General features: G+C 33.7%; 4 protein-coding genes across 4 annotated transcripts; 1 reads left to right on the top strand and 3 right to left on the bottom strand.

The window, feature by feature from the left end:
• Positions 1–21,008: 21,008 nt before the first annotated feature.
• LOC128225915 (homeobox protein CDX-1-like) lies at positions 21,009–22,151 on the top strand. The gene is made up of 3 exons (XM_052935811.1): positions 21,009–21,014; positions 21,380–21,547; positions 21,714–22,151. Exons 1-3 carry the CDS (start codon positions 21,009–21,011, stop codon positions 22,149–22,151), a joined length of 612 nt encoding a protein of 203 aa, XP_052791771.1.
• A 20,132-nt stretch (positions 22,152–42,283) lies between these two features.
• Positions 42,284–43,609, bottom strand: LOC128225916 (homeobox protein CDX-4-like). The gene is made up of 2 exons (XM_052935812.1): positions 42,950–43,609; positions 42,284–42,670 (listed from the first exon to the last, which is right to left on the bottom strand). Exons 1-2 carry the CDS (start codon positions 43,607–43,609, stop codon positions 42,284–42,286), a joined length of 1,047 nt encoding a protein of 348 aa, XP_052791772.1.
• A 4,030-nt stretch (positions 43,610–47,639) lies between these two features.
• LOC128225919 (homeobox protein CDX-4-like) lies at positions 47,640–48,501 on the bottom strand. The gene is made up of 2 exons (XM_052935813.1): positions 48,304–48,501; positions 47,640–48,026 (listed from the first exon to the last, which is right to left on the bottom strand). Exons 1-2 carry the CDS (start codon positions 48,499–48,501, stop codon positions 47,640–47,642), a joined length of 585 nt encoding a protein of 194 aa, XP_052791773.1.
• A 14,542-nt stretch (positions 48,502–63,043) lies between these two features.
• Positions 63,044–64,211, bottom strand: LOC128225920 (homeobox protein Hox-A5-like). The gene is made up of 2 exons (XM_052935815.1): positions 63,627–64,211; positions 63,044–63,478 (listed from the first exon to the last, which is right to left on the bottom strand). Exons 1-2 carry the CDS (start codon positions 64,209–64,211, stop codon positions 63,044–63,046), a joined length of 1,020 nt encoding a protein of 339 aa, XP_052791775.1.
• Positions 64,212–72,089: the final 7,878 nt, after the last annotated feature.

Raw genomic sequence — 72,089 nt, forward strand, 5'->3', positions numbered from 1 at the left:
CAATAATGTGTCCATAACTCAAAACACTCATTTTGCGCTTCCTTTAGGAAGAACGTATGGATAGATACACAAAAGAAACGTATTCGTTTAATGCATTATTATATTTAACTTAAGATCAAACAACCGAAAGTATACGTCCTTTCATTGTTTTTAAAGTATCATTTTTTAGTGTTGTGAAAGAAATAAACAAAACAGACAAAATTGACAAAATATTGGTCTAACTATCGACTTTTCCAGTGCTACGATGATAATAACGACTTCCTCACCCTGCACTGACAAAATGTGTTGATACACCGACGAAAGTTTCAAAATCTGCATTAATTCCCTCATAGACTCTATTCAATTCCTCATCTAATAATAGTAAATGCCCAGAAGTATAATTGTTAAATGTCTACTATTTGTTGTAATTGTAGCTTTACAGCGGCTGTTCAATAAGTTAATTCCACATAGACACTTTTCCATGCCCCTTCCTATAATAGTAAATGCCCAGAAGTATAATTGGTACATTTTTACTGCTGACAAGTTGAAATTGTACTTATACGGGGGGTGTTAAATAACTTCATTCCCACATAGACATAATTCCATATAACCTCTTATAATAGTAAATGCCCAGAAGTATAATTGTTTAATTTCTACTGTTTACATGATGTAATTGTACCTTTACGGGGCGGTTCAATAAGCTTAAGGACTTTCTTCAAAGCTTTTTTTTATGATGGTGGATAATATTGGAACAGGATAAGACTTTACTCACGCCATATAAACTTAGGGTTAATAGTTGCGATTCCTTATCAAAGAAGTATTTGGGTTAGCCTATTAGTTTTATTGTTATTTATTTTATTCTTAAATTTCCTCAAGTTAATGCATACTATGATAAGATTTACCATTTATGCTTTTACTTTATTTGCGATTGTTTGGATACGTTTGAGGTTGTGCACACAAATTAGTTTAATCCCCCTAGTAAAATTATTAGTAAAATATTTCACTGACACTTCCTTGGCGGGAACTAACAATCCTTGATAAACATCCCTAGTTTTATAAATAATATATGTAGTGTGTTGTTCGTGGAGTTTTATATTGTTGCTCCATGTTTCTGGTTTGTGAATCACCCGAATATGTTTTCCTGCGCCCCGTATATCCCATATCGGGTCACCTACTAACCCCGTAACGTATGTAGCACGTCGACAACCTGTTTGCATGTTTAAATGTTTCAATTATGCATCTGAATATTTATCGGAATAGAAAAATAGACGCCATTTTTGTATGATATAAATTTGATGACTCAATATGTAAAAATATGGGGTCACCACGTGTCACGTCCTGGACCAATGGAATTGCACCATTTATGTTGGCGGCGTGATATATGGCTTTATGGTAAGAAAATGATGTCCTCAAATGCTCTTCGTGAGAGCACCGTTTTCATGTAATATTTTTTTTCTTCTTACACTTATTATAAAATGGATGATGAACAGTTTTATAGTGAGAAGTTTATCCCTTATTAATAAATGTCATGTCAAATATGTTTGGTTGTCTAGACAAATTCTAGCTGTATTATATCAATCAATGATACAACATCTAGAAAAACACCAATAACGACGTTCAAGGCAATGATGAACAAATTGATGGTTGTTATTTCTACATAAAACTACTTAGAAATGTTTCTATTAAACCGTAGTCGTTTTTATTGTTACATAAGAATATTGATATTGTTAAATTCACCACCAAAGCCTGTTTTCATATACTTGAATTCCGATTCAATGCATTGTACAAGTAGTTAAGTGATAATCCTTTAAGATGTATCATAGTTTCTTAGCTTAAATGAGTCATGTAAATAAGATTAATTTTCCTTTTTAGAATATACTTGATTGTCTGTTTTGTTGTTGTTGTTTTTTTATCCTTTATCAACAATGTCGAGATATGTTGTTGTATTTTTAGTCTCCTGTAATTCAATTTTTATGAATTTTTATGAATGGATGTGCACTGAACTCTTAAATATTTGTATTTTATGTTTTGTCATGTTGTGTACATATGAGACATGAATAAACTATAAGAACATTTAAATATTATCAGTTGCTTCTTCGACAGCAAAAGCATGTACCATTTGGCGTTATTTGGGGTGCGCCACTTAGCTTTTCACAAGTTATTGAACAACGATAAGTGTTATGTAAGTAAGTGACCATAAACTACAGTTCCCATGTATTTTATAGATTATTGACTAATTAGAACACGAAAAAACACGATTTTGAAGTGTTTCCCGACTCTTACCAGGGGCGTAGCTTGACGAAAATATATGTGTAGGCCACTTTCTAGGGGGTACGAGGGCATGCAGCCCCGGAATTTCGTTTTAGCTAGGTGGTCGTTGGTGCGTTTTGACATATAGTTCGTTTTTATAAAAACATTAATGACAGCAACAATATCAATATGTTTTACCTTAAATTAAGTTTGTATGTATTTTAGCTGAAAAAGACAGTTCATAGAAATAAAACATTGAAAAATTGATTAATTACATTCCACTCAATATCAAAGCATGTTGATGTCACAACCAAAGCTAAACATATGTGTACTTGCACAAACAATGCCATGTATATTATGTCGCTTTCTACAGCACACTTGATTTTCAGGGATCATAATAAAATCTCGATTCCGGCAATTTTGCGACGCAAACACATTGATGACGCGGTCAACATCTATGATCATGCTCTTGTGGCTGTGGGCCAAGGATGACAACCTGTCGCTTTTCATTGACGTTCGCAGGAAGTTTTTTATTCGTTTCATTCCACTAAACAACTTTTCAGAAGAGGCTGATGTAGGTGGCATTGTAAGAAGAACCTCGAATATTGAAAATATGCTAGGATACAGGTCCTTGTTGATCTGCTTGAGGGTCTCTTGTAGTCTGGATGGACTTACGGCTGCGAGGCTCGATCTGACCTTCCTTCGTGCAATTTCTGTTTTAAATGTGTCAAATGTTTCGTGAAAATCAGGGGCAAAAGCAGCATAAGTTGATGGCAGCATGTCTTTCTGCAGAATGTCCAGTTTTGAAGGCAACAAATGTTGTGCACTGTATCTGTCTTCATTTCTCAGGAAACGGCTGTCTAGTACTAAATGATCAATGAAGACATTGTACAAGGTTATTCTGAAGTGGTCAGATCCTGTTTGCACCTTAGGATTTGCTCTGTTTTGTTGTCGACCAACTTATTCGTGGCATTGAATGTCGAAGCCTGAGCTAATATCCGTTGCGTCATGTACAGTCCATTCAACACATTAGGATCAGCACTCCCGTCATTGCACAATTTAACAATGACGTGTGTTTCTTCAATAGCATGTAATAGATCATTGTCTTCCTTCCGAAGTAGATTTGTCAGCTTCACCCAATATGTGTTGTGCCACTACAAGTGAGATTATGAATTCAAAACGCAGTACAGCGGCCAAATACTGGCCGGCCTTCTCGTGTCCGTCTTCGTTAAGAGTTTCAAATGCGCGGATCACTACGGGGAACGCATTTTGGAACGTTTCGAGTGCGTCCACACGACTGATTCACCGTGTCCCCCATAACGAACGAAGCTTAGTGCGCCGGTTCATTTCCTCTTTCGTTGCATCGTCACTAGAAAGCTGGTCATGGAACGCTGCTAGACGTTTTGCTGAATGATTGAACACGAATCCAATGTCCTGAACTGTTGCCATCATAGTTCGGATACAGGGATTGTTCGAACTATGGACCAACGCTTGACTCAAGCAGTGCGACTTGCAATGGACATAATTTTCGCGAGCGAACGTTCACGCATGAGAGCCTTGAGCCAACGATATTTTCCAGACATGTTGGCGGCACTGTCGTAACACTGAGCTCTGATCTTCAATATATAAAGCTTGACTTCATGCAAAAATCTATTATATTTGCGCATAGTGCAACCCCTTTGATAGAAGTGCACTCAATGATCGCCAGGAACATAAAATGTTACATAGTTTTAAAGATGCACTCTTACTCTTACTGTTATTAAATAAAGGGGTTACAAACTTGTTATCAGTAATAAATATTTTCCATAAATGCATTATTTAGTATGTAGTTAAAGGTTTATCAGTCAAAATTGATGTTTGTTATACATGTGAATGTATAGATTTTGAATATAAAAATATCTAACCGGGATGTAAATTGAGTACGGAGGCATGACTGCAAAGTTTGTTTTAGCAGTTGTTGTTTGGTATCTATTGAAGTCAAAGTGAGACATCCAAAATCAGGATAAATAGGAATATGTTCGGCCATATTAGCAGCAGACTGTTTACAATCTTAAATAATAAAGCGCCTGCAAACTTTTACCAAGCCGATAGGAAATGTTTTATGTAATATACGGCGTCAAAGCGCAGACAACTGGTATGCCAATTTCGATAAATTATATACGGAACATTAATGTCGTGTGAATATGCAATTATTAAAGGGAAACGATAGATTTGAAATACCCGGTTTCCGATATATTAATTTGTCGGAATTTCATATTTTAGCACCTAACCCTCTATGCCTTCAGTTTTTATTGCAGATTTGGCATTTTTATTTTTTCGATTTTTCTGAAAATTGTGTAGGCCGCGGCCTACACGGCCTATAGGAAGCTACGCCCCTGCTAGTTACCACTATCAATGGAAGGAAAGTTTCCCTCGTGTATTTAACATTTAACAACGTCATAAATATGTAACGTTTCTTATCAGAAAAATAAAAGTGGTTGAAAGTAACCACTTTATATTCGAAGAAGTGACCACAACCGATGTAGTAACAATACAAACGATGCGGTGAAAATGAAAGCAAAATAAGTAGATCAATCAGATTTGGCATGTTCAGTACGAATTTTAAATAACAAAACGCCTAGTTTTAAAACCTACATACATGTAATGTAGTCAATAGCCTGAGATGGAAAACCATGTTTTGATTCATTTTCATCTGTTTGAAAAATAAATGGATATATACGAATGATTAGTCACTTTCAAGTGGGTGTAATTTGCCTCGTTATGTCAGAGTATCGAAATGTTGCATATGAAGAGCAGAAGTTCCTACAAGAATCTTGATACAAGTAATTTGTTTAATTCCACGCAATTCAATACTTATATAAAATGTTTTCGGACTTCTTGAACAGCCCTCGTATTACTGGATGATTATACTGGTATTAATTTCTTTCAGAATTATTCACTTTAAGCGAATCTTTATTCCCTTGAAAAATGATTTAACAAACTAAATTTCAGACATCTGACATCTGTATAAGGTATCGTCGCCTAAGGATCATTTTCACACTGAAGAAATATTTTTCCGATAACAGACAAGTTTACTTGTTCTTCCAAGACTGTAAATATCGCATTATTTACATGATACGAGTGTTAGGCTATCGTATTACTTTTACTTTTTGTAAAAGACAATGGTATAATATTACCATTTTTTGGTCGAGCATCGTATATATAAATGATCGAATGCTATGTATCCACCTCTTCTAAAACACAGATTGCCATGTTCTCACTTTCTAAAAACGGATATTTCAACATGCAGGTACAGTGTTTTAAAACTTATTTTAACATTCATAAACAACTTCAAAAAGGTTTATCTCTCAGTTACCACATTTATTTATTTATTTATTTATTTATTTATTTATTTATTTATTTATTTATTTATTTATTTATTTATTTATTTATTTATTTATTTATTTATTTATTCATCTATTTATATTTTATTTGTTTGTTTTCCGATTTATTCATCTATTTGTGATCGAAATAATAAAAATAACCGGTTCTTAACATTCAGTTTTATCGAAAGACTGTTTCATATTTTCACTGCAAAATAAAGAGGGATAATATTAACTTGAGGGATAGCTTTTAAACTCCATTGTAGTTTACCCCTTGATCAAAACTAAACACGTCGATACTGATCCAGAATATGTTGCCAAAAGAAATTATTTGCAACATAAAAACAAATGCTCGAACATAAAGGAAATGTCATATCATCGTTAAAATATATTTTTGAATTGTGTTTTTTTAATTACAGTGTAAGATTGTATTTCATTTCACTTATGATAAATAAAAATCTATATGTTCACTCGTGGCTTTGCACTAAAATCAACAAATATCCTCTATAAAAACCACGGGAAAACATATATGAAATACGTTAAGCATGCTTTGTTCAAAAACATAGCAAATTGCTTAAAACGTATGTGTTTTTTAATCCATATATATATTCGGACGAGAATCAAGAAAGAGAAATCATTTGCAGACCAAAGTTTCAATGAAACAATGTATTACTTGATAAGTTAATACCATTACATATTGTAAATAACTAAAACCACGTGGTTGCTTCACTGAAAAGCCTCCGCCTAACACAATCGACACAAAGTAATAATTGTTTTGGCGACTGGTCAGCTGTATGGGAGAAACTCGGTTTAAATTGTTCATCCTTTTTTTAAAAAAATAACCTTTAAAACATTTTCTTACAAGTGTAGTGATAGTTCGGCCAATGTTATAAATATAAGTCAAGCTGAAAACTGTCAAATGTGCGTAGTCCGTAGTTAAGTTATTGTTAACACTGATATACATTTAAATTTCAGTGGTCCAGAGTGGTTTTTTTTGTAACAACATCGTCGGTTCTAACATTAACGGTATTTGCGGAGCACAACTCCGACCAGCCAACACAAGCTGTACAAGATAATTTGCTAAACGCTCTAAGAACTCCTAACCACCGTTTAAACTTCGATGCCATTTCCTTTATGAACATGCCAAGCAATTTATCGCTTCCCGCAAAAACAAGTGAAGGACTTCGCGCAAAGTTAGGTAAACAAACAAATGATGGACAACAGACATTCTTCGGTAACGGTACAACGGAAGAGATGGTGCACAAACGAGGAGATACCCACCCTTCATGGGCCTGTGAAACAACAGTCAATTGGCGAGACATGGGGAACCTGCATTACCCAAGAATGGTCAAGGAGGTGATCTGCAGAGGTGACTCTCGAACATGCTTCGATGGATTCTACTCGTGTCGCCCTGTCTACTACAATCTCCACGTGCTGACAGTTCGACAGAACAACGCCTTTGATAATAACAGTCCAATACTGCCCTATTTATTAAGACGAAATTGGAAGTTTATAAGCGTTGATATATCAGTTGGCTGCCATTGTGGAAACTAGAATGTATACCTTTTTGTTTTGTTTCACTATATATGTTGGCATCAACTGTATAGAACGGAAGACGAAATCTTCCAACAAAAGCAAGACATTCCTAAACAATTACAACGCGAGACAAATTTTACGCTTTACGCTTTAGTTTCTGTTCTGTCGTTATTATTTTGTTTTGTGCATTTAATCATTTGACTAGTTTGCATGATTACAGTTTTTACGGGCGACCGTTTTTTGTTTAAAATTTGTTTAATTGGAAATTGTAAAAACAAAGAAAATATATATTGTTTAAACCAGCAAAAGTATAGTCAACTAGTATATCATGTTCTTAATAACGAACAAAACTGTTACTTTTTAATTACGTTATGACCTTTTTTTACATTTCATCATTTGAAATTGTTATAATTTAAACTTTCAAGCGATACAGTGAACAATAATCAAAGTTAACGATTTATGTATTATCTTATAAACGTTGCTCAACGTCAAGGTCTTGCCCTTCTATTTTGTGTTTATAGTAAGACTGAAAGAGTCACTTAACCTCTAGTTGCTATTAACAAAAAGAAATTTATTTGAATGAGAGAGCCGATTGATCAGAACTTTGTTTAAATTTACAACGCGATTAACGACATCGTTGATATCATTTATTAGTGAAAAATTAAATAATGTGCTCATATATTTAAATATAAACAATAACAGCTGGACGTGTGCACAAGTGTATCCATTAAAAGTTTCGGGCAGTAACGAATTAAAAGTTAACAACGATTACGTTAACAACGTTGTTAACTTTAGAACATTTTTCAATGTCTGACGTATCCATTTAGAGAATGAAAACTTTTTTACAGTATTTTGAAACACTCTTCCTATGGTTTGTAGACATAAGGAAGATAAAAGTTTAAGAACACATGCATTATTAGAGAGTAGATTGTGATGGACATGTATTAAAAGAATTGTCCGATTGAGTTTGTGGCAGGTGCAAGGCCGCCAACGATATATTCTCTTGAATAAAGCTTTGGAAATAATTGTTCATGTTCAACCACTTGCAACTGAGTGTTTTGACATTTTTTTTTACAAATACGTTTGAGATTATTGTCAATTATTAGATTCTATTAAAAACATTATGCGAAAATGATATGAGAAAAGATAATGAAATAATTTCTCTGACTCTCTCTCAATACAAAGAAACACTGTTGATCTATTTTTGAATAGATGTCACCAGACACATGATTTATACAAAAATAGATCAAGATCACTTTCAGTTATAATACTGTTGGAGATTAAAAAAAAACTGTAACAATATATTTCCATCATATTTTTAGAAAAGTAACTTTTTCAATGGCTGTATATCAGGGCAGTGGTATTTACGCCCACGAGTACCTTTCAATGGAGGTCAGCGAAAATAGGTCAACCTAAACAGGACTTGTAGACAACTAGTGTAGTGTTACTACTGAAATATAAACAATTGGTGATATTGTATATGTTGTATTCCATGTCAACACGTCATGAAAAATATGAATCTGTTTTAAATCTAATCTGGGGGACCGTTTCAAAAAATATTTTTCTCGTAACATAATAAGCTAAATCTATATTAATGTTAAAAATGATTAATTATTGTGTTCAATTTCATTCCTTAACTTTGTGGTCATCTTTGATACTGGCTGCAGTTAAATTCACACAAATATTTAAAAAAAAAATATATGGCAGTATGATAATTTCAAATTACGACTTTAATCTTTTTTGAAACGGCCCCAATGATCCTTATTTCACAACATTTTCTAAAAAAATATGGCACGATTTATAAACAAGTTAGTGGGGAAAATAACCTCTTCAAATTAGCTTACATTATTATTCTTCACTGGCTTCGAAAAATTGCGAAACCTCTAAATGATATTTGCTTGCAAATATAATAAAACGTTTTTAATGGTAGTTTGAACATTCAAATTAACATTTTTCTAGTATGTTTATGTATTTAATATTTCTTATACCGCTATTAAAAAGAAAATGGCTAAAGTAAAACTAATTATTGAGAATGAAGTCGGTACATGCAAAGTATACCAATAATTATTAAAATGTGTGCTGCTCTTGTTTTTTAGCGATTATAATAATTATAGTGAATTTCTGGAAGATTGTTATACAAGTGTTATAATTATAGATGGTAAAGTAGTATCCTTTTTGCAAAAAGCTTCTTTTGATAGCCGTGTAAATAACACATATATATTTATGTTTAAAATGTAACTGTTAAACTGAGGAATAAAGCAACCAACGATGCATTCTGTCTTTCTATTCCTTCTGAAAAACCAACGAGCTTCAATGTCTGGTACAGTATAAAATTCCTCATAACGGGATCAAGGTTATGGTTGTTGATAATTTGAGCAACATCATTTTGTTTTTTTTCGTTTGAAATGGTTCAACACGTCTTCCGTTGTCGAGCCTATGAACTGAAACGAAGGTAAACGGTGGGTAAGGTGTCTCATTGTTTTTCTATTTAAAATGTACATATGAGTAAAATTAATGAATCAGAGAATGCAGTTTTACATTGACAGAGTGTTATAATTTATATAAAAGTTCTGAATAGAAATCAAAATCTGATCGTATAGAGCTTGCATAACTTACAAGAGCTTCATGTTGACAGTGTAAAAACCCGGATTTCATAAACGCCTTATCGCTCCATATTATATTAGCAATCTCCTAATATATGTGTAGCTTTTTTTTTGACAATAGATCAAATATAACAACTTTATTTGCTGAGTTTTGTGCTCTAGGCTTTATTGTGCAATATGGTTGTCCTAAGAGGTAGGTTGTGGTACCAACGAACTGTTTTATATATTAATCCAATGATTCCCTGGTATGAAGGTTTGGGTATTAAGGTGTGTTATACTATTTTCAAGAGTTTTATGACTTTTAAGAAAAATACTGTTTTAAGTTTGGTGGGCAAAAACTATTCATAGTTCTCCTTATATTTTTGCCAATACAAAATGTACGAAACCATTATATTCATAGTCAAAGGGAGTAGGTTATGTGTTGCTTACGAAACGGTCAATTTAAGGAGTGGTCACTCCGGTAGCCAATCAAACTTATAATTTTACCCTTCCACGGCCACTTTGCCTTTTAAAAGTTTTGACAATTTTCAAGCCTTTTTCATAGTGTGAAAAAGCATCGGGAACCATGCCTTAACAGTAAACTGCTAACCAAAGGTTTACACTGTCGGGTCAGCTAATAATATATAGTTTCATAGTTTCATAGTGTGTTTTTTTTTCAAATGCATAAAGGCCAAAGGCCCATGAGCATACAAGAAGTATGCATATATACACATATTATGATAATTCAGTGGTCAAATACAATTTCATAGATACAATTTTTTACAATAACTAACACTATATTATTATATAATTTAAACTATAATATATATAACACTATATAATATTATCACAGTGAGGAGACAGTGGTTGCTATATAGATATTAACTTATTACATATGTTTAATATAAACAAACATATTTCTTAATTCAAAAGCTTTATGTACATGCATCGATTGCACGATGTATTGCATATATATTGCTAGTACCGTTAAACGTAATGCACATGAATTATCATGGAATTTGTACTGAAAACTTAGTCAAATATACATTTTATTGGATATCACGTTAAATTATTGTTAACCATTTAAGTAAAAACAATATACTGACTAACAGTACTATGGCGTTCAGTTAAAAGACTGCATTGAATAAGACTGTGTCAGAACAGACCGTGGTTATTTTGTCCAGACATAGTACAATAATACTTTACTTTGATAATTCGATAAAGTAAAAATATTCGTTAGACGTGTTATCTTATGAAAAACATTACTCAACCCACTTGCAGAAGTTCGTTAGAGTGGGTGATAGTGGTGTCATTAAAGTAGATTATATATAAAACCACATCGTGCATCACAAATGCTTTATATTTCATGAGACTGATGCATTAACTTGCCAACTCCTAGTGTGGGTCGGCTCACATAATCACTATAAAGTCAAAGTAGCAAATTTTAATATAAAAATAAAATATACATTTTTTTTAATTCTTGAATGATACACATTCCTTTATGTATGTAAAACCGACTGACTTAAGGTTTTTGAAGCCCGAAAAACAATTCGATTTTGAGTGTGCATCACAAATAAAATTTGATATCTCCTTTCTATTCTCTATTTAAAAAAGGTTATGTTAATGTCAATTTTCTTTTTAAAATTAACTGGAAAAGAAATGTTTAACTAGAAAGAGCATTCTGTCGCCGAACGGTTTTTAGTTTCTGATTGTATGTATTTTTCCAACAAGAGTGACTCTTTTTGTAATTTCTCCAACAAAATCCAATCTTGCTCTTCCATAGTCTTTTCTTACTCTTAAATTGTCTTTTCTTACGCCAACAAAGTCCAAATTTGCTCTTTAATAATCTGTTCTATCTCAAACAAAGTCCAAAATTGTTCTTCCATAGTATCTCTCTTCCATTAAATTCATTCTGGAAATGACGTCGATGAGAATGTGCGTTCTGATGTTTGATCTAGACGGGAGAACGGGCTAAATAAATGTTTTAAAGAATTAAAAATATCATTGACATATTCATTGTTTGTAACTGTGAAATATCGATTTCACATTATATTCTGGCAGCGATTGAAATATAACAAGTCGAAGTCTGAGTAGTCGAAGTCTCAGTAGGTGGTCATTTTAACATCTTTGATAACTACCTGGCATTAACTTTGCTCGATTACCTTTTTGATACACATCTGCAGTTATTGCATATTTTCGACGAACCATTAAATCTGATCGTGTGGTATAATTTTCACCATTGTGGAAGGCGCAGTCTCGGGCTAGCTGCGTGGCTGGTAACACGCAAAGCCTCGTTACCGGCCTACGCCGGGGATGGGGGATGTATTGTTTGTGGTAACAATAGAGTTGATAAGTGCTAATTAATGAAAATGCTAGACTGGCCCCATTTTCTATTTAAAAAGTTTTAAAACAGTTTTGTCGTAATAGCATTAACAGTATCAGAATGCATAATAAATGAGTTTAAATCACAATGTCACAACGAGTGTTCATTCTTTATTTTTAAATAAACAATACTCAATACAATCAATACATTATTTATTCTTTTATTGGTATCAATATATAAGCACATAGCACATATGAATATTTCATTCGTTAAACATTTTCATTTGTATTCTAATTTAAACATTATGAAAAACATCACAACATAATAAAACAACAGTATGTACATATGTACATGTCAATAAGGAACATATTATCCAAGGTATTATTACTAATATTTATACAGTTTTATACAAAAAGCACATTCAATGTAATTTAACTAAGTGTGAGACAGCATCAACATAGGACATAGTGTCCATCCCACACATACTCAGTTGGTCCTTAAGGCGGGCGAGCCTTTCTTCAAGTTGGGGGTATACTCGCTTTCGTGGGCGCTGTTTACCACCGTTAGCATGCTGAAATATTTTGGCCGCCTGTTCCTTCTTGATGATGTCTAGAAGGGTGTGGATGTTGGGATGGCAGTGTTTCAGTTGATTATTAATTTTGTGGTGCCACCCCTCCACATGGTTTGTCGTCCTAGGGCCGTCGTTGTTGAAGTGGTTCCAGGCTTGCCGGTCTCCTTCTACCCACTGCTCTATGACATAGTCCTTGAACCTAAGCACTTGCGCTGAGTCATCGTCACAATCCTCGAGTGCCTCGAACCACACATCTTCTACGGACGCCAATGGCACCAGAGGCAGTGCCGAAGCACGCATCATTAACTTCCTGACCTCATAATTGTCCCTAAACTCACAAACAAGACCTAGTGATTGAACTTTCCTCTACAAACACTGTGTGAAGTAGAAGAAACACCCACGAACATTTACATCAAATATACCATTGACCGCACGCCATGCTGCTGTTTCGAAATCCATCATTACAATGTCTGGCGACAGGGGTACGTTATTCTCAGTAGCGAAGTCCTTGATGAGGTTGAAGAACCTTGTGTAGGTTCTTTCTTGTTTGTTTGGTAGGAGTCCATACACCAGGGGCACATGTACCCGTCGACCTTTGCGTGGATGCTGTACAGCTGGCAGAAGTATGACGGTGTTGAGTAGAAGGTACCGTCCATGTACCAGGTGTCCGCGGTAGATAGGAGGCGTAGGTTGTCTGTTGTGGTGAAGACGAGGATTCTCTCCACATCACCATCGTTGGCCATGAGGAATGGCTCTCTTGCCGGCGTCTCGGTCCATTTTCCTTCCAAGTTGACGTCTGCCCTTTTCTTTGGTAGTACTGGCCTATTCTTGGACCGCTGTCTGAAAACAGAAAATGTACATGCATAAAAGAGTGAATATTGTCTGCATATAGAGCAGAAATAAATATGTAATTTTAAGAAACTAGAAAGTGCATTATTATTTATTTGGTTATTACTTATTTTATGGATAGTTACCTGTATAGGCTAGATTTTGACTCGTAGAATGTTGGTAGTTTAGCCATAACTTACTGGGTGGAATCATCCCACTCTATGGATCGTGTGTCTGCCAACACATCATTGAAGATAGAGGGAACAGGTTGTGCTGACCACCTGACTTGCTTTCGGACACCACTTATGATGTCCGCAGCAACAATGGCACTGTCATGTCTGGGATGATTGTTTTCTCCAGATACTTTGGTAGGAATATCATTCCTAGTGTTTATCTTAGCGTTACAGACTCTGTCTACACAGCGTCAATAGCTACTCTCATTATACTTGGTTTTCAGGCTGTACATGAGACCATTTAAAACCAGTGTTCGACCTCCTCTGCTATTCTCAATGAACTTTACATTTACTAATACGTTTGCCATTTTTGGTTTTACATGCCTGCTTAGGTGAAACTCCTTCTTATATACCATGTTAAACAATCACTTACAGCTAGTGAGCTGTTTGTCTTAGTTTTCATGTGTAAATTATCAGGAATGTATTTACTAATTTTAATAGGGCTGATTAGTGTTGTAACTAAACACAATGCTATGTAATGGTAATTGTTAATTATAAACATTTCATGTTTAAATTGGATAATTGTACAAGTTTATTAATTAAAGTTGTTGATTAATTTAGATTGATTAAATTAATGATAAAGATCATTTGGTTTATTGTATGATATTACTGTTACAATAAACAAGTCAAAATCAACATTGTTTTTGTTGAAACTAACTTTTAAATTTTAATACTAAAACATTTTATATCTGATAAGGAAGGATTAGAAGTTAATTTCAACTACAAATAAATTTGGGTGCCAGTCTAATGGTGAAAGTACAGGTAAGTTGGAGGTGCGAGGACAAAATTGGTAGTTACTTAAATTAGAGGCAATTAACTTTTTTACAAATTAACAAAAAACTTTTTTGGTGCAAATCTGGTGTATAGACCTTTTAACACTCACGACTGGCTTTACCAAAACAAAATAGTCCCTACTCTAGACCGACGCCCCAAACTCAAGAGCTGTCTAGGCTTTTATTGGTCTTTTATTCAGTCACACCGAAGTCACGGTTCAGTATTGACACATCAAAACCGTTAAAATATCAAGTTGCTACCAGGGTGAGGAATCGTGTGACATTCCTCACCCTGACTAAAAATAACTTCTATTTAACACAATGTTTGCATACTAGATCGCTTCACCACAGTATATAAGGTCTAACTGTACTAAGAACAGACAAATGAAATTGAGGAAAAGTGTTTTCTTATTTCAAGTTCACCATACAAACCATCATTTCCAAAGCAAGATAAGTTGTCATATAATAAACTTCAAATCATCTTTTAGCGATGCTTATATTTTATATGAAATGCATAGCCATGGTTCATATTGTCTTTATTAATATGATTTCTATCTTTAACACAAACAGCATTTTGCCTATTTTGTTTTCCATATGTTATTGCCCAGCAATCACTTGACTTACAATAAATATATGGGCTTGAAATAAAAGACTGGTATTTAATTAAAGGTGAAATTATGCAGATATTATTTTTAACTTTAATAAGCGTAATTTTCCCCAAATCCGAAAAATTCAATTTGGTACGATTATGTAAAAAAAAATAATGTACTGTAACTAGTATTATGTAATTAGTTTATCAAAGAAATTAATGTTAAAGCGTACCGTTCTATTTCGGCTTGTTTAAAATTATGTGCCTACGTATCCATTATAACAAAAATGAAATTAGATTTACAAAAGATAATTATCATTATAATTATAATGTCATAACAGCAAATTAAACGATTTATAGGATAAAAGCAAAAAAAAATCAAACAAATACTGCTCACTTTTATGTTGTCTTTCTATTATCTAAGATATTAGCATTCCAGGAAATCAGAAACAAGATATGACCTTAAACAAAGTTTAGATCGTATCGAAGCTAGCCCAAATACCACAAAAATACTCAAGTCAAATGTAAATCTTAATCTCAACTCATTTTACCATGTAACATAAACAATTATGTTGTTACCCGTTTAAAGTCCATTTTCTCATACCTTATGATGATAAAAAACCTTGTCAATATTATACAGCAAAAAAGTACTTGTTTAAGAACAATAAGTTATATCCAATTATATTTCTAGCTATGGAATCATTTATTTATTTTTTTAAATTGGATAAAGTTTTATATCAACATATTCTATAACAGATGCCATTTTGAATAACCGATAATGCTATGTCGTAAAGTCAGTTGTGTCTGAGTTTGTGATTTGACTAAAGTATACTCAAGCTCTAGCTGTTCTATTACGCAAGTCTTTGAAGTCTTTATTTTCAGCTAAGTTGATGACTAAAAGGGTCACAATATTGGTTGATGCAAAAACCTTTTTTTTATTTTAATGAACCATTTTGTTTAACTCATTTATTTTATTGATCGAGACCAAAACAGCGTATATTTACACCTCAACTTCCATTCCTTAAATGAACTGCTTTCCGGCCATTGCGTTCATCAATCGATGAACGCAACATCTTCGGATATGTTCGGATCGTAATTCATTGCATAACAATATACATGAAAGCTATTGATCTTGTTATTGGTTGTATTGTGTCTGCAGGTCCCGAAAAATATAGATCAACAGTTTTAAAAGTGTTAGTTTATTATATTTTAAATATATTGATACCAGAAGTGTTTCAATTTTACGTTTTAAAGTGATTTCAAGTGGTTGATCTTTTCCCGCGTTATTGTGACGTCATTTGAAAAAAAGTTTCCGGTTATAGTCGAGTCGTTCTGTTTACAGAATGGGAAAGTACGGATTACTGAAAGGTTTTCTTAAATGAAATAAAGTATTTTTTTAACAATTCTTGAATGAAATAATGAACTATTTGTGTAAATATAAGGAATGAATTGCGGGGTTGATGTCATTATCGGGGATATGAATGCAATTGGGTTGGTCAAAGTACGCGTGGAGTCCTTCGGACTCCACACACATTGACCAACCCAATTGCGTTCATACCCCGATAATGACATCAACTCCGCAATTCATTCTTCGTATGATTTGATTACATCATAAGAAATATTACCGATATTTGTGGCGCTTGGGAAATTGTGGCCACGTAACTAGTAATTAAATGTGAACACACAATTTATTATATTTCGTTTTGATCATTGAAGGAAAAAGCGTTTAACATAATATTAATGCATAACTAATTTGCAACACATGTTTGCATCAACCTATGGTGTGCATCATTGTTCAAGCATTGCTCCGTTTAGAGTCCTTTCAGTGAGCTTTATTCTTTTGGTTCGGATTGTTTCTAATCATGCGATTTCGGGGCGAGCCTTCGTTAGAATAATATTATAGCAGTAAAACAGAAGCCAGTATCCTCAACGTTTGCAACTGTGATTGGTCTTTTAGCATTCAGGTAGGATGAGTCTGTTATAGATTGTGAATTGTTGCCTGTATTTCAATCATTGTTATTTTTTAATCAAGACAACGGGATATAGAGAACCGAATCGCTAGTCATTTTAATGTGTTTTTTTCCGAAACGATGTGAATACTTAAAAGTCAATGTTTCTGTTCAGAAATGTAATGACAATGACCTTATACTTTCACTGTGATATTATTTAGGTTTCAATCACATTCTTGAATATATGTATGGAAATATATGTTGTCCTGAAAGTGTGTCATGAAATATAAAGAAATTAAAAAATAAGCACAAATGCCATCTTCGTCTAGTTACTAATAGTTTAGTCTGATTAGACAAAGTGTTCCACATAACATTCATGATGTAAAGTCATTTATTTGTACATGTAGAGTAAGCAAATACAGCATTCAGAAAATACACATTAATATAACATTAATAAATGAAAATTACGAATACATACGACTTTAATTTGCGATTCAATGTTCTGTATAAAAATAACAGTTAATTGTCATAGAAATGTACAAACGGCTATATATACAAGAAAATCACCGTCTCTGAGAATTCAACATCTTATTTTAAGTCCATATAAGTCTTGATTACCATCTTAGACTGATATTGCCACTTATGGGTGAAACATCTTGGTATGGAGACCAATCCCTGCTTTCTCCGAACAGCCATGGATTTGGAAGCACTGTAGATTCATTCATACAGAGCGGTGAACTGTCGGTGGACATAATGTGTCCTTTCAGGGTATTAGTGTGTATTGTTTGATGGCAACACTGTTCAGCCTGGAAATTGTTATCCGTTACTTCGTCTTGATACTTGAAGTCTGTGTTGTTAGTTGTCGGCGTCACACCGCCGAGTGAAGTGTCAGAAGCAGTGTTAAACTTTGATGATAAAGAGCCTTTGTGTGTTTTTGTCACGTTGGATTTTCTCAAATCTCGTCTCTCTTTTGCCCTTCGGTTTTGAAACCATAGCTTGATCTGCAGAAATAGTATAGCTTTTTTTAATAAATTGTACACTTGTATTGTATTTGAAAGTCTTACATATAATGATTTCAAACAATGCTCTCTTCTTAAGAGTACAAAATATTCAAAATATGTGTACATGGTTAAATCAGAAGTCAGTTCATTGTGTTGTGGTAAATGACGCATCTTTTTGAATATTGTTGACATGTTCAAGTTTTCGAATAAAAAGTTTTCAAACACTGCCTCGTTTAATTGAGTAATAAGCAATATAACAATTGTTTCTTGTATTCCTTACCTGTCTCTCAGAAAGGTCGAGTTCCATGGCCAACTCCAGTTTGGTCTTTGGGGAGACAAACCTGTTCTCCTTAAATGTGCGCTCAAGGCCCTTCCGCTGTTTCTGCGTGTACACTACACGGTATTTGTCGCGTGTGCGCGTCATACCCTCTACCGCTGCTGTCCGCCGTCTCCAGTGGAAGGGTTGCTCGTATCCTGCAACTCGTTTCTGTGACTCCACGGCATATGCGGTTGCTAAAGACTCAGACCCGGCGGAAGATGGTTCACAATTTCCGGATGCGAGGTTGCAAACTCTTTTCAGATTTTGCAATGTTGAGTTAGTGAAGAATTCAGAACAAACTGCGACTGGATTAAGGGCATGACTGTTTGGAATACAAACGTCTGATGGAAATTCGTTACTTCTATGGGTCAAGAAAACATTTAAGCCGTGTGGCTGACAGCTTGGTATTTTTTGAGACACATTTTCAACAAACGCCTCACCACGACATGTCGAGCTTATTGGTGCTCTCTTACCTACGTACGGATGGTACCGAGATGATGGTTTCCCTGTTCTGTCAGCCATCCTCGCTGGGTAAGGAACTCTGTAGTCACTGTCATCTCGTGGTGTGTTTTGCTTATCAGCAAATACTGCTGCACAGCTTGTCATATCGAACTGGTACATTGTTCAGATAATGTCTGTTGATTAATAGCTTTATTTTTAACCAAATTTTTCAGTCGATGTATTTATAAGTATATGTTTTAAGATTAAATCATTGGACAAGCTCATTGGTGAATTATTGTTCTCGATTCATTCACGATAACTATGGACGATAATTTATAGTCACTTGAATAAATTTATGATAAAGATATTGTTTAAGCAGATATGGCATTTACCGGACATGTGATTAGTACAGTTTTCCCTGATTGCAATTAAGGAGGCTATGTTAAGTGTTAATTATATGCAATTCTTCAAACGATATTTTCTTTATTGTGTTTGGAAAATTAATGATCTACCATTTTTATTCGTCGGTTTAATTTCTTTAAGCAATAGCCCTGTTTTTAAATGTAAATAGTAATATAAGAATATTTTTTACATAAAAGCCAATGATAACAATAAATTTAAATAATAATAATAATAATAATAATAATAATAATAATAATAATAATCATAACAATAATAATAATAATAATAATAATAATAATTATTATTATTATTATTATTATTATTATTATTATTATTATTATTATTATTATTAATAATAATTATTATTATTATTATTATTATTATTATTATTATTATTATTATTATTATTGCTTCATTAGTGTAGATATGTCTAATGCAGTTCTGCAGAGCACATTTGACATTTCTCTAAAACTGTATGTATTGACTATCGGGAGCGCTTATTATTGTCGAACCCAATAGCACAATACGCAAAGTATTTTTTCATGATCGAAATAAAAGATGCATGTTTAAAATTACAAATATATCACATATATTTTAATAAGCTACTACATCGACGTCTCATTTTTTTCTTTTTCATCGACTTCTCATAGTACTTTGGAACAGAAAAGATTATAATATCAAATATAGTATCAAATTATATAGTTAAACTACGTTAACATAGTGTGATTTATAACATTACACGGGTGTGGAATTAACTTCATCAAACAATACAAACTGAATGGCAGACCATTCTTTCAAAAAGATTAAAATATATATCATTTCGAATCATGCCAATTGAATGATGTGATGTGGAAAAAAGAGTTGAGGACACCAATTGAGTACAAATGATTACTCTTTATTTACAATTCAAGTACACGATTAAGAATACCATTTATTTTCTTTATACCATCGTGCACTTGTGATTATATGTGTATTGATACATAATATAATGCAATTTCGAATGTGACATGGAAAATGAGTTGAGATCGCGGTTCATAAATAATCGAAGTATGTTTGTGATTTGGGAACCGGGAATTAACAGCAAGTTATTAAAAAATCGAACGCTGTAGCGTCCTATAACAACGCCGGACATACTGCTCCCCATCTGCCTGCCATGCAAAAACAACCTGTTTGCTCCATTCAAAAATGAAAATGAGAACATATATAAGTTACGAGACAGAATACATGAGATTGTTCCTTTCTGATAAATATCTTTTATATCTTTTGGGCACAATTCATTTTTGCAAAGAATGATGAAATTTTGAGAAATGCACATTTGAAAAAATAAATCATTTTTAAAAGCAAAAGCCCAAACAATGGTATTATCTACATCAAAACTTAAATACAAAAAATAACTTTATTTTCTTTATTTCATTACACACACGTCAAGTAATTATCGCAATATCATAATTGCAATTTACTTTTAAAAGACGAGACAATTGCAATTCAGGTAATAACAAGAGTCGTTAAAACACAATATATTTTCTCAGATATTAAATTGCTTTAATTGAATGATGATGGAATAGTCAGCTCGTTACGTTTTGAACTGATCATCAGTATGTTTAATTGACAGTAAATTAACTGTCTGCAATCAAGAATGGTGAAATATTGTGATGGTAAACTTGTTAACAATATGTGTGTCCTGTGATTGTATCAACATAGAAAATAATATAATAGTGATACGAACACAATATCAAGCATCATTCGTGACTTTTAAGTGCAACTGTCTTACAAAAGTTAACTTACATAACTTTTATTTACAAAGAATAACGTATTCATATTGTTGAAGATGGCTTATTTATATCAGGAATTAGCCAAATTAATTTCAGAGATGGAGGTAACAAGTGCGGCTGGAAGACAAATACCTTTCGGCATTCAGAGAGCTGACAGAAAACTAATGCGAAGTCGATATCATCCTTATGGAGCTCGTTTAAACTGGGATCCGCCGTCGGAATATACAGATATTGTTGAAGGGCCGTCAAATTGGCCTGGTTTCAATGGAAAACTTTCCATAGATTTTCTTTCAAATGAGTTGTCATGGCAGACAAATACATTGTCGCCCCCACACACGTTACAAAGTTTTGATAACGTTTGTAGCTTTGGCATCGACGGCAACATTCCTTCTTTCAACAGAAGCGCATTGACGTCAACTTGCGTATCCGGTCAAAGACGATATGAACAAAATCATCCGTTCTACTCTAGGCGGCGGACGGCCCTGTGGAATGGCATACTCGCACGCGCGACAAGTACCGCATGGTGTACAGTGAGCAGCAGCGAAAGGGTCTTGAGCGCGCATATGAGCAGAACAAGTTCATCTCGATAAAGACCAAAATGAAAATGGCCAAGGAACTCAATCTTTCAGATAGACAGGTATGTTATAAGAGGATAAAATAAATATTGATTTTCCCGGATATGTTCTCATTTTTACGCTAGTAAATTGCGTTTTTACTGTTATTGGGATCAAGGGTTATATTGTTGAATGAGTGCAACAAAAGGCAGATGTTGATATTATAATGCTTTATTTTTTACTTTATAGGTTAAAATCTGGTTTCAAAATAGAAGAGCAAAGGAAAGACGACAGAAAAACAAGGAATCAGAAGATTACAGAGAAAATCACATTCCGCCAAGTGAGGACAGCACTCTTGACTCCTCCAGCGGGAACGATGTGGGGAACTCGTTGCCCACTGTCAATGTTGGAGTTACAGAGCCTCCCTCCTGCAGGTTCATAACGACTCAAATCCCGCCTATGGACATGGACTATTTAGGAAAAGACCAACGGGGCTTGAATGACAAGACGAACAGTTCAAATATCAGCCAGTTTCCGTCTCATTCAGTAAATAATCAAAGCAATACATCCTTGCAAACAATATTGCCATGTAAATGGCCGTCAGCAGAAAGTGGAATATTATTACCTAATACTAATATGTCGCCACTTAGTTTTTATCTTGACATGGGATATGATCCTCGACTATGATCGAAGTTCGCAATTGTTAAAATAACTGTTTAAATGCATTCTGTCCGAAAGGAAAAATAAATAATGATTGTTATATTTCTGTTTACATAATTTCATTGCTGTTCCATGTTAAGATACTGTTATAAGTAACATTTTAATTGTTTTGCAATTTAAGTCTTAAAATTAGTTGTAGACATTCGATGTTCTGATTTTGCATTTGATGTGTAATAAATTGCGAAACACAAATTTTTACTTTCCTACCAATATTTATTTTAAAGAACAGAAAATAAACAAAAGCAGCCACAGTTTTCGGCGGAAAGGACATTTTGGATAATTCGCAAAAAGTTCTTTAAAAATGACATTTTAATAATAACGAATACATGCGCGATATATTCAAGAGTCATTTCCAGCAGATTTGTTGTTTCAAGATATAAGCCTTTGAAAAAATATATCAGGGGAATAAATTTAGAAAAAGTAAATCTAATATTACACATATAAATCGAAATATTTTCGATTCCATTGGTTAGGACTGATCCTAACAATGTGATTCCAGAATAGGGAGCATATAATAAAAATAATTGTGATCGCCAGAAAAACAGACGGCGGTGCACTCGACATTCGTTTATGAAACAGTGAACTTCCTAACTGTATAAATTGTAGATCATTCTGTAAAAGACCGTGACTTCTTGGTTGTATTTCAATCATTGGTCTTTAAAACAAGACAATATAGGACAATACTTTTAGGGTGTAGCATTCTGGATGGTCCAATTGCTAGTGTGTAGTGTGTGTTCTTTTAACTTTAAAAAATCGGTGCGATTTCTTCAAGACTTATAAGTCAATGTTTTTGTTTTGATTTTAAGAGTACTACAAAATGATCTTTATAAGTTTTAAACTTTCTAGAAAGTTCTTAAATATTTGTTTTGAAATATTCGTTGTCTTTTCAACATTTTCATGAAATATGATATATTTGAACAAATTAAAGGCCTGTATTAACATATTCTATCTTCATCTAGTAATACTTACAATATTGTAGTAATACAATACAATTGTGTTTTTTCTCTCATGAATCGGCAAAACGTTCAACAAAGCATACATAATTTTAAGCCGTTGTTTGTACACGTTGAAATAGATTACAAATCATACAAAAACGTAACCATGTCAGCATTAAAGTGACACTCTTATTCAAAATCAATACATAAACATGTATAACAAACATACATTTTGAGTGATAAACCTACTACTACTTACTTAATAATGCATTTATGGAAAATATTAATTACTGATAACGAAATTGTAACCGTGTATTTAATAGCTAAAAAACGCAAAAATATAAAATGATTCGTGAGTGCTAAAAGATTTACTGTTATCAACTAACGTCTCATAAGGTAGAAATACCGTGTTTTCTTCACCTTTATTTCAAATTAAATTTGGTATCCTTCATAATAACCTATTGTTTTCAACATTTTTCATCGTTTTTGGTATATTAAAACATTTTACGATAGTGGTAAACCTATTTTTGGGAGTAAGAGTGCAGCTTTAATAAAATTTATATTGTAGTTATACACAACAAAAAGGGTTGATTCAAAGTTTTGGTTTATTCGTATTTTATTGAGCAAACGTAGACGACATTTGAATATCAATACATAATCAAAATTCATGATTAGAATAGTAGAAATAAACTAATAGAGTTACTTTCCCTGTTATGATAAATGAAAATTGGCATTGAATGCAGGTATTACTTATGAAGTTATTCATACAAGCTCATATTAAATTATTTTTTCAACACGGAACCGCTGGGATATGAAATTTTTTCAAAAGATATTTTTAAATCTTTGAATCATTTGCGATTAACATTAAATACAGTAGAATGATAAGCGAAACGATAGTCAAGAACGCAATAGCAAATGTCCTATTTTCTTGTTTTCACATGACAGACTGATTCACCCTAAACGGACATTCACAGTCTTGAATTTTGATTTTCTGTCATTATTTTGTTTTTGACTGCTCCCCTCTCTGGAATCGCATGATAATGAACAATCCCAACCAATCGAATGCCTTACTACCTGCCTGTTTGTCTGTCAGTTAGTTCAACTGCTCGTACTAGCGAAAATGGGTAGCAATGAGACTTCACAGTAACATTGTCGTGATATGTGGAACATTTACTCTAGCTTTTTGACCATCCTTTAGGGTAAGGAAAGGCTCGAAATTATGCCGACAACAAAAAAACTCTACAATAGCAAAATGACATTTGTTTCGGTGCGAGAAGTATTGGTAGTACTGATACCTTGACCTTCAGACGTACACTTGTGCCGAGGTGTTTATTAAATTCTACAATTTTTAAGAGACACCACAGTATTTTTGGCAGGACACGAGAATTTCTAATAGCTTCTACTACGTTGACCTTCCAGAAAGACGTTTGTGGGCGTACCATAATTAGTTTATATCAATAATTACTTTCCTGTTAAGATGAGACATTTTGACAGAGTGCAATTTAGGATATTTCGAAAGTGATACAAAACGTTAAATGGCTAGTTATCCTCTCGTCAAATGCCGTTTCCATTTGCAGTTATACTGATATTAATCCGCAACATAGTTAATATATTATGGTGGGCAGTTTAGTCAGTGGTTGGTTTTGTTTTAAACTTAGCACGATTGTTAAGAACTTTCTTAAAGTTTACAACGTGATTAACGAGATCGCTGTGAATTGTTAAACGTAAAATGTGTGATGATGTGCTAATATATGTAAATGAAACATGTACAGCTGAAACAGTTGTCCCAAATCTTGTGAGAAATACTGCAGATCACAAGTGTACAAACTATACTTACAGAGCAGCAAAGAATTGAAAGTTAAACACGTTGTTAACTTTAGCACAGTTATGATCAATCGACCAATTGCCACCTTTTTGTCGTTGTCTTTACAGTCTCCAGTCATTCTATACCGTCTCAAACGTAGTTTTTTCTCATGATTGTCTAAATAAAGAAAATTAACAGCATTGTGTTGAAATAAGCTTTTCCCAATGGCTGTTATGTCATTTAGGGTAAAATTATGCAGAAATTATTTCTAAGTTTAGCGTTACTTTCTTCCAAAACGAGACATTCAATTTGGTACGAGTATGTGAAAATTAAGTCAAGGTAAAAAAAAAACTGGCGTTGATGTACTGTTACTAGTACGAGGTCATTAGTTTACCAAAGAATGTCATGGTGAACTTACTAGTTCGTTTTTTTTTAAATATATGTGCCTACGTATTCATTATAAAAACTTGCAACTAGATTTACCAGAGACAATGGAGGTTTTTATTAGGAGCGAAATACACAATCAAACAGATGGCAACATATCACAAAGTTCTGCTCACTTATATTTTGGCATTCTATAATCTAAGATATAAGTATTCCCAGAAAACCAGAAACAAGAAATTACCTTGAACAAAGTCTGTATCGTTAGGAGGCTAGTCCAGATATCGCAAAATACTCATGTCAAATGTTAATCTCCATCTCCATTCATTTTAGCATTAAACATTTAAATTATTTAATATCATATATTTTTCAATCTTTTTAAAAGTCCCTTACCCCATAAAATGTCTTGATAAAAAAAATGTCAGTATTCCAAAGAAATGTATTCGAAAGCAAAAGCCGAACATAATGTAATTGCTCAAGAACAATGAGTTGTACTCAATTAATGTTCTAGCTGTATAATCTTATTCCTTTGGAATCTTGACCAAAGTTTGGAATCAACATATTCTGTGAAAGAATGCGCTTTTAAAAAGAGTAAAAACAATTATTTTGAATAACCTATGATGCTTTGTGGTAAAATGTGTTGACTCTCTGAGATTGAGATTTGACTTGAGGACATGAACTCTGCTTGTTTCATTTGGTAGAACTGTAAAGGAGGTTTTAATGTTCAGGTTAGTTGCCAACTTAAAGGTACCATTTAATTTGATTCAAAAAACCTTTTTTTCATTGTCATGCATTTTTGGGGGAGTTTTTGGCCTAGTAGCAATAAATTCAAAAAACACTTTAAAAGGCTGATTTTTGTTTCAATTTTAAAACAAATGTTTGCATCAACCTTTATGTTGCACCATTGTTAAAAACAATTTTCCGGTCAGCGTTCATGCAATGAGTTATATCCGGTTGGTTCAGATTGTGACTAATCTTGCGATTTCGAAGGGGGGTGGGCAGTCGTTAAAAAAAATGTTGAAAGGCAGAACACATATGGCAGTGCCCTCCTGTTTGCACTTAGGGGGAATCAGTGTATCATTGACTTTAAATTAATGTCTATATTTCCATCATTGGTCTTCAAAATCAAGACAATAGCTATCTTGACAACCGCATTGCTAGTCATTCTAATGTTGTTGTTTTTGTTTTATAAGCAAATGTTGCGAACATTTAAAAGTCGATGTTTCTGTCTAGGATTGTAATCAAATCGAAATTAAACCTTAAAGTTGATCTTGATCTGCTTACGCGTTTAATCATGATCTCAAATATATGTATTGGAATGTAATATGTGCCTTGATGTTTTTCATAAAATACAACAAATATTTAATTAATAAGCACAGCCAGGTTTACAGACCTGCATCAACATATTCCATCTTTATCTAGTGACTCTTCAAATATTTTTTTTCTTGTATTTGTACATGTATAGTAAAAAACATAACATAAGGACAATGTACCTGAATAAAACATTAGTTTACGAAAATTTACAAGACAAATTATAATACGACTAAATTTGGTGATGAAACGCTTGTGTAAAAAAACAATATATATATATAACATAAAGAAACATGAATATAATACATTAATTATAATATCAATGCCGAACAATACATCAATTTGTACCTAAAGGTTAACAAATCGTATCATTAAAATTTATTAATTGAGTAAGTAGGACAGTCACACATGTATTTAACACCTTACTCGAGATATATATATATAATGTAAAAACAATAGTCATGGAATTATGCGTACAATTCTTACAACGGTTTTTGCAATTGATTATGTAAAAAGAACTTCTTGCAGCAGGCTTTAAATGACTTTTCCGTGTTCGATTTACGTATTCGTTCTGGTAAAGAGTTCCAAACTGTCCCGCTGTAGCATGCAAACGAGTGTTTCTTGTATTGAGTTTTATGTCGAATGTGGGCAATGTCTTGTCGCGTAGAAGATCGCCATCCATGTCTTGTATTGTTTGATAACTTTATAATGTCTCTTATATAACTCGGTGTAAGATTGTTAATAGATTTATATACCATAACAGCCGTTTGATATTTGCAACGGTATTCAAATTGAAGCCATTCTAATTGTTCAAATAATTCATGCGATGGCGTTCTAATAGGCTTAAAGAGAATAATTTTAGGAGCTCTTTTTTGAAGCATGGTTATTCGTTTCGTATGCGTTTGCTTGCTTTTCCTCCAAACACTACAGCAATAGTCAAACATAGGAAGTATATACGATTTATAAAACAAATGTCTCATTTGATCCGTTAAAAAATAATTAAGTCTTTTTAAAAGAGCTATCTTTGCAGTTACTTTCTTGCAGACAAAGTCAACTTACAGGTTCCATGACAATGATGAATCAATAACAATTCCAAGCAATTTCTTCGAAGTTACATTTTCAATAAGTACTTTGTCTACGAATAATTTGAGGGCACATGCATTTCTTAACTTTGCATTTGAACCCAGCAACATGCAATTCGTTTTCAATGGATGTATTGCCATGTTGTTTATTTTGCACTACTCCGATATTATATCTAAATTTATTTGCAACTTACGTTCAATTTCCTGCGTATTTGAACCTTTTGAATATAGTGTAGTATCATCAGCATATAAGTCAATCAAGGAATTTTCTATTTCAAAGGTAATATCATTAATATATATAAGAAAAAGAATAGGTTTAAGAATGGATCCTTGAGGAACTCCAGACCTTTTACATCATCGTGAAGATTGGTAACCCACAAACTTTACAATTTGGTGTCTATCTTTCAAATACGAAGTTATCAGTTGAACGGTATTATCACTGAAATTGTATAATTTCAATTTATGTAAAAGTATTTGGTGATCTACTAAATCAAAAGCCTTTCGTAACTCAAGGAAGAGAGCACCTACAAAGTTTACATTGTCAATTCCATCAATCCAATTATCAATTATTCTTATCAACGCTGTGTGACAAGAATGATTTTCTCGAAACCCAGATTGAAATTCATGTATGATATTCGTATTTTTTAAAAATGTTTTGATTTGATCTGCCATGTGCCGTTCAAACACTTTTGACAGTGTTGGAAGGACAGAAATTGGTCTATAATTATTTGGATCATTGCGACCAGAAGATTTATATATAGGCAAAACTTTAGCCTCTTTAAATGAGTCTGGGAATATTCCTAGCCGTATGCTATTATTTATAATGGACGTTAGAGGTATAACAATACAATCACCACATTGTTTTAGGATATTAGGCCCTATTCCATCTAATCCTGTAGATTTCGCCGTATTAAGCTTATCAATATACATGTTTACCTTTAATGGGGTGATGTAAGATATATCGAAGTACTGACCCTTTAGCAAACTATTTAATTTAGTACCATGTTTTGAAAAATGTGTTTCATCGAACACTGATTAACTGATACAATCGGATATGTCAGTAAAATGGTTATTGAACACGTGTAATATTTGTGGATCGCCAACAACATTTATTCCGTTTGAATGAAGGTATTGTGGTAATATTATACTGTTATTGTTTTTAGTGTCATTATTATTATCATTCAACTCTCTGAGGTTCTTCCATAACACCCTAGAATCTTTACAGTTTTTAACAGCTTTATTGTAATACTCTTTCTTGGTTTGCCGTACTAATCGAGTAACGTTATTTCTTGAAAGTCTATATTCCGACCAATGTTGACGCTTTTTGAATTGATTTCTTTCTTTTATAGCCAACCTTAGTTGTGTTTCAAAAAAATGAGTGAGACCATAGAAGGCTGAATCACCATCTCTGACCGATGCTGCTACCTATGGGGGAAACATCTAGGTATGGAGACCATTACCTGCTTTCTCCGAACTTCCATGGATTTGAAGCAATGTAGATTCATACATACAGAGCGGTGAACTGTCGGTGGCCATAATTTGTCCTTTTAGGTTATCTGTGTTAATTGTTTGATGGCAAAGTTGTTCCGCCTGGAAATTATTATCCGCTTTTTCGGCTTGTAACTTGCAGTCTGCGTAGTTAAATTTCAGCGACAAATTGTCAAGTGAGGTAGTAGAAGAAATGTTGGCCGTTGATGATGAAGAGCCTTCGGGTGTTTTTGACACGTTGGATTTTTTCAAATCTCGTCTTTCCTTTGCGCGTCGATTTTGAAACCATAGTTTGATCTGCAGAAATGCAATAAATATTTTATTAAAATGTAAACGGGTAAGGTGATAAAAAGTCTTACATGTTATAATTTCCAACGATGTTTATTAATTACCTAGGATTATTTGAGATTTACAAAATGTGTACATTATGTAATTAGAAGTCTTTTCATTTTGATGTGATCAATGACACAGAAATAACGCGTTTTCAAATATTGACGACATGTTGTTTTCTTAAAACAATATCTTTATCTGTATATGTAGTAAACGATTAAAAAAGTTAAGGAAAAAAAGCTGCCTTGTTTTATTAAAAATAATATAACTGTGGTATCTTGTATTCCTTACCTGTCTCTCAGAAAGGTCTAGATCCTTGGCCAGTTCCAATTTGGTCTGCAGTGAGATGAACTTCTTCTCCTCATTGCACGTTCCAGGCTCTTCCGCTGTTTCTCTGTGTACACTACACGGTACTTGTCGCGCGTACGCGTAAGGCCTTCTACCGGTGCTGTCCGTCGTCTGCAGTGGAAGGGTGCTCGTGTTCCATCTCTCGCTTCAGCGACTCAAATACGGTTGAGTAAGGCAAATACCCAGATCCAGTGGAAAACGAAAAACATTTTCCGGATGCGAGGTTACATACACTCTGCAGATTTTGCAATGTGGAGTAAGCGAATGATTCAGAACACACAGGGACTGTATTCAGGGCATGTCCGTATAACGTTCTAACGTTGGGTGGCAATGTGTTGCTTTCATAGGGCCATCAAACATTTAAGCCATGTGTCTTGCCGCTTGGTAGTTCGTGAGTCAAATTTTGTACAAACGCCCCACCATGACATGTCGAGTTCATTGGTGCTTTCGTATTTAAGTACGGATGGTACCGAGATGATGGTTTCCCTGTACTGTCAGCCATCCACGCTGGGTAAGGAACTCTGTAGTCACTGTCAAATCGTGGTGTGTTTTGCTAATCACGAAATACTCCCGAAAAACTGGTTGTATTGAACTGGTACATTGTTAAGATAATGTATGGTAATTAATTCCTATATTTTGAAATAAATTAATTTGTTTTTTTTTTTTCAGTCTTGGTTTGATATATTTATAAGTATATGTTTTGTGATTAAATCATTGGGCAAGCTCATTGGTGAATCATTTTTCACGATTCATGCACAATAACTATGGGTGATAATTTATGGTCGCTTAAATAAATTAATGATATAGATGATTTCGAAGAAGATATGGCATTCACCGGACACGTGATTAATCTAAGTACCGTTCTCCCTGATTGCAATTAAGGAGACTATGAAAAGTGTTAATTACTTGCAAGTCTTCAAGTTTCCAAGTTTCCAAGTTTATTTCAACATCACTCATGTCATAAGTACATGACAAAAATAGCATGGGTACATATACAATACAACATGATGAAAACATTACAAAATATATTGGACATAATAATACAGATATTTTATACAGATTTCTTGTTCTGAATTTTACTAAATATTTCAAAAACTTAGCAGGTGTTTTAACTAAATATTCTTCGAATTCAAAATTCTCCTTAACAGTCTATAGCTACAACATTTTCTTGACGTATTTAAAGTAGAGTACCACTCGTTTTTGAATATATCGGATAATTTCATGTGAACGGACCTTTTAAGCCATAATGTGTTTAGGAGTCTTCAAACGATATTTTCTTAATAATGTTTCGAAAATTATATATATATTATTTTTGACTTGGTTTGTTTGTTTTAGGCAATATATTATATGCCTATTTTGCTAAAAATATAATTGAAAATATCTATAAAAAATAGTACAACAGCAACAACATAATTATATAACTTATAAAAAGCAATAAAATGAATATTATAAATAACAATTTTGAAATAATTATAATTAATAATGCTAATAAGTATGACATTATTATTATTATTATTATTATTATTATTATTATTATTATTATTATTATTATTATAAAATACAAATAATAATAATAATAATAATAATAATAATAATAATAATAATAATAATAATAATAATAATAATAATAATAATCATCATCATCATTATCATCATCATCATCATCATCATCATCATCATCATCATCATAATAATAATAATAATAATAATAATAATAATAATAATAATAATAATGATATTAGTAATAACAAAAATATAAGTATGATCTTGTTTTTTTACAAAACTACTTGGATTTGTCATTGTAGTTCGGAAGAGAAAAGATTATGATATCAATTATGGTATCAAAATAAATATTTTAACTTAGTTAGCATAGCATGATTTTAAAACTACAACACAATCAGACAATTTTAGTTAAATTCTCATTTATTTTTGTATGAATCAATAATATTAAAGCGGTCATTATTGTATGATATTAAAAAAAGGGTTCTTTTTTGCATAAAACAAATGACTTCAATTTATTAGCGTAAGTCAATATTAAAACATAATAAAATGCGCTTTTAAAAAGAGTAAAATATATGTCATTTCGAATGGAAAATGATGTTATGTGGAAAAAGAAGTTAAGCGCAACACTTGACTACAAAACATTACTTTTGATTTACTATTCAAGTGCACTTTTGAGAATATATTTTTTCTTTATACAATTGCGCAATTGTGATTATCAGTATATTATCAATACAAAATATAATGCGATTTCAAATTTAATATTGGAAAATGAGATGAGACTGAGGTTAATAAATGATTAAAGAATGCTCCTGATTTTGGTACCAGGAATAAATACCAAGTTATCTAAAAATCGAACGCCTTTGCGTCTAACAAGACGCTGGACATAGTGCTCCCCATATGTCTGCCAGGCAAGAAAACAATATGTTTGCCATTTTTCATTAAAGAAGATAAGAAAGAACATAAGTTTCAAGACAGAATACATGAGAGTGTTCCTGTTTGATTAAACTCTGTTTTATCTTTTTACAATAATTTGCAAAGAATAATACTAATTTGTTAAATTGTTTATTCATTTTTATTCTCTAAACATTACAAAAAAATACAAAAAAAATAATGGTATTATTGACATTAAAATATAAAAAGAATCACGAAATTAACTTTATTTTCTAATATTTCACTTCACACACGTCATGTAATTATCGCAATATTCTAATTACAATTTACTTTTTAAAGACGAGACAATTACAATTCATTCATCAAAAGTCATTAAAACACAATATATTTTCTCAGATATTAAAATGCCTTAATTAAATGATGATGGAATAGTCAACTCATGACGTTTTAAACTAATAATCGTTATGTTTAATTGACAGTAAATTAACTGTCTGCAATCAAGGATGGTGAGATTTTGCGATGGTAAACGTGTAAACAATATGTGTGTTCTTCGATTGTATCATCATACAAAATAATATGAAAGTGACACGATCACCATATTAAGCATCATTCGTGACTTATTAGTGCAACGATCTCAAAAACGTTACTTTTATTTACAAAAATAACTCATTCATGTTGTTGGAAATGGATTATTTATTTCAGGAATTAGCACACTTCATTTCAGAGAATGAGGTAACAGGCGCGGCTGGAAGACAAATACCTTTCGGCATTCAAAGAGCTGACAGAAAAGAAATACGAAGTCGCTATCATCCTTATGGAGCTCGTTTAAATTTGGATCCGCCATCGGCATATACTGAAATTGTTGAAGGGCCGTCATATTGGCCTGGTTTCAATGAATTACCTTCAATAGATTTTCTTTCAAATGAGTTGTCATGGCAGACAAATACATTGTCGCATCCAAACGCGTTACATAGCCATCATAACGTTTGTAGCTTAGGAATCGGCGGCAACATTCCTTTGTTCGACAGAACCGCATTAACATCCGCTTCCATATCCGGTCAAAGACGACTGGAACAAGATTATCCGTTCTACTTGAGGCGGCGGACGGCCCCTGTGGAATGGCATACACGCACACGCGACAAGTACCGCGTGGTGTACACTGAGCAGCAGCGAAAGGTTCTTGAGTGCGCATATGAGCAGAACAAGTTCATCTCGATAAAGAACAAAGTGGAACTAGCACAGGAACTCGATCTTTCAGATAGAAAGGTATATAAAAAGATCATTAAATACATATCAATTTTCTCTATATGTTCTCATTCTTGCGCTAGTAAATTGCGTTATTTCTTTTTAAGATCAAAGTGTAGTTTAATGCATTTGTATATATTATGTTTATGACAAAGTAATTATAATATTGAACATAAAAAGGGATATTTAGGCGAGGAAAGAAAAACAAATAATTCAGCAGCAGAATTCCATTCTTGTTGTTGTGAAAAATATACACTGCTCCTATGTGGACATATACAAGGGTATATTAGGTCATATAAAAAACGTGTAAGGCAACACAATATCATAACAATAATTAATCATTTCGGTGATGATCATAACATTCTTGATTATCTTTTGATAATTCTTCAGCTAAGTTAATACCCCTTACAGCGTACCCATTTTTCAAAGCTTTGTGTAAGATTCCTTGCCGTGAGCTCTATGCCATTGGTTCGGATTGTTTCTAATAATGCGAGTCCAAAGGGAGAAGCAGTTGTTAAATAGAGTTGGCAGAATAACAGATGGAAGTGCAGTCCACATTCGTTCATGAAATTGTAAACTTTTAATTTTATTTAGAGTTGATCAGATTGTAAAAGGCTGTGATATATTGGTTTTATTACAATCAATGGTCTTTAAAGTCAAGACAATAAAAAACATTTGTTATTATGTTCTGGACGATCGCATAGGATGAAAGCAGTACTGATCGCCTATATGATGTCATTCTATAAATTAAGATAATAATAAGTATTCCCACTAAACCAGACGCATGAAATAAACTTGAACAAAGTCTTGATCGTCACGAAGCTGGTACCGTTTTAAAAAAGGATCTTATCCTAAAACTTATCCTTGATTCATACTAAAATTCCTTAAATCTAAAAAACAAATCTTATTTTCAAAAAATGTTTTAAGTATTATTTCATCTTTTTTATCTTGAAATCTTCCTTAAATGCGAAGATTTCTTCCTTTGATGGTAAGGAAGGTCAAATTTTCCTCAATTTTTTTAAAGAGGAAATTACAAGCTAGGATTAAGCTTATATTTTTTGTCAAAATTTATCATTACCAGACAAGAAACTTTTGCCAAAGGTATGTATACATATTTATTTACCGATTAAACCGTATCAAAGGTTTTCAGTATGACTGCATTCGTTAACTATGTCAGCGGAAGTAAAAAGAGAAAATATCGCCTTACAACAGGGATTGTGAATTTATTTTTTAAACAAAACGATATGACCCCCGTGTATGTCATTACTTAGTGCTTAAACGTCTATAATGTGACGCTTCAAATTGCTCTAGCTATTTCATTTGATAGGATGTCGAAAAAAAATATGTTCAGGTTAATTGACAATTAAAAGGAGTACGATAAAGGTTGATGCCAAATAAAAATATTAGGGATATTTTGGAGCATTTAACATGGGAATTTGTGGCCACGTGATTATTAATTTAAAAAACTCTTTACTCAAGTTTTGTGGTGTTTTGCCTTCACCATTCATGTCAAATGAGTTTTACATTTAATAAAGCATTTATTAAAATAACAAAGAATGTTTGTATCAACCTATATTGTGTCCCTTTGTTCAAAACATTGTTCCGGTCAGAGTCCTTGCAATGAGCTGTATTCCGTTGGTTCGAATTTTAATATGCTATTTTGGAGGGGAGATGTCGTTAAACAGAATTATTAAGGGCAGAAGTACGGACGGCAGTGGCCTCAACGTTTGAAACTGTGAATGTCCTGTTTACATTTGGGGTGAATCAATCAGTCATAAGCTGTGAATTGAAGATTGTTTTTCAGTCATTGGTCTTTAAAATCAAAACAATAGGACATAGCGACAATCACATTGATACTTTATTATAAAAGCAAATGATGCGAAGATTTGAAAGTCAAAATTTCTTTTTAGTATTGCAATTACAATGAACTGATACTTTTAGTGTGATCTGAATATGCTTAAGCTTCCAATCATATTCTTTAATGTGGGTATTGATATATTCGCTATTCTTTGAAGTTAATAATATAATATATTCAAATAATAAGGGCAGGCAGGTTTACTGACCTATATAAACACATTCAATCTTCATTTTGTGACTCTTCGAACCTTTTTGTCTATATAAGCGAAAAATGTTCCACATAACATACTTTATGTAAAGTCGTTTGTTTGTACATGTAATTAGCGAACATAACATACAAACAAGGAATCTAAATAAAACCATAATGAATGAAAAATTACAAATATATACGACTTTAGTTGGTGAATTAACGTTTTTTGCAAAAAAAACAGTAAAAAATATTTGAAATGTACAAAAAGCTATATATACAATACAATCACGGCCTCTTAGATAGCAACTTCTTTTGTGTGAGAACATGGCTGGATCACCATCTCTGACTTACACTGCCACCTATGGGTGAGACATCAAGGTATGGAGAACAGTTCCTGCTTTCTCTAAGCGCCCATGGGTTTGGAAACATTGTAGATTCATTCAAAGAGAGTGGTGAACTGTCAGCAGTTATTATTATATCCTTATGCGCTTCGGGAGTAATTGATTCAAAGCAAGGTCGAGTAAACTGGAAATTACTACCCGCTTCTTTGGTTTGAAACTGGCAGTCGGTGTAGTTAAATGGCGGCGTCTTATAGTAGAGTGAGGTATTAGACGAAGTTTTATCCTTTGGTGATGAAGAGCCTTCTGGTGTTTTTGACACGTTGGATTTTTTCAAATCTCGTCTTTCTTTTGCTCGTCGGTTTTGAAACCATAACTTGATCTGCAGAAATATAAAAGCTATTTCAATATATTGCGTACGAGTATTGTAGTTAAAAGTCCAATGAACAATAAAATCATTTACTCTTATGTTTATCTAATTTTAATGAGTTCGGTAAACTGAATAAACAGATTTCCTGTCATGTTAATGCGATAAATGTCACACAAAAGAATACCTTTTAAATATTCCAAGAATCTACATCCATCTTTAGTATACGAATGAACATTTTAAGATCAAACTCTATATTGCTTAAAAACGCAATAGCATTATGATTTCTTGTATTACTCACCTGTCTCTCGGAGAGGTCGAGTTCCTTGGCCAGTTCCAGTTTGGTCTGCTGCGAGATAAACTTGTTCTCCGCAAAGCCGCGCTCCAGGCCTGTCCGCTGTTTCTCTGTGTACACTACACGGTACTTGTCGCGCGTACGCGTCAGCCCTTCCGCCGGTGCTGTCCGACGTCTCCAGTGGAATAGGTGCTCGTGTTCTATGTCTCTCTTCTGCGATTCGAAAACGGTTGCGATAGGCAAAAACTTAGAACCGGTGGAAGAAGAAACACAACTTCCGGATGCGAGATTACAAACACTCTGAAGACTTTGTAATGTTGAGTAAGAGTATTCAGAACAAACTGGTTGAATGGCTTTAGCGTATGGCGTGCCAACGTTGGATGGTAATGTGTTGTTTCCATACGGCCAGTAAACATTTAAGCCATGCGGCTGACCACTCGGTATTTCATGAGTCACAGTTCGTTCAAACGCCCCTCCGCGACATGTGGATGATGGTCTCGTACCTACGTACGGATGATCCCGAGGTAAATGCCTCCCTGTTCTGTCAGTCAATCTCCCTGAACAAGGAACGCTGTAATAACTGTCACCTCGTGGTTGGCTTTCAAATTGATTATAAGCCAAATTTTCTAAAATGCTGGTATTTTTATATTGGTACATTGTTATGATGATCAAGATATGTTGATGTTTTAGAATAAATAAAGTTTGTGTTTAGTTTTCAGGCTTGGTACAAACTATATATAAGCATTTGAACTGTAATTAAATAATCGGGCAAGCTCATTGGCGAATCATTGCCCTCGTTTCATGCACGATAACTATGGATGATAATTTATTGAATAAGCTGATGATATCGATGATTTCGTAGCAGATATGGCGCTCGCCGGACATTTGGTTAGCTTAAGTACAGTTCTCCCTGATTGCAATTAAGGCGACTATGTTAAGTGTTTATTACTTGCAAGTCTTCAAACGATATTTTGTTAATTATGTTGGAAAATTAAATATATATATATATATATATATATATATATATATATATATATATATATATATATATATATATATATATATATATATTGTTTTGTTCTTGTTATTTAGGCAATATCACTGTTTATAAATGTAAATAAAAATACATTATTTGCTTTTTTGATACAAAACAAATTTGAAAATATATATCAAAATATAAAACAACAACAACATATTTAATAAACTGATCGTTTATTATAATATTGAATAAACTTAGTATTATTAATAAAAATGACGATACTAATGAGATTAATAATAATAATAATAATAATAATAATAATAATTATAATAATAATGATGATAATAATAATAATAATAATAATAATAATAATAATAATAATAATAATGATAATAATCAAAAAAAAAATCAATTTGGAAAAAATAATAGCATTTTCATATTGTTCAAAAAAATAAAAGGCGGTACAATGGTATTATCTACTTCAAAACATAATAAAAAAATTTGAAATGAAAATTAACTTCATTTTCAATATTTCAATACACACATGTCATGTAAAATTCGCAAAATTCTAATTGCAATTTTTCCTTTAAAGACGAAACAATTGCAATTCACACAGTTAGAGTAATTGAAACACAGATATTAAATTTCCCTAATTATATGATGATGTTAAAGTCAATTCGTTATATTTTAAACTAATAATCAATATGTTTAATTGACAATAAATTAACTGTCTGCAATCAATGATGGTGTGATTGTGTGATAGTAAAATTGTTAACAGTATGCGTGTCCTGTGATTGTATCAATATACCAACTAGTATAAAAGAGATACGAAAACCATAGCAAGCATCATTCGTGAATTCATGTGCACTTGTCTTACAAAATCCTACTTCTTATCCCAAGAAAACATTTATTTTCAAAGCATCACTTCTGCATATTTTTGAAGATGGCTTATTTATATCAGGAATTGGAACAATTGGTATCAACAGCAGGGGTAATAGACGCGGCTGAAAGACAAAAAACTTGCGGCATTCAGGGAGCTGACAGGAAAGCAATGCGAGGACGTTACCATCCCTATGGAGCTCGTTCAAATTGCTCAAATAATGGTTGCGCAAATTGGGATCCAACTTTCGCATATGCTGAAACTGTTGAAAAGCCGTCATATTGGCCCGGTTTCAACAGACTACCTGCATTAGATTTTCTTTCTAATGAGTTGGCAAGGCAAACTAACACTTTGTCGCATCCAAACACGTTACAAAGCATACATAACTTCTGTAGCTTACGATCCGGAAGCAACATTCCTCCTTTCGATACAACCACCTTGACGTCTGCTTCCGTGTCCGAGCAGAGACGACTGGAACAATATCATCCATTGTACTTGAGGCGGCGGACGGCCCCTGCTGATGGGCTTACACGCACGCGCGACAAGTACCGCGTGGTGTACACTGAGCAGCAGCGAAAGGGTCTTGAGCGCGCATATGAGCAGAACAAGTTCATCTCGATAAAGACCAAAATGGAACTGGCACAGGAACTAGATCTTTCAGATAGACAGGTATTTACTTAGCCAATAAAATAAATATCGATTTTCCGAATATGGTATCATGCTATCGCTAGTAAATTGTGTTTTTACTGTTATAGGGATCAAAAAGTATTTTATCAAATTATTGTAACTATAGCCACATAATTGTTTTCTAATGCTTTTCGTGTATTTTGTAGATAAAAATCTGGTTTCAAAACAGAAGAGCAAAGGAAAGACGACAGAAAAACAAGGAATCAGATGTTAACAAGGAAGAACAAAATCCGTCAAAAGAATACAGCACTCTTGACTCCATCAGCGGGGCCGATGTGGGAAACTGGTCACCGACTGCCAGTGAAGGAGTGAGAGAGCTTTCCTCTTGCAGGTTCCAAACTGCTCAGACTTCGCCTATGGACACTTACTTTTTCGGGAAAGACCAATGGGGCTTAATGGACAAGAAGAACAGTTCTCAATCCTGCCAGTTTTTGTCTCATTCAGTAAATAATCGAAGCAGTACATCTGTGCAAAAGATATCGCCATCTAAATGGCCGTCAGCAGGGAATGGATTATTACCTTGTACTAATGTTTCGCCACTCAATGTTAACCTTGGCCTTGGGTATGATCCCAGACTTTAATCAAATGTGAAATGTTCGCTTGTTAGAATATCAGTTAAACTGTATTCTATAGGAGAAGGAAAAATAAATCTTTGAAGATAATTTTATGTTTCAAGTGTTATTTACAGAATATCCAGAAAGTCATGGCCCAAGTGGACAAATACATCAATTTAAAGTGTTTACAGATGATTAAAACAATCAATAATCAGTTTCGAATAAACAAATGTTCATTACAGCATATACAAATATACAAGTTACTTTTGACAAAGCTTGTAGCTTTCATGGAAATATATACATCCAAAACATCCATGGTATTGATCTCATATATACATTTGTTCAAGTACAACAATATTCAAATATGATATTGTCTTACTTTACAATGCTGATACATATGTGATATATTAAGTATAGTTCATTCATATAGGTTTAAATACTGGAAAGCAAGAAAAATCTTTATTCTTTTAATATATTGATATCCGTAAAACCATAGACCACCTACACCAAACTAAAATATAGAGAGTGTTAGGATAACTACTAAAGAATTAAATATACAAATAGTCTTACCTGAATCATATGGAATGCCGTTAGGGTCATTGTCTGTGAATGTGTTGATCTGAAACGCGATACTCGATAGTTCGATGATGAAAACGCGAAATCACAAAACTTAGAAAACGAAAACGTGACAACATTTTTTTAACAACATTATTTTTAAAGAAGGTTTCCCCCACAAGCCTGGCATTAAATTAACAGTTAAATTATTAGAAAATTAGTTTTATATTTTTCCCCAATACGAGACATTTAATTTGGAACGATTATGGCAAAAATGATCAAGGTAAACATTCTGGCGTTTGTGTACTGGCAAGTATTTTTACTAATAAATGCATGTTAAAACGACCGTTCTGTTTCGGTATGTTTATGAGTATGTGTCTACGTATCCATTTAAACAAACATAACTATAGATTAACCAATATTAATAAAGTTCGTCATTTGCAGATAATTACACAATTCATACGATAAAACATAAAAAGTATAGCTCGCTTACATGTTGTCATTCTATAAATTAAGATATAAGTATTCTCAGAGAACCAGACGCACGAAATGACCTTGAACAAAGTCTAGATCGTCACGAAGCTGGTCCTGTATTTAAAAAAGAATTTTTCCTTGATTAATACCAAAATTCTTTAAATGAAATTAACAAATATAATTCATAATAAAATATTCTAAGTAATACTCCATAGTTTTTTATATTGAAATTTTCCTTAAAAAGTTTCTCCTTTAGATAGGAAAAAAGGTTAAACCTTCTTTAAAAGTTAGAGGAATATTCTTTAAACATTAAGAAAATTCCAAGCTAAAATTACGCTGATTCTTTTGGCGAAAACTATCATTACCACACAAAAAAGGTTTGTCAAAGGTATGTAATCATATTTATTTACCGATTTTTTCCGTATTAGAGGTTTCCATCATGACTTCATTCGTTATTTATGTCAGCGGAAATAAAAATAGAAAACACGACCTAGCAACAATAATTGTGAAATTATTTTTCAAACAAAACGACATGACCCCTGTTTATTTAATTACTTAGTGCTTAATCGTTCATAATGTGACGCTTCAAATTTCACTAGCTCTTTCATTTGATAAGATCTCGAGAAAAGCCTTATATTCAGCTTAGTTGACAAATAAAAAGAACACAATAAAGGTTGCCAAACAAAAGTATAAGCGATATTTACCACGTGGTAATTAATTTAAAAAAAGTCCTGTGGTTTTCTGTCTTGATCATTAAAATCATATTAGTTAAACATTATAAAACATTTAAATTGCAAAAGACATATTTGCTTCAACCTATATTGTGCCCCATTGTTCATAACATTGTTCCGGTCAGCGTCCTTGCAATGAGCTGAATTCCGTTGGTTCGGATGTAGTTTTTATACAATGCTATTTCGGAGGGGAGAAGTCGTAAAAAAGATATGAATCAACATTTGGAACTATGAATGTCCTGTTTACATTGCGGGCGTATTTATCAGTCATAAACTGCGAATTGCTGCTTGTTTTTTAATCATTGGTCTTTAAAATAAAGACAATATGACATAGTGATAATCGCATCGCTATTCATTCTAAAGATTATTTCAAAAGCAAATACTGCAAAGATTTAGGGGTCAATGTTTCTTTTATGTATTGTAAGTACAATGAACTATGATAATTCAATGTTTTATCTTCTAATCTTATTCTTAAATATCTGTAATTACATATACGCTATTCTTTAAAGTAAATAATAAAATATATACAAATAACAAGCACATGCAGTTTAAAGACCTATATTAACACATGCAATCTTCATCTTGTGACTCTCCGAACATTTTTGTCTAAATAAGCGGAAAATGTTCCACATAACACACTTTATGTAAAGTCGTTTATTTGTACATATAGTTAGCAAACATAGCAAACAAACAAGGACTCTACATAAAACATTAATGAATGAAAAAATTACAAATATATACGACTAAAGTTGGTGATTTAACGCTTTGTGTAAAACGAACAGTAAAATTTCTTTGAAATGTACAAAAAGTTATATATAAAGTGGAATCACTGCCTCTAAGATGGCAGTATCTTTTGGGTGAGAACAGTGCTGGATCACCATCTCTGACTGGTATTGCCACCTATGGGAGAAACATCTAGGTATGGAGACCAGTCTCTGCTTTCTCCGAACTTCCATGGATTTGGAAACATTGTAGATCCATTCAAAGAGAGTGGTGAACTGTCGTTGGCCATTATTGTATCTCTCTGTGGATTGGTGGTCATGGATTCAAAGCAAGGTCGTGTAACCTGGAAATTACTATCCGCTACTTTGTCTTGAAACTGGCAGTCTGTGTAGTTCAATAACGGCGTCTTATAGTTGAGCGAGGTATTAGACGAAGTTTTGTCCTTTGGTGATGAAGAGCCTCCAGCTGTTTTTGTCACGTTGGATTTTTTCAAATCTCGTCTTTCTTTTGCCCGTCGGTTTTGAAACCATAGCTTGATCTGCAGAAGTATAATAGCTATTATATACGAGTATTTTAAAAGTCATACATACAATGAAATCAAACGAATGCTCTCTTCTTAAGTTTTCATAATATATATATTATCTTTACAATGTCATACAAAAGAACCATCTTTTAAATATTCCGGGGATGTTTAAGTTTTTCATGAAACAAGATCTGCATCCGCCGCCTTAGTATACGAATGAAAAGTTTAAGTATAAGCACTACCTCGTTTTATTGAGAAATACGTAATAGTATTTTGATTTCATGTGTTCTTTACCTGTCTCTCAGAAAGGTCGAGTTCCTTGGCCAGTTCCAGTTTGGTCTGCAGCGCGATGAACTTGTTTTCCTCAAAGGCGTGCTCCAGGCCTGTCCGCTGTTTCTCTGTGTACACTACACGGTACTTGTCGCGCGTGCGCGTCAGCCCTTCCACCGGCGCTGTCCGACGTCTCCAGTGGAAGGGGTGCTCGTGTTCCATCTCTTTCTTCTGCGACTCGAAAACGGTTGCAAAAGGCAAAGACTTAGAACCGGTGGAAGAAGAAACACAACTTCCGGATGCGAGGTTACAAACACTCTCAAGACTTTTTAATGTTGAGTAAGTGAATAATTCAGAACAAACTGCGACTGGATAAATGGCTTGAGCGTATGGCGTGCCAACATTGGATGGCAATGTGTTGCTTGCGTACGGCCAGTAAACATTTAAGCCATGCGGCTGACCACTTGGCATTTCTTGAGTCACAGTTTGTTCAAACGCCCCACCACGACACGTCGATGATGGTCTCCTACCTACGTACGGATGATACCGAGGTAAATGCCTCCCTGTTCTGTCAGTCAATCTCTCTGAACAAGGCACACTGTAATCACTATCACCTCGTGGTTGGCTTTCAAATTGCCTATAAGCCAAATCTTCTAAGATGCTGGTATTTTTGTATTGGTACATTGTTAAAAAGGTACGCTGATGTTTTAGAATAAATAAAGTTTGTGTTTAGTTTTGTTTCAGGCTTGGTACGAGCTATATATAAGTATTTGAACTGTAATTAAATCATTGGGCAAGCTCATTGGCAAATCATTGCTCTCGATTTCTGCACAATAACTATGGATGATAATTAATTAAATAAATTGATGATATCGATGATTGCAAAGCAGATATGGCGCTCGCCGGACATTTGATTAAACTAAGTACAGTTCTCCCTGATTGCAATTAAGGAGACTATGTTAAATGTTAATTACTTGCAAGTCTTCAAACGAAATTTTGTTAATTATGTTGGAAAATTAAATATATATATATATTATTTTGTTCTTGTTTTTTAGGCAATATCCCAGTTTATAAATGTAAATAAAAATACATCATTTGCTTTTTAATTATAAAACAAATTTGAAAATATAAAAAAATATAAAACAGCAACATTATATTTGATAAACTTATCATTTATAATAATATTTAATACACTTAATAATAATAGTAATTATAATTATTATTATTATTATTATTATTATTATTATTATTATTATTATTATTATTATTATTATTATTATCTTGATAATATAATATTAATAATAATGTTGATGATAACGATAATGATGATAATGATGATGATTATGATGATGATGATGATAATATGATGATAATGATGACGATGACTGTAATAATAATAATAATAATAATAATAATAATAATAATAATAATAATAACAATAATAATAATAATAAAATAAAGCAAAGAATAATAGTACTTTGGGAATTGCACATTTTGCAAAATTACACGTTTATTCATGACTTATTATGATATTTTTCTTTTTCATATTGTTCAAAATAAAAGCCGATGCAATGGTATTATCTACTTCAAAACATAATAAAAAACTTTGAAACAAAAACTTCATTTTTCAATATTTCAATACACACATGTCATGTACAACTCGCAAAATTCTAATTGCAATTTTCCTTTAAAGACGAAACAATTGCAATTCGTACAGTAAGAGTTATTGAAACACAATTTATTTTTCACAGATATAAAATTTCCCTAATTAAATGCTGATGTTATAGTCAAATCGTTAAATTTTAAAGTGATAATCAATATGTTTAATTGACAATAAATTAACTGTCTGCAATCAAAGATGGTGTGACTGTGCGATGTTAGAATTGTTAACAGTATGTGTGTCCTGTGATTGTATCAATATACCAAATAGTATAAAAGAGATACGAAAACCACAGCAAGCATCATTCATGATTTATAAGTGCACTTGTCTTACAAAATTTTACTTCTTATCTGAACAAAACCTTTATTTTCAAAGCATCACTTCTGCATAGTGTTGAAGATGGCTTATTTATATCAGGAATTGGCACAATTGATATCAACAGCAGGGGTAATAGACGCGGCTGGAAAACAAAGAACTTGCGGCATTCAGGGAGCTGACAGGAAAACAATGCGAGGACGTTATCATCCCTATGGAGCTCGTTCAAATTGCCCTAGCAATGTCGGTGCAAATTGGGATCCAACTTTCGCTTATGCAGAAACTGTTGAAAACCCGTCATATTGGCCCGGTTTCAACAGACTACCTGCATTAGATTTTCTTTCGAATGAGTTGGCATGGCAAACACATAATTTGTTCCACTCAAACACGTTACAAAGCATACATAACGCCTGTAGCTTAGGAACCGGTATCAACATTCCAACTTTCGATAGAACCATCATGACGCCCGCTTCCGTGTCCGAGCAGAGACGACTGGAACAAGATCATCCGTTCTACTTGAGGCGGCGGACGACTCCTGCGGAAGGGTTAACACGCACGCGCGACAAGTACCGCGTGGTGTACACTGAGCACCAGCGAAAGGGTCTGGAGCGCGCATATGAGCAGAACAAGTTCATCTCGATAAAGACCAAAGTAGAACTGGCTAAGGAACTCGATCTTTCTGATAGACAGGTATTTACTTAGTCAATAACATAAATATCGATTTTCCGAATATGTTGTCATGCTTTCGCTAGTAAATTGTGTTCTTACTGTAATAGGGACCAAATAGTATTTTATCAAATGATTGTAACTATAGCCACATAATTGTTTTCTAATGCTTTTCGTGTATTTTGTAGATAAAAATCTGGTTTCAAAACAGAAGAGCAAAGGAAAGACGACAGAAAAACAAGGAATCAGATGTTTACAACGAAAAACAAAATCCGTCAAAGGAGAACAGCACTCTTGACTCCATCAGCGGGGCCGATGTGGGAAACTGGTCACCGACTGCCAGTGAAGGAGTGAGAGAGCTTCCCTCTTGCAGGTTCCAAACTGCTCAGACTCCGCCTATGGACACTTACTTTTTCGGGAAAGACCAATGGGGCTTAATGGACAAGAAGAACAGTTCTCAATCCTGCCAGTCTTTGTCTCATTTAGTAAATAATCGAAGCAGTGCATCTTTGCAAGAGATATCGCCATCTAAATGGCCGTCATTAGACAGTGGATTATTACCTTATACAAATGTTTCACCTCTCAGTGTTAACCTTGGCATTGGGTATGATCCTAGACTTTAATCAAATGTTAAATTTTCGATTGTTAGAATACCAGTTTAACTGCTTTCTATACGAGAAGGAAAAATAAATCTTTGAAGATAATTTCATGTTTTAAGTTTTATTTACAGAATATCCAGAAGGTCATGGCCCAAGTGGACAAATACATCAATTTAAAGTGTTTACAGATGATTCCATGCATAAATCATACTAGTAAAACAATCAATTATCAGTGTCGAATAAATAAATGTTTAATTACAGCATAATTAAAAATACAAGTTTCTTTTAACAAAACTTGTAGCTTTCATGGAAATATATACATCCCAAACATCCATGGTAATTATCTCACGATATTGTCTTACTTTTAAATTAAATATAGATTTATTGCTCTAGCTCTTTCATTTGATAGGATCTCGAGAAAATTCTTAATTTCAGCTTAGTTGACAAATAAAAGGAACACAATAAAGGTTGATGCCAAACAAAAATATTAGCGATATTTTGAAGTATTTTAACTTTGGAATTCGTGACCACGTGGTTATAAATTAAAAAAAAAAATGTCCTGTGGTGTTTTGTCATGATCATTAAAAACAAATGAGTAAAACATTATAACTATTTAAATTTAAAAAAAAACAATGTTTCCAACAACTTTTATTGTGCCCCATTGTCCAAAACATTGTTCCGTTCAGAGTCCTTGCAATGAGCTGAATTCTGATGGTTCGGATTTTATCTTAAATATCATGTTATTAAAGAGGGGAGAAGTCGTTAAAAAGAATATGAGTGGCAGATTAACGAACGGCAGTGCCCTCAACATTTGGAACTATGATTGTCCTGTTTACATTTCGGGTGTATCAATCAGTCATAAGCTGTGAATTGTTGCTTGTTTTTCAATCATTGGTCTTTAAAATCAAGACAATTGGACATAGTGACAATCGCACCGCTATTCATTCTAAAGTTTATTTCAAAAGCAAGTAATGTGAAGATTTAAGGGTCAAAGTCTTTTTAAGTATTGTAAGTACAATGAACTTATACTTTCACTGTGATAATTATATGCTTAAGCTTCTAATCATATTCTTAAATATCTTGGATAAATATACGTTATTCTTTGAAGTAAATAATAGAATATATACAAATAACAAGCACATGCAGGTTTACAGACCTATATTAACACATGCAATCTTCATCTTGTGACTCTCCGAACATTTTTGTCTAAATAAGCGGAAAATGTTCCACATAACACACTTTATGTAAAGTCGTTTATTTGTACATATAGTTAGCAAACATAGCAAACAAACAAGGACTCTACATAAAACATTAATGAATGAAATAATTACAAATATATACGACTCAAGTTAGTGATTTAACGTTTTGTGTAAAACAAACAGTAAAATGTCTTTGAAATGTACAAAAAGTTATGTATAAAGTGGAATCACTGCCTCTAAGATGGCAATGTCTTTTGGGTGAGAACAGTGCTGGATCACCATCTCTGACTGATATTGCCACCTATGGGAGAAACATCTAGGTATGGAGACCAGTCTCTGCTTTCTCCGAACTTCCATGGATTTGGAAACATTGTAGATTCATTCAAAGAGTGTGGTGAACTGTCGTTGGCCATTATTGTATCTCTCTGTGGTTTGGTGGTCATGGATTCAAAGCAAGGTAGTGTAGCCTGGAAATTACCAACCGCTACTTTGCCTTGAAACTGGCAGTCTGTGTAGTTCAATAACGGCGTCTTATAGTTGAGCGAGGTATTAGACGAAGTTTTGTCCTTTGTTGATGAAGAGCCTCCAGCTGTTTTTGTCACGTTGGATTTTTTCAAATCTCGTCTTTCTTTTGCCCGTCGGTTTTGAAACCATAGCTTGATCTGCAGAAGTATAATAGCTATTATATACGAGTATTTCAAAAGTCTTACATACAATGAAATCAAACGAATGCTCTCTTCTTAAGTTTTCATAATTTATGTTAACTTTACAATGTCATACAAAAGAACCTTCTTTTAAATATTCCGGGGATGTTAAAGTTTTTCATGAAACAAGATATGCATCCGCCGCCTTAGTATACGAATGAAAAACTTAAGTATAAACACTACCTCGTTTTATTGAGAAATACGTTATAGTATTTTGATTTCTTGTGTTCTTTACCTGTCTCTCAGAAAGGTCGAGTTCCTTGGCCAGTTCCAGTTTGGTCTGCAGCGCGATGAACTTGTTTTCCTCAAAGGCGTGCTCCAGGCCTGTCCGCTGTTTCTCTGTGTACACTACACGGTACTTGTCGCGCGTGCGCGTCAGCCCTTCCACCGGTGCTGTCCGACGTCTCCATTGGAAGGGGTGCTCGTGTTCCATCTCTCTCTTCTGCGACTCGAAAACGGTTGCGGAAGGCAAAGACTTAGAACCGGTGGAAGAAGAAACACAACTTCCGGATGCGAGGTTACAAACACTTTCAAGACTTTTTAATGTTGAGTAAGTGAATAATTCAGAACAAACTGCGACTGGATAAATGGCTTGAGCGTATGGCGTGCCAACATTGGATGGCAATGTGTTGCTTGCGTACGGCCAGTAAACATTTAAGCCATGCGGCTGACCTCTTGGCATTTCTTGAGTCACAGTTTGTTCAAACGCCCCACCACGACATGTCGATGATGGTCTCCTACCTACGTACGGATGATACCGAGGTAAATGCCTCCCTGTTCTGTCAGTCAATCTCTCTGAACAAGGAACACTGTAATCACTGTCACCTCGTGGTTGGCTTTCAAATTGCTTATAAGCCAAATCTTCTAAGATGCTGGTATTTTTGTATTGGTACATTGTTAAAAATGTATGTTGATGTTTTAGAATAAATAAAGTTTGTGTTTAGTTTTGTTTCAGGCTTGGTACGATCTATATATAAGTTTTTGGACTGTAATTAAATCATTGGGCAAGCTCATTGGCAAATCATTGCTCTCGATTTCTGCACAATAACTATGGATGATAATTTATTAAATAAATTGATGATATCGATGATTGCAAAGCAGATATGGCGCTCGCCGGACATTTGATTAAACTAAGTACAGTTCTCCCTGATTGCAATTAAGGAGACTATGTTAAATGTTAATTACTTGCAAGTCTTCAAACGAAATTCTGTTAATTATGTTGGAAAATTAAATATATTTATATATTATTTTGTACTTGTTTTTTAGGCAATATCCCTGTTTATAAATGTTAATAAAACTACATCATTTGCTTTTTAAATATAAAAAAAATATTAAACAGCAACATTATATTTGATAAACTTATCATTTATAATAATATTTAATAAACTTAATAATAAAAAATATTACTATAATTATTATTATTATTATTATTATTATTATTATTATTATTATTATTATTATTATTATCTTGATAATAATAATAATAATGATGATGATGATGACGATCATGATGATGATGATGATGATGATGATGATGATGATGATGATGATGATGATAATGATGACGATGATTATAATAATAATAATAATAAAAGTAATAATAATAATAATAATAGTAATAATAATAATAATAATAATAATAAAATAATAATAATAATAATAATAACAATAATAATAATAATAATAATAATAATAAAGCAAAGAATAATAGTACTTTGAGAATTGCACATTTTGCAAAATTACACATTTTGTTTATGACTTATTATGATATTTTTCTTTTTCATATTGTTCAAAATAAAAGCCGATGCAATGGTATTATCTACTTCAAAACATAATAAAAAAAACTTTGAAATAAAAACTTCATTTTTCAATATTTCAATACACACATGTCATGTAAAACTCGCAAATTTCTAATTGCAAATTTCCTTTAAAGACGAAACAATTGCAATTCATACAGTAAGAGTTATTGAAACACAATTTATTTTTCACAGATATAAAATTTCCCTAATTAAATGCTAATGTTATAGTCAAATCGTTAAATTTTAAAGTGAATCAATATGTTTAATCGACAATAAATTAACTGTCTGCAATCAAAGATGGTGTGACTGTGCGATGTTAGAATTGTTAACAGTATGTGTGTCCTGTGATTGTATCAATATACCAAATAGTATAAAAGAGATACGAAAACCACAGCAAGCATCATTCATGATTTATAAGTGCACTTGTCTTACAAAATTTTACTTCTTATCTGAACAAAACCTTTATTTTCAAAGCATCATTTCTGCATAGTGTTGAAGATGGCTTATTTATATCAGGAATTGGCACAATTGATATCAACAGCAGGGGTAATAGACGCGGCTGGAAAACAAAAAACTTGCGGCATTCAGGGAGCTGACAGGAAAGCAATGCGAGGACGTTATCAACCCTATGGAGCTCGTTTAAATTGCCCTAGCAATGTCGGTGCAAATTGGGATCCAACTTTCGCTTATGCTGAAACTGTTGAAAAACCGTCATATTGGCGCGGTTTCAACAGACTACCTGCATTAGATTTTCTTTCGAATGAGTTGGCATGGCAAACAAATACTTTGTCGCACCCAAACACGTTACAAAGCATACATAACACCTGTAGCTTAGAAACCGGTATCAACATTCCTACTTTCGATAGAACCACCATGACGCCCGCTTCCGTGTCCGAGCAGAGACGACTGGAACAAGATCATCCGTTCTACCTGAGGCGGCGGACGACCCCTGCGGAAGGGTTAACACGCACGCGCGACAAGTACCGCGTGGTGTACACTGAGCAGCAGCGAAAGGGTCTTGAGCGCGCATTTGAGCAGAACAAGTTCATCTCGATAAAGACCAAAGTGGAACTGGGCAAGGAACTCGATCTTTCAGATAGACAGGTATTTACTTAGCCAATAAAATAAATATCGATTTTCCGAATATGTTGTTATGCTATCGCTAGTAAATTGTGTTCTTACTGTAATAGTGACCTATAACTGCCTCAATGTTGTCTAATAAACAAATAACAGCCATGTAAACCATACCATCTTTATTGGTGTCAAATCGGTAAAAAGCTGAAAAAAGACAATAGTTCTCATATACATAGTGTTCCTTACAATATGTACTTGAATATTTTTGACAAAATCTAAGTTAACATTAAGAATTGCCATAAAAACACATTTGGTACGAACAGGTCATAGTCCGAAAGCGTACAAAATTTATCGAGGAATTTTCATATAAAAACGAATTATTACAAACTGACACTTTGCTGAATTGTAAACTATACATTTATCTATCAAAATACACCAAAAATATGATAAAACTTACACTGTGCGGACTCTAAATGGACATTCAACATAAAAATCTTCTTTAACATGTGCGAAAACGTTTTACTTACGAATGAAAAATGAAACCAAAGATAAGACAAATACCACAAAGTGAAATTAACGGCAAGACAAAACAGTTCGCATAAAATGCGAATATACAGTTCCATGACAGGACCAAATAGTATTTTATCAAATGATTGTAACTATAGTCACATAATTGTTTTATAATGCTGTTCGTGTATTTTGTAGATAAAAATCTGGTTTCAAAACAGAAGAGCAAAGGAAAGACGACAGAAAAACAAGGAATCAGATGTTTACAACGAAAAACAAGTTCCGTCAAAGGAGTACAGCACTCTTGACTCCATCAGCGGGACCGATGGTGGGACCTGGTCACCGACTGCCAGTGAAGGAGTGAGAGAGCTTTCCTCTTGCAGGTTCCAAACTGCTCAGACTCCACCTATGGACACTCACTTTTTCGGGAAAGACCAATGGGGTTTAATGGAAACGAAGAACATTTCTCAATCCTGCCACACTTTGTCCCATTCAGCAAATAATCGAAGCAGTGCATCATTGCAAGAGATATCGCTATCTAAATGGCCGTCATTAGACAGTGGATTATTACCTTATACAAATGTTCCACCTCTCAGTTTTAACATGGGCATTGGGTATGATCATAGACTTTAATCAAATGTCAAATGTTCGTTTGTTAGAATACCAGTTTAACTGAATTCTACACGAGAAGGAAAAATAAATATTTGAGGCTAACTTCATGTTTTATGTTTTATTAACAGAATAACCAGATGGCCAAGGTAAATGTTGAAAATACAGCATTTTAAAGCCTTTACAGATAATTCAATGCATATATCAACCGAATAAAACAATCAATATACATTGTCCATTTAACAAATGTTTCATTACAGCATAAATAAAAATATGACAAATCTTATAGCTTTCTTGGAAAAATATATATCCTAAGCATCTATTGTAATGATCTCAAATTTACATTTGTTCATGTTCAAATATTTACACCTCAACTTCCATTCCTTAAATGAACTGCCTTTCGGCAATTGCGTTCATCAATCGATGAACGCAACATCTTCGGATATATTCGGATCGTAATTCATTGCATAACAATATACATGAAAGCTATTGATCTTGTTATTGGTTGTATTGTGTCTACAGGTCCCGTGAAATATAGATCAACATTTTTAAAAGTGTTAGTTTATTATATTTTAAATATATTGATACCAGAAGTGTTTCAATTTTACGTTTTAAAGTGATTTCAAGTGGTTGATCTTTTCCCGCGTTATTGTGACGTCATTTGAAAAAAAATGTTTCCGGTTATAGTCGGGTCGTTCTATTTACAGAATGGGTAAGAACGGATTACTGAAAGGTTTTCTTAAATGAAATGAAGAATTTTGTTAACAATTCCTGAACGCAATAATCAACTATTGGTGTAAATATAAGGAATGAATTGCGGGGTTGATGTCATTATCGGGGATATGAACGCAATTGGGTTGGTCAAAGTACGCGTGGAGTGCCCCGATAATGACATCAACCCCGCAATTCATTCCTTAAGTATATTCAGATATGAAATTGTCTTACTTTCAAATGCAAATGCATATGCGACTTTTTAGGTAATTTGATAAACACAAGTTTATATATTAGATAGCAAGATTAATATATATATATATATATATATTAAATTATGATTTAAAAGTGCGTTTTTGTTCAGGCAAAAACACTTAAATTACCTATCATGTGTATGTATACATAATATATAGTTTAAATATATAATAAAAAACATTGTATACATAGATACTAAGTTTTCTTATTACATGTTCATCATCAGATGAGACTTATTGGATATTGCTTTGTATATTCATCTTTTAAGTTGTCGAATAAGTAACACATTACCTGTTAAACAAGAATTGGACTAGGTCTCGCTCATCTACTACGCTCGATCTTAATTTGTGCGTTGATACACATTACCGCGGTAAACTAACATTAAACATTGTTGAAGTTTAAAACATGATATATTCTTGTAAAATAATACTCTGCTAGAGTTTTCTGATCTTCCATACCAGTCTTGGATGAAATTATCATTCAGTCTTTGCTTAACATTAGCAAGAAATAAGTTCATAATAACTGAGTCAACTTAACGAATCTCGTAATAATGAACACCAACTTGGTGCTTTATACTAACGGCATTTTCACTTATTTTCATTTTCAGATTGTTTATTTACCCGTCCAAGTTCACCACAGATATAGTCAGTCTGTGTACTTTTTTAATACCTCGTAATCTTTTTTCAATACTGCACATGTCATGTACTATGGTATTTCCTTTAACAAATCCCCATACTACACTGCCATGTTTAAAAATTGGCTAAATAAGTTCATCAAACAATTCTAACTTATGTATAACAGTATTTTCGGTACAATTATACAGACACTTGTTCGCTTTACAAAATGGCTTTAACGCTTGACCTGCAATTGTGTTTTGGGCTTCTGAAAAAAGACCTACCGGATGTTAAAACTTTTTCAAGATAGTTAAACAAATGAGACTGAAGTCATCGTCACTTCCTTATAATCATTATTTTTGTGTTAACAGTACTCGCAACCAATTTCCAACGTTTATAATACTCTGATAATAGATTAAGCCTCTTTTACAATTCTGCAACATTATTAGCATGGAGGATGATATCAAACTATAAGAAAATTTGAGAACGATTCTTTATTTATACCATTTACACCTATTTTACAGAAAATATACACTTGGTCGTTTAAATATCATCGCGAACAAAACAGACGATAACTATTATCCCTGTCTCACGCCTAGTACACAATTATATATTCCACTAAACTGGTTTCAAGATTTAACTATTGACTTAACTGAAGAATCCATAGCTTGAATAAAATCAAATATTTGTAAAACATGCTTTGTCATCTGCTATTGCTACTCTGAACGACACTTATGTTTTTTGTAAACATTTAAATTTCTATAAAATATATTTATTTTCTAGGCACATTTAGTCGTTAACCAACGTATATGCATTGTGTCACTTCGAACACTAGCATGATTGTTTCTTTTTTGAATGCGTCTAAATATAGAGGAAGCACCTCTATCTATTATAATATTAAGTGTGAAAACAATCATCAATATCATTTGGTGTAGATCTATTAATTACACTTTTATTCCACGTATTTAAGCTTGAAACAACATCATTACAAGATATTTTTTTCTTTATATACTTGTTTATGTTTATTCAACACATATTTATGAGCTTCTACTACTTTTTGTATCACTTCAGTCTGGTGTTACCAAGAACAACAAGGTTTGAAACAAGAGATCTAAATGAAAACATATATGATGCAGTTGCTTCATAGTTACACAATACAATTAAATATATAATTATTATGTTTGTACAACATGTACTTGTCATAAAAATATATAATTGAAATATTAATGAATACAAAGTAACAACTATATACGACTTAATTCGTAAATTGAAAGTTTTGGGTGAAAAGAAAAGTTAAATATTATTGAAATATACTAACAAATGTTAAATTTACGTATAGAATACAATAACTGCCTCTGAGAATTCACCGTTTTTATGGGTGATACCATAGAATACTGGATCACCTCCTGTGATACCAATTCCTTATTCAATCGCCCATGGATTTAGAAACACTCTATATTCATACTCAAATTGTACTGAACTGCCAGCGGCCATAGCTTGTCCTTTCAGTGCATTGCTTCTAATTGTCTGAGGGCAAGGTTGTGAAACCTGGTTATTGCTGGTTTGATACTTGCAGTCTGCGTAGTTTAATTTCTGTGGGATCATACTGTCGAGTGAGGTTTTTGAAGAAGTGTTGTCCTTTGGTGATGAAGAGCCTTCAAATGTATTTGAAATGTTGGATTTTTTCAAATCTCGTCTCTCCTTTGCGCGTCGGTTTTAAAACCATAGCTTTATCTACAAAAATGATGTAAATCATTTCAATAACTTGTATACATGTTTTGTTTTCGAAAGTCGTACATTTTTTTGAAATCAAATGGATACTCTTTTTCTGAAATATGATTACATTAAATATCTAAAATCTCTGTCTACTGTATTACCAGAAAGAAAATATGTTTGTGATTTCTAGAAATGGGTGATATAAATTGTAACATGTGACTTTTTAGCACTACATCTAAAATATTTATTTTTGAATTTATTATAAAACATGTCCTTGTATGTTTTAAGCTTATTAAAAACCCCTTATTCTAGCCAAACGTTAAATCAGAATTACGTTCATATTGTTGTGAAAAATGACGGAAAAGCCATTTTCCATATTTTAGTTACCTATTTCTTTGTCACTAATCTATATCCAACATCAATCTCCCTAGTCTATGAAATGTTCCAGAAAAACAATACCTGAGTTGAGTTAAACAATGATGGTATCTTAATTTCCTTCCCTGTCTCTCAGAAAGTTCGAGTACCTTGGTTAGTGCCGGTTTGGTCTGTAGGGAGATAAACTTGTTCTCGTCATATGAGCGCTCCATGCCAATCCGCTGCTCCTCCTTGTAAACTACACGGCACTTGTCGCGTGTGCGCGTCTGTCCTTCCGTAGGGGCCGTCCGTCGTCTCCAATAGAATGGGTGCTCGTGTGCTGCAACATGCTTCTGCGACTCAGCGACAGCTGTTGTACCCAAAATATCGGTTTCGATGGAAGAATAAATACCACTTCCGGATGCGAGGTTACAAACACTCTTAATACTTTGTTATAATGAGTGACGGAAGGAATTAGAATAAACCGCTGCTGGAGTAAAAGCTTGACCGTATGGCGTACCAACGATGGATGGAAAGGTTTGAATTCAAAGGCTCTGCAATAATTTAATATATGTGGCTGGTCGCTTGCTATTTACTGTGTCACATTTTGTACAAAAGTCCCAACACGACATAATGAGTTCATTGTTGTTCTATTACATACGTAAGGATAGTACCGAGATGATAGTTTCCCGGTTTTGTCAACCACCTTCGCTGAACAAGGAACTCTATAGGAACTTTTATCTCGTGGTTGGCTTAACTTGTCAGCAAACTCTTCTAAAAAGCTGGTTGTTTCGAACTGGTACATCGCTAAGATAATGTATGTTGATTTATTGTTATATTTTGGAAATAGATTAATTTGGTGTTTTGATTGTTTAAGTTTTGGTACTGGGTATTAATCAGATGACTATGATTGATAATATATGGTCTGATGAATAAATTGATTTAATAGATAACTTAGGGGCTAATATTGCATTTACCGGAAATATGACTTAATTAAGTACTGTTAGAATAAGCATTTAAAACCGAGACATCCTGATTGCAATTGTGGAGACAATAAAAAGTGTTTATTAATTGCAAGTTTTAAAACTTTTTTTTTTTCAGCATTCGTAAGGCATGAAGATCAACCATTTTAATGCGATTTTTTTCTAAAATATACGTGTTTTGAAATGTAAATAGGTATAGATTATACATTTGATTTCTGTAGGAACTCCTGTTAAGATATAATATTTATAATTTTTAGCTATTTATTCAAGTTTTAGCATTACCTTCTAATATTATATTGCGCAATGTTATTTTTTAGCGTATTAATAAATAACATAATGCGCTTTAAAAAAGAGTAAAACATATATAATTTCGTATCATTCAATGATATTATGTAAAAAAAGGAGTTGGGATTAATATTTCTTAAAAACAGTTGAGTTCAATTGATAATTTTTGAGTTACCTACTATTCAAATACAGTTTTAAATATATAATTACATTTCTTTAAAATGTCACGCCATTGTGTTTATAAGCATATTTATACACAATATATTGGGTTTTGAAATACTATGTGTGAAAATGAGCTGATATTAAGGTTGATAAATGGCTTAAGTATGTTCGTCATTTTGCTAACAAGGAATATATAACCAAGTCATTCAAAAGTGACTAAACGGAATCGAACGCCGCCCCGTCTAACAACGACGCCGGACAATCCTATATGTTTTCCATGCAAGAAAACAACCTGTTCGCCCTTTTAAACAATAAGCGCCAGAAATCGGCCAATAAAATGAGGGCTTCGAATTTTGTAACCCTTCTCACAATATGGTCACATGGGGTACAGGCAAATATTCTTAGCATATTGAATATATTGATTACAATTTGAAGTTCAGCATCAAAAATCGAGTTTTCAGGTTGACATCTGATCTGAGTTAATGCGGTCAGAATAGTTACAATGAGTTACAGCAAAGTTTTCTTAAAGTTTGAAAAATGTTTTTATTTCTATGTCAAATATCGGGTTACGCGGTTAAATTGGTTACAAGTGGTTACATCGGTTACATCGTATATTTTCCAAGTTCAGCCTCCAAAATCGAATTTTCAGATCGACTGTGTTTCTCTATCTCAAATATCGGATTACGCGTTTACATTACTTACAACCGGTTATATCGAAAAAAAAAAATCAAAGTTCAACCTCCAAAATCGAGTTTTAGGTCCACACCTAATCAGAGTTATGCAGTTACAATAGTTACAATGAGTTAGAAAAATGAAAAAGTGTGTGTGTTTTTTTCTTTATCAAATATCGGGTTACGCGGTTACATTGGTTACAACCGGTTAACTCGATTTTTGAGGCTGAACATTCAAAATAATCGATTTAACGCCGCTGAAACACAATTCTCAGCATACAAGCCTCACAATAAACCAGTGTTACCAATGTAACAATGGTCTCATAGTCGTTACAATATTCATAGCTTTCATTTTATGGGCCAAATGTGTACCCTATCTCTTTTTTGTTATTCGAAAGTCCAACATCAAAACAACAAATATCTGAATCCAAATAAAAATAAAAACTTTAAAACAAACCTGTATTTTCTAATATTTCAATACGCAGACGTTATGTAATTATTGCAATATTGTATCAGCAATTAAATGAATAAAGACGACACAATTGCAATTCATAACTTATTTTCTCAGATATTAAATTGCCCAAATTATATGATGATGGTATTGTCAGCTCATTCAGCTTAAATTGATAATCAATATGTTTAATTGACAATAAATTAACTGTCTGCAATCAAGTATGGCGAGATTGTGCGGTGGTAAAGTTGTTAATAGTATGAGTGTCCTGTGATTTTATCAACATACCAAATAGTATAAAAGTAATGCAAAAACCCGTAGCAAGCATCATTCGTGACTTATAAATGCAATAGTCTTAACAAAGCCAAATTATTATCATAACAAAACTTTTATTTACAAAGTATCACTTCCGCATAATTTGTATTGTATAATATGACTTATTTATATCAGGAATTGGCACAATTGATTTCAGCGGAAGCGATAACAGGCGCTGCTGGAAGACAAATACATTGCGGCATTCAGAGAGCTAACAGAAAACCAATGCGAGGACGTTACCATCCCTATGGAGCTGGTTCAAATTCCTCCGGCAATTGTGGCAGAAATTGGAATCCGCCATCCGCATATGCTGAAAGTGTTGAAGGGCCGTCATATTGGCCCGGTTTCAATAGATTACCTGCCATAGATTTCCATTCAAATCAGTTGGATTGGCAAACAAATAACTTGCCGCACCCACACACGTTACAAAGCATACATAACGTGTGTAGCTTGGGAATTGGAACAAACACTCCTACTTTCGACAAAACCCCATTGACGTCCGCTTCCATATCCGGTCAAAGTCAATTGGAACAAGCTCACCCGTTCTATCTGAGGCGGCGGACGACCCCTGCGGAAGGGTTAACACGCACGCGCGACAAGTACCGCGTGGTGTACACTGAGCAGCAGCGAAAGGGTCTGGAGCGCGCATATGAGCAGAACAAGTTCATCTCGATAAAGACCAAAGTGGAACTGGGCAAGGAACTCGATCTTTCTGATAGACAGGTATTTACTAAAATGATGAAATAATATCGATTTCAGTATATGTTCTCATGATTGCGTTATTCTTAAAGTTTGAAAAATGTGATCGTGTTGTTACTGTAATTAGGATCAAAGACTGTTTTGTGTAATGATTATTACTTAAATCAAATTTTAATATTATAATGCTTTTTATAATATTTTTTTTTGTAGATAAAAATCTGGTTTCAAAATAGAAGAGCAAAGGAAAGACGACAGAAAAACAAGGAATCAGAGGACTACAAGGAAAATCACATTCCGTCAAGGCAGGACATCACTACTCTTGACCCCATCAGCCAGAACGATGGTGGGAACTGGTCGCCCAGTGCCAGTAAAGGAGTGATAGAGCTTCCCTCTTGCAGGTTCCTAACGCCTCAGACTCCGCCTATTGACATGCACTATTTCGGCAAAGACCAATGGGACTTTAATGACAGAAAGAGCAGTTCTGAGTCCAGTCAGTTTCCGTCCCATTCAGTGAATAACCGAAGCAGTATGTCTGTGCAAACGATATCGCCATCTAATTGGCCATCAGCACAGTGTGCATTGCAGATACCTCATACGAATGTTTCGCCTCTCAGTTTTAACTTTGGAATTGGCTATGATCCTAGACTTTAATTAAATTTCAAATGTTCGAATGTTGGAAGCCATGGTAACTGCATTTCACACGATATGAGAAAATAAATCTTACAAGATAACTTTATTTTTGTTTTATTTTTCTTTGCATGTTTTATTGCTGTTTTATATGTATAACGGCATGTTACTAGTTACTTTTTAAAGAATGTTGCAATTCAAATATATGTCTTAGGTTACGTGTAAACTTGCGATGTACTGATCATACATTTAAAGGGAATAAATTGAAACACTCAAATTGTGTCCTTCTAACCATTTTCAAAATTAGTGAACAGAAAATAAACAATAGTATCTACATTGAAAGATTTGCTTAAACTTACATTTCAATAATTACGTTAAATACTCATTATGAATAATGAATTTGTGTAATAAACAAATATATTCTTAAGACATATATGGGAAGAATACATGAAATTAATTACATTAATCAAACGAATACTTTGGGGATAGATGAATATACAGCGGCAGCAAGATTAGTTTTCATGTACTCTGAATCTGTAGTCGGAGACAATATTCACTGCGTCATTGTAGAAAAATACAAGGGTTTATAAGTTTATGTTTGAGTCATGTAAGACAAAACAATATCATTACAAAGGTCATCTAGTTGATATTTGATTTGCTTTTATTTGAGTTATTTTTTGTATATAGGTTAACTAAGCTCTAGCTATTTCAGTTGATTGAAGGAGTTATTTATTCAGCTTGGTGTACATTATAGCGTACCCATTTTTTACAGCATTATTTCGATAAGAGACCTTGCAATGAGTTATATTTGGTTGGTTTGCATTGTTTCTATTATTGTGAATCCGGCGGGGAGAGCAATCGTAACAAAGAATTGTTCATTGCAGAAAAACAGACGGTAGTGTACTATATTTTTTGCATTGACGGTGAATCAGTCAGTCAAAGGCTGTGATTTCTTGCATGTGTTTCAATCATTAGTCTTTAAACTCAAGAAAATAGGGCATTTGCTTTTTTCATTTTTGAAAATTGTATCTCTAATCGTTCTAGGTGTTCTTGTTGATGTGATTTCTTCAAGATTTAAAAGTCAATGCTTCTGTTTAGTATTGTAGATACAATAAACTTTTACTTTTAATGTAGAGCAAGATGGTTTTTAGCTTCCAATCAAATCTGTTATTATTTGTATTGAAATATAGGTTGTCCTTTCAACTTTTTCAAGAAATATAATACCTTTGAACCAATAAGCGCAGCAAGGCTTACAGACCTGTATCAACTTAGTCCATCTTCATCTAGTGACTTATCAAATATGTTTATGTAATTAAGCGGCAAAAGATTACACCCAGCATACTTAATGTAAAGTATATTTTTTGTACATGTAGAGTTAGAAACATATCATACAAACAACGTACCTATATGAAACATTAATGGTTACAAAGTTACAAATGCAGTCGACTACATGTAGTTGTTAAACGTTTTGTGTAAAACGAACAGGTACCTTTAACTTAAATGTACAAAAATGCCATATATATATGTAATAAAATCACGTCGGATAGAAACACAATTGCAGAATATTGACGGGAAAAGTCGTGTATGCATCGTCACCGTAATATTGAAGTAAACAAATCAAACATTTCAAAAACACATATTAGGCAATAAGTTATGACTCAAAAATATTTCTTTTCATTATAAACCGACACAACTAACATTTGGGGCAGCATGATTTCATTCCAGGTTTTATGTAAGAATTTTGTAATCGGATACTATTTCACTGCGTTTTTGAAGAAAGATACATAGTTTTTAATGTTTTCATAAAAAACAACTGTCTATATACACTCTTTGTTAAATATAAATGATTGTTTGCGGCTTTATAAATAACAGAAAAAGTCATATGATACTACTAATATGTTCTGCTTTTATGCAAGTATGTCCTTCACGGTAGCATTACAAGCTTCTGACGTTTTCCTAACAATTATAATGTCATAAAAATAGAGCAAAATAAGAGAAATATCTGAATAACACGTGTAAAATATGTAACGCTCATGTCTCTGAACTGGCCAGACACCTTATTGTAAGCAGTTATGGCACTGCTTGGCTATGGGAAAAACTGTTCAGTGATCTATGTTCTGTGTTAGAATTCAACTTTGTAAGCTTTCTTAAAAGAGCTGAAAAAGAAATGTTTTTCGCATACTTTTTCAAGCAGAGACTCTCACTGCGTTTCATTTCGACTCAAAATTGTAGAAAACATTTCTGAATAAGACGCTCAAATTCATTTATGACACGGTCAATATGTACAACCGACTATAGAAAGCATTAGTTCTTATTATAATGTTCTCTATAAATATGACGTAATCACAAGGAGTTGCATCTAAAACATCCCAACCTGGTTTATGGTTTATATTTCGGATTTCGATAAGCCTTGACGATGGGTGATTTAGGGTTTTGTAACTCATTAAGAAATTACTGTTACATAAACTTATTTCATGTTATTTCTTGCTATTGTGTTACATGTTTTATCACACCCCATACTATTTGTTTGTTCACATATTTATATTTCATTATTCTTTGCATTTAATGAGTATATATATATATATATATATATATATATATATAGAGAGAGAGAGAGAGAGAGAGAGAGAGAGAGAGAGAGAGAGAGAGAGTATTTATCTAGTATTCTTTACCTTTTCCCTTCTATTTCCGACGTTTTCAAACACGTTCAAAGTATATTTCTACAATGGCGGAATGGATATGGAATCCGACTACAGCCACAGAGTACCTAGAATCCTGCGGACGCCGGATCGCTTTTATTTGTATTAATTTAAATGTCATTGAAATCTAAATGACCGATCAGTCGCAAAATGCAGCTATTTATCTTTATTTCTATCTTTTACAATTGATAGCTGTGAAAGGGACTCATTTGGGGTTTGTGCAATTTATTTCAAATAAAATTCATAATCACTATATCACATGTGTACAATTAGTTTAAGGCTATATAATTAAACTGCAAACTTGTTTCAAATGTTAGTTGTAACAATGACGTAATATTAAAATATTAAAAGAACCACGCAAACATAAATAAAACAAACAAATAAATATCTTTATTTTCCCCTTCTCTTATAGAATGCTCTTTAACTTGCATTCTTTCATTCGAATCAAAGTCTAGGATCATACCCAAAGCCACGATTAAAACTGAGTGGTGAAACATTAGTATGAGGTAGCAGTCCACTCTCTATTGACGGCCAATTAGATGGCGATACCTCGTGCATAGATATACTGCTTCGATTATTGACTGAATGAGACAGAAACTGACTAGATTCAGAACTGTTATTCTTGTCCTTCAAGCCACATTGGTCATTCCCGAAATATTTCATGTTCATAGGAGTCTGAGCAGCAGCAAGGAACCTGCAAGAGGGTAGCTCTGTTAATGCTTTGCTGGTAATGGGCGACCAGTTCCCTACATCGTTTCGGCCTATGGCGTCAAGAGTGTTGTCCTCCCTTGACGGAATGTGGTTTTCTTTGTAATCCTCTGATTCCTTGTTTTTCTGTCGTCTTTCCTTTGCTCTTCTATTTTGAAACCAAATTTTTATCTACAAAATTAAAGGAAAGCATTATAATACAACACATATCTGGTTTCAGTTATGATAATTTTACAATAAATAGCTAACCAACAATTTAATTACAATACAATCATAAGCGTAAACATGAGAATCGATAATTATTTTATCAACTAAGTACCTGTCTATCAGAAAGATCGAGTTTCTTAGCCAGTTCCACTTTGGTTTTTATCGGGATGAACTTGTTCTGTTCAAATGCGCGCTCCAGACCCTTTCGCTGTTGCTCAGTGTACACCACGCGGTACTTGTCTGATGTGCGAGTAAGCCCATCAGCAGGGGCCGTCCGCCGCCTCAAGTAGAACGGATGATCTTGTTCCAATCGTCTTTGCCCGGATATGGAAGCGGGCGTCAATGGAGTTCTGCCAGTTCCCAAGCTACCAGCGTTATGTAGGCTTTTCAACGTGTGTTGGTGCGACGAGATATTTGTTTGCCATGCCAACTCATTTGGAAGGAATTCTATGGCAGGTAATGTGTTGAAACCGGGCCAATATGACGGCCCTTCAACACGTTCAGCATATGCGAATGACGGGTCCCAATTAGTGTCACCATTGCCAGAGCAATTGGAACCAGCTCCATAGGGATGATAACGGTCTCGCAGTGCTTTCCTGTCAGCTCTGTGAATGCCATAAGGTATGTTTCTTCCAACTGAGCCGGTTGCCTCGGTCGCTGAAATCAATTGTGCCAATTCCTGATACAAATTAGCCATCTTCATCAAATAAAATGCAAAAGTGATGCTTTGTTAATAAAAAAAATTCGTTATAATAAGAAGTTATCGGTTTGCTTTTGTAAGACTATTGCGCTTGAAGTTCACGAATGATGCTTTCTACGGTGTTCGTATTACTTTTATACTGTTTGGTATGCTGATACAATCAAAGGACATGTTTGCTATTAACAATTTTACCATCGCACAATCTCGCCATCCGTGATTGCAGACAGTTAATTTATTGTCAATTAAACATGTAGGTTATCATTTTAAAGCTTAATGAGTTGACAATACCATCATCATATTGTTTAGGACATTAAATAAGTATCTGAAACACTAAATTGCGTTTAAATGACTCTTTGCGTACGAATTGCAATTGTTTCGTCTTCAGGGAAAATTGCAATTATAATCGTGTGATAATTACATGACGTGTGTTTATCAAAATAAAGTTAATTTTCGTTTTCAAGCTTCTGTATATGTTTTGATATAGATTAGACCGTTTGTATGGTATTTTTTGGAAAAATATGAAATTAAAAATATAATATAAAACGTTAAACAAAACATGTATTCTGTCAAATGTGCAGTTCTTTAAACACTATTATTATTTGCAATTGCCACTTTCTTAAGAAATATATAAATGGGAAATCTTTTTTTATTTTTATTTAAAAAAAGATGACAAACATGTATTCACTCTGATATATGAGTACAATAATATTCGGCATTGTTCGGCAGCGTTCGATTCCGTTAAATCAGTTTTAAATGACTTTGAGTACATTCCCACTTTACATAAATGGATGATACAAAATGAATATGTTATTTTAAAAGGCCTATTATATTCTTATTAATGCGCTGATAAACACCAATGCGCATTATAACAAATAAACGTAATTATCAAATAAAAAATATTTATTTTTTTCAAAACAACTTAAATTGTACTCAATTATTGAATGCATATGTAATTACTTTATTTCAATATAATGCAATAGTTTCCGCTAACATATCATTGATTAATACAAATTAAAATTTAATCAAAGTGCAGTTCCATTCCTTATCCATTATTAATAAGCTATAAATGAAAATAAAAAGGTGAGATATGACTTGAGTATTTTCGTATTATAATATTATTATTATTATTTATTATATTTATTTTTTTATTATTAAAATGGTTTATCATGTAGCTTTCTAAATGTTTAAAGATTCACGTTTTAAATATTGCAGGTAATTAACACACTTAAAAGTATCCTTAAATGCAATTGGCGAGTCTCGCATTTCAGTACTTTTCCTAATTGTACTTAGATTAATAGCATGTCCAGTGAATGCAAAATCTGCTTCGAAATCATCTACAATAATCAATTTATTCAAACTTCAATAAATTATCATTTTAAGCTATCGAGCATGAATCAAGATTCATTTTTTACAATGTGCATGCAGAATGATTCATCATATAACATGTTCTATAACATGAACTTTTAAATACCATACACCAAGAATGTCAGAGAACAACAACACAAACCTATGTATTAAAAATACAACAATAAATCAACATACATTATCTTAACAATGCATCAGTTCGAAACAATCAGCTTTTTAGAAGAGTTATTGAGGCTGGCTGACAGAACAGGGAACCCGCAATATCGGTACCAACCATATGCAAGTACGAGAGCACCAAAAAAAAACGAAATATCGTAGTGGATCGTTAGTACAAAATATTACTCAAGAAATGCTTACAGGTCAGCCACATGGTTAACATGTGTGTTATATACCGTTTACATGCCGTTCGGTCTTGCCTTTATTCCAGTTTTGATGCATTCACTAACTGAGGTATTCATCATTGCACAGTCAGTAGAGTGTTTGTATGCTCGCATCCGGAAGTTGTGTTTCTTCATCCCCCGTAGCCGAGTCATTGGCCGCTACCTCAGCCGTCGCGTGTCTTAGAAGCGAGTTGCAAAACACGAGCACCCATTCCACTCGAGACGACGGACGGCTTCTTCGGAAGGGCTGACGCGCAATCGCGACAAGGACCGTGAAGTGTTCACGGAGAAACAGCGGAAAGGCCTGGGGCGCGCATATGAGGAGAACAAGTTCATCTAAATGCAGTCCAACCGGAACTGACCAAGGAACTCGACCTTTCTGAAAGACAGGCAAGGAAATCAAGGCATCATAAACATATAAATGCAATACCACGATGTATTGCTGTTGTTAATATCAAATAGAATCCTTAAAACACGATTAATCAATTTATTAAAATTAAATTGTAGCACTATTTCTTTAGCTTTTTTTCATCATTTTTTTTCTTTGTTTGATATGATCGTAAAACGGCATATCTTCAATAACAATTAATTCAGAGTTACCAATAATCTGACCATTCCTTAAAAGAAAGTTATGTACCAAAATCCCTTAAAAATGTAGTTAACAATCGGACATTTGCAGAGCTGTTCTCAACTTTGTCACGATTTCTTTTCGGGTAGATTTCGGGTCGGCGTCGGATAGAACAGCAATTGCCGAATGTTGACGGAAAGAGTCTGCTATGCATCGTCACTGTAAGATTTGAAGTAAACAAATAAAACATTTTGAAAAAATCATATTGGGGAGTATGAATTCAATCCATGTTTTCTGTAGGAATCTGTAATCGGATACTTTATTCACTGCGCCATTGTAGAAAGATACATGGTTGGTCATTTTGAATTAACAGGTTACGCTGTATGTTTGAAGCACTTATCTTATTAAAGTGTTAAAGAAATAGGAAGTAGAATGAATTGTGCCCACGAAATTCATCTAAACTCCGTACAAGCAGGTCACGAAAAGTGTAAACAAAATGATAGGTTTGTTCTTAATTATTTTAAGTTTACCTTAAGTCATAACAGTAAACATTCAAATTTGGTTTAAAATGTTGAAAATACGATCGCAATTCATAACACTGTTTTATATGGTGCAAACGTGGAAAGTATCTGAATACATTGCCGCAGTTAATATGGAAGCCGACTACAGACATAAAGTACATAGTAAAAAAATCTCGCGGACGCCGGTTCTCTTTTATCCGTAATAATTAAAATTTCATTTAAATCTTAATGACCTATCAGTCGCAAAATGCAGCTGTTTATCTTTGTTTTCTATTCATTACAATTGTAACCTGCGAGATGGACACATTTTGGGTTTGTGCAATTTATTTCAAATCACATCAATAATCAGTACATCGCATGTGTAGTTTAAGGCTTGAACTGCAAAATTGTTCAGAATCTAAGTTGTAACAATGTCGTTATATTCAACAGCAAAACAAACACGCAAACATATATAAAACAATCAACCCCTTTTCTTATAGAATGTTTAACTTGCATTCTTACAATGGAATCAAAGTCTAGGATCATACCCAATGCCAAGGTTAAAACTGAGAGGTGAAACATTTGTATGAGGTAGCAGTCCACTCTCTGCTGACTGCCAATAAGATGGCGCTATATCGTGCATAGATATACTGCTATGATTATTGACTGAATGAGACAGAAACTGGATTGATTCAGAACTGTTCTGCTTGTTCGTCATGCCACATTGGTCCTTTCCGAAATAGTGCATGTTCATAGGCGGAGTCTGAGCAGCAGCAAGGAACCTGCAAGAGGAAAGCTCTGTTACTCCTTCACTGGCAATGGTCGACCAGTTCCCTAAATCGTTCTGTTTTATGGCGTCAAGAGTGCTGTCCTCCCTTGAAGGAATGTGATTTTCTTTGTAATCCTCTGATTCCTTGTTTTTCTGTCGTCTTTCCTTTGCTCTTCTATTTTGAAACCAGATTTTTATCTACAAAATGAAAGTAAAGCATTATAATATAATATATATCTGGTTTCAATTATAATAAGTTTACAATACAATAGCTAACCCCCATTTCAGTTACAACACAATTCACAAGCGCAAACATGAGAACGCATACGGAGAATCGATAATTATTTCATCAACATAGTAAATACCTGTCTATCAGAAAGATCGAGTGTCTTGCCCAGTTCCACTTTGGTCTTTATCGAGATGAACTTGTTCTGCTCATATGCGCGCTCAAGACCCTTTCGCTGCTGCACAGTGTACACCACGCGGTACTTGTCGCGCGTGCGTGTTAACCCTTCCGCAGGGGTGGTCCGCCGCCTCAGGTAGAACGGATGATCTTGTTCCAATCGTCTTTGCCCGGGTATGGAAGCGGGCTTCATTAGGGTTCTGTCGAAATTAGGAATGTTACTATCCGTTCCCAAGCTACAAACGTTATGTATGCTTTGTAGCGTATTTTGTTGCGACAATGTATTTGTTTGCCAAGCTACCTCATTTGAAAGTAAACCTACTGCAGGCAGTCTGTTGAATCCGGGCCAATATGACGGCCCTTTAACACTTTCAGCATATGCGGATGACGGATCCCTATGTGTGCCATCATTGCCGGAAAAATTTAAACCAACTCCATATGGATGATAACGATCTCGAATTGCTTTTCGGTCAGTTCTCTGAATGTCACAATGTCCTTTTCTTCCAACTACGCCTGTTATATCTGTCGCAGAAATCAGCTGTGCCAATTCCTGATACAAATGAGCCATCTTCATAAAAAAAGCAGAAGTTATGCTTTGTGAATAAAAGTTTCGTTATATTAGGAAGTTATAAGTAAAGCTTTTGTTAAGCTATTGCGCTTCAAGTTCACGAGTGATGCTTACTACGGCTTTCGTATTACTTTTATACTGTTTTGTATGTTGATACAATCAAAGGACACTCATAGTGTTAATAATTTTACCATCGCACAAGATCGCCATCCTTGAGTGCAGACAGTTAATTTATTGTCAATTAAACATATTTATTATCACCTAAAAGCTTAGTGACTTGACAATACCATCATCATATTAATTGGGAAATTTAATAAAGTATATGCGAAACTAAATGACTCTTTTTGTACGAATTAATTGCAATCGTTTCGTCTTTAAAGAGAAAATTGCAATTATAATATTGCCTTAATAACATGAGTTTTGATTATTGAACAATTGGAAAATAAAGTTAAGTTTCGTTTTTAAGCTTTTATTTATGTTTTGATGTAGATGATACCGCTTTTTGGCATTGCTTTCGAACAATATAAACGTAAAAATATAATATCAAGAAATAAACAAAACATGTATTTTTGTACGACGCGGCGGTGTTCGATTCCATTAAATCAATTTTACATGACTTTGCGTAGATTCCTTGCTCCAATATCTCGAAAACACGTAGGTAATATATCAACCGCAATCACAAGTCTTTTTTCCACATTAAATCAATGGATGATTCAAAATAAAAATGTTATTTTTAAAAGCGCATCATATTCTTATTAATGCGCTGAGAAACACCAATGCACATTATAACAAAGAAACGTTATTATAGAATGAACGATATAAGTTTGAAAAATAACTTAATAAATTGAACTTTGTTTCAATATGATACAATAGTTTCCGCTATCATATCATTGAATAATACAAAATTAATAAAAATAAGAATTTAATCGAAATTCAATTCCATTCCTTTTATATTATAAACAAGCTATAGATGAAAATAAAAGGTAAGACATGACTTGAGTCTTTTCGTATTATTTGGACATGGCTGTATTTAGTTTATGACCTTTATTGATTTTGGAGTCCGTGGGTGAAAGGTCAAGGTGGTAGTGACCTTCAATAGTAAAATGATTTCTGATCTATAACTAGTGATGCTCTTAGTGCAGAGTCCACCAACTTTGTTTGCATATTATCATTTGTCCGTAGTTGACTAGTTTTGATTTTTGTTTCCGTAAATTGAATATCAAGGTCATGGTGACCTTTAATACAAAACCTGCTTCCGTTCATGGTCAGTAGATGACCCCCATCTACCTACAGTCCTCAAACTTTAAAAGAAAATTGGTAAAAACATGTAGATGTCTTATTAAAATTTTGAGGTCAATATGTCGACACTCAAACTTGTTGTGACCTTTAATCGAAAATGGTTTCCACAAAATAAATCTTAGATGGTTGATGATCTTTTACAGAAAAAGACTTTTGCTCAATATGTAGTTAACTTTTGATCAGTAGTAGTAGTAGTAGTAGTAGAATAGTAGTAGTAGGGGAGATTGGTAGAAGTGGTAGTGGTAGTCGTGGTAGTTGTGTTAGTGGTAGTGGTAGTGGCAGTGTCAGTGGCAGTAGCAAAAGCAATAGTAGTCGTAGTAGAATTATCATTCGTAAAAAAGACACTACTAATACTACTACTACAACTTCTACACTACTACTACTACTACTACTACTTCTACTCCTGCTTCTGCTGCTTCTGCTGCTGCTGCTGCTACTGCTACCACTACCAATACCACCACCACCACCACCACCACAACCGCCACCGCCACTGCAACTGCCACTACTACCACTACCACTACCTCAACCACTACTAACACTACTACAACTACTACCACTACTTCCACTACTGCTACTACTGCTAATCCTGCGACTGCTGCTACTACTGCTACTACTACTAGTACTACAACTACCACTATCACAACCACTGACACCACCATCACCACCACCATCACCAACACCACCACCACCACCAATACTACCACTACCACCACCACCACCATTACTACCAATACCAATACCACTGCCACCACCACCACCACCACCTCTACCACTACCACAACCACTACCACTACCGCTTCTACCACTACCATTACCACTACCACTTCTACCACTACCACTACCACTACTACTACTACTACTACTACTACTACTTCTACTACTACTACTACAACTACTACTACTACTACTACTACTACTACTACTACTACTACTACTACTACTACTACTACTACTGCTGCTGCTGCTGCTGCTGCTGCTGCTGCTGCTGCTGCTGCTACTCCTACTAGTAGTAGTAGTAGTAGTAGTAGTGCTGCTGCTGCTGCTGCTGCTGCTGCTGCTACTCCTACTTCTAGTAGTAGTAGTAGTAGTAGTAGTAGTAGTAGTAGTAGTAGTAGTAGTAGTAGTAGTAGTAGTAGTAGTAGTAGTAGTAGTAGTAGTAGTAGTAGTAGTAGTAGTAGTAGTAGTAGTAGTAGTAGTAGTAGTTGTAGTTTTTGTTGTTGCTGTTGTTGTTGTTGTTGTAGTTGTTGTTGTTGTTAATAATAATAAAATGGTTTATTATTTTATCAGTTAATACTATCAATCTCAAAATATCGGACATGGATATTAAAATTAACAATTCAGAGTCAAAGGTTACGGAAGTAGAAACGTCATGCAGCTTTATTAGTAATGAGTTTGAGAAACAGAAAACTGAAGTCAACGATGCAAAAATTGAAATTAAAAAAAATGGAACAAACCTGTGGTGACCTAAAAAATCAATCGCGCGAGTTTGAAATCCAGAAAGATCAAATCAATGACAAACTCTTGGACCTAGAATCACGATCAATGCGGGATAACTCTACGGAATACAAGAACATGGTCCCAAGTAAAACTTTGATACTCTCGTAAAAGATCTCATAGCTGCAAAACTCGGCATTGAAACAAAAGACTTGTTATTTGACCGAATTCACAGATTATGATCGAATAAGGCACCAAACCCCCGACCAATTGTCGGTAAGTTTCATTATTACGCCGACAGAGAAAAAGTACGACAAAAATCGTACGACGAAGACGTCAAAAAATCCCTCAAAGAGGCCAGGCAGGTAGTCGGGGTCCAGAGACCGCAACAGACCAGAGATGCCAGGAAAGCGTCGTTTAATATAATGAAAGCCGAGGAATCAAATGGGAAACCCGTGAGGCTGGCTGGTAATAAATATACGTTAACGGCACTATCTTCAAGACGTACGTAAACGGGAAAGTATGCGATCCTCCACGCCACAACGCACAGGGCCAAAACTAAGGATGTCAGGAGAGTGATTTGAACATC

The sequence above is a fragment of the Mya arenaria genome, chromosome 3 (genome assembly GCF_026914265.1).
Source record: "Mya arenaria isolate MELC-2E11 chromosome 3, ASM2691426v1".
In the NCBI taxonomy this organism is placed as follows: domain Eukaryota; kingdom Metazoa; phylum Mollusca; class Bivalvia; order Myida; family Myidae; genus Mya; species Mya arenaria.

Excerpts from the sequence above, each read along its gene's own strand:
- LOC128225916 (XM_052935812.1), bottom strand. The coding sequence starts at position 43,609 with ATGTACCAATACAAAAATACCAGCATCTTAGAAGATTTGGCTTATAGG. Across the intron at positions 42,671-42,949 it reads TCGACCTTTCTGAGAGACAG|ATCAAGCTATGGTTTCAAAA; the intron begins GTAAAGAACACA and ends ATACTTCTGCAG.
- LOC128225920 (XM_052935815.1), bottom strand. The coding sequence starts at position 64,211 with ATGGCTAATTTGTATCAGGAATTGGCACAATTGATTTCAGCGACCGAG. Across the intron at positions 63,479-63,626 it reads TCGATCTTTCTGATAGACAG|ATAAAAATTTGGTTTCAAAA; the intron begins GTACTTAGTTGA and ends TTAATTTTGTAG.
- LOC128225915 (XM_052935811.1), top strand. Across the intron at positions 21,548-21,713 it reads TCAATCTTTCAGATAGACAG|GTTAAAATCTGGTTTCAAAA; the intron begins GTATGTTATAAG and ends TTTACTTTATAG.
- LOC128225919 (XM_052935813.1), bottom strand. The coding sequence starts at position 48,501 with ATGGAACACGAGCACCCCTTCCAATGGAGACGTCGGACAGCACCGGTG. Across the intron at positions 48,027-48,303 it reads TCGACCTTTCTGAGAGACAG|ATCAAGCTATGGTTTCAAAA; the intron begins GTAAAGAACACA and ends ATACTTCTGCAG.